This window comes from Medicago sativa, chromosome 6, assembly GCF_051527215.1.
Source record: "Medicago sativa cultivar Bolivia chromosome 6, Bolivia_mono, whole genome shotgun sequence".
Lineage (NCBI taxonomy): Eukaryota > Viridiplantae > Streptophyta > Magnoliopsida > Fabales > Fabaceae > Medicago > Medicago sativa.
The window spans coordinates 65,874,484-65,946,572 of NC_140754.1; the positions used below are offsets into that span (position 1 = coordinate 65,874,484).

Here is a 72,089-nt window from a genome sequence, read left to right on the forward strand (position 1 = left end):
CCTAAATTATTCCATTTTTCATTCATTCTTTCTCTCTCTTTTTGTGGCAAAGACTTTCTCTTCCTTTCCTCTCTTCTCCATCGATCTCCCTCCTTCTCCTCACCTCACCAAATCATCAAATCTTCTTCCCATGGATTAATAAATTGGTGATGGATTATACATCATGGTTTTCTTCTCTTCCTCTTTCAAGAACAACTAGAAACTTTGGGAGATTTCACTTCTTCTTCTCCTTTTCAACAACCTTCATGAAACTTCATGTTCTCATGGTAAGATTTCACTCTATGATCTTTTATGATCCTTTAAGCTTAAGGAAGTGTGTTATTGGTTTGATTTCTTTATTTCTCCTCTCCTCCATGAAACTAGGGTTTGATGTTGGCTTTGATAGAAGGTTGTGTTGGAAGCTTGAGTTGTACATGTCATGGTCTAGGCAAGATCAAGGAAACAACATGAACTTTGGTATGAGATGATTTTAATACTTCTTTTAAGGAAAGAATTTCATGAGTTAGGTTTTGTTTATGTTATGGTTTCATTGATTGATTCAAGTAAGGTTACTTCATGATTAGGCAAGGATCATGTTGTCTTGGATTACAAGAAAATAAGAAGAAAGCATGTGGACTAAAAGCTAGGGTTTTGAAGTATGAAGTGGAGGTGATGCTTGGAGGCTTAGGAATTTTGTACAGCTTGGTTTAGGTGAGTTCCTTAGTTAGCTTCCTACCCATTTGGGATTGTGTGATTATGCTTGCAAGGAAACATATATGTTTAGGGCTTATACATAGAAATTGTTATTCCTTTTAATGTCATGCTTTCAATACATGGAAATACTTGCTACAAGACTATTTTGCAGGTTTTGAATGATCCATAGAGTCATGATATGCCTTAGGATATTTTGATTTGAGGATTTTGGGTCAAAAACATCGTTTTTGCACTTCTGGACTGTCATAACTCGCAACGGCGAGTAATTACTCGCCATGGCAAGCAAGCAACACCGAAAGGGGTGTTTACTCGCCGCGAACTCGCAGTGGCGAGTTAGGTAACTCGCAGTGGCGAGTAGGTGAACTCGCAGTGGCGAGTAACAGGGTGGCAGCACCCTGTTCGCCCGCTACAGGCCCTTTCACCGCCGTTCGATCCAGTTTTTCTACGTGCAGTCTTTTACAGTATTAAACCCCTCAAGTCATGACCCCAAGGCATAGCTTTATACATGTTTTTATCCAATAGTAAAGCAAGTATTTATATTGTATAGAGAAGCATGACATACGAGGGAAATATTTGTTTCACGAACGGGTAGCAAGTTATATTTCAAGTACGGAAATGGGACTAGAGCCTCGACATAGTAGTCGAGAACTAGAATGATTAGGAGCGAAGTATGTTATCTTCGCACATGATTAAGATAGATATATTAATGCATAAGTCGTGGACAAGATAGTTATCTTTACACCATGATATGAATGAACAAGTATGAACACTTACCGTAAATCGGATCGATCAAGGTTCCGAGGTAAGCTTTAAGCATGATTAGGTATAACCTAAATAAATGAACTTATGCACGGCAAGACTATGACCTAATAAGTGTAGGTGACATGTCTCTTGATATCCACACCAGGGGGATACAAGGGGTTCTCATTATGAGAACGATTCAAGCCATAAGGGACCCGCATGTCACTGAGTAAGTAAGAATGTAGGTGTTCGTGTCTCTTGTAATCCATGAAGGTATGGATTCAAGGGGTTCTCATGATGGGAACGGGGAAAGCTCCGTAAGGGGATCACACGACACTGAGGGAGTCCGATGTACGTACATCGGTCATGATGGGATTGTACTCGGGGTTACTCCACCCGGGACTTTCCGTAAAATGAATCAAGATAAGAATGTTTGTTCAACGCTAACATGATGAATAATGAACTTAGATACGATTATGTATGATATGATTATGTTTACGAATGAACTCATGTATGTTATGTTAAATGCAAGTTATGACTAGGACAAGTAAATAATGTGATGCCGATGACGTACTTAGGTTTCCCTAATCGTCCGGCTTAGGATTGTGTCATGAACATGTTATATGAAGACCTCGATACGTTATCGTATCTTGGCATAGTGGTCTTAGGTTCCCTTGACCGCCATGACACATATTATGATAGTAAGCCTATATCAAGTAGGATGATTTATGACGGCTTTAGTATGCACTACCGTCTAAGCATGCAAGTCCCCACACACGTATAATCAACCGTCAGGTTGTAAAGTAGACACGTGGTGACCGTAGGTTTCCCTTGAGGTTGCCTATAGCCTAGGATTAGGTGGAACTCACTGAGACATTATGTCTCATCCCAATCCTTATTTGTTTCAGATATCAGGATGGTTTAACAAGCTAGTAGCCGGATGGATGTTTCAGCAAGTGTTCGTTCGTACCAGCTGGAGCATGGCTTGGATGTTCAAAGATGCATTTGACATATTTTAGAAAAGTTAAGTTCTATTATCATCGTACGAACGCCCTTGTTGTCTTTTATATTCATATGAAGTTTTATTGTTGTAAATAATTAATGTATCCAGTACTAAACTAATACACATGCTAGACTTTCTAGGTACGTCTAGTATGGGTGTTACATTTGGTATCAGAGCAGGTCGATTCAGACCGTGCCTTGGGTCATTAATGTTACAACTAAGGTAGTGGGACCATTGGGTTCCGGGTAAATGTTCTAGTTGTTGTTGTTAGTTGAGCCTGATCAACTCAATTTAACATTCAACGAGTAGAATGGATGCCTGAGAGCTGAATAGGACCCAGGAGGAACGAAGTATGTGATGAAGTAGTTTGATCGTGCCAAAAGGTGGCCGGTGAACTAATCAAGTAGAAGTGTGAATCCTCCGGGAATGTAAGGCATGTTAAGAAGGAACGTTCCGACAATGTCGGGTAAGATGATAGTGATACTTCATGTACCCGTAAGTGAAGAAGTTGGATATATATATATCTAAACATGACCGAAAGATTCGGTAAGAGTTGTTGTTGGAACGGGTTTATGATATTCTAGAATGTCCAAACAAGGTTACAAGGTAGTGAGAGGTCGACATATGTTGACGGAGTCAGCAGGCTCTCAGGAATAGCAAGATGTGAAGGAAATTAAAGACATGTATGCTCGGAAAGTTGCGTAAGTGGAAATGTAACGAGGTAAGTTATTCGTTGTGGATGAAGATAAGGATTCAAGATGAAGTTTTATGTTATCAGGAGTAAGGCATTGATTTTCGACGTGCCAAGAATTGTATCGAAAATGGTGGATGTTGCCATGCATATGTTATAGAATATTCTATGATGATAGGAATGAATGATGTGCATTGTATACTTGAGAATTTTATGCAATAAATGTTTTCTGAAAAGTAGAGTTGAAGAAGCTCACCGATAGCAAGCCTGGGACGAAACTTTCTGTTTTTATAAAATCTTCCCTTTCGTTCCTATGGTTTGCAATGACTATTGGGGAGATGTCTTCACCATGATCTTTTATGTGACGAAAAAAAAAATCTTTTATGATATCAAGTAACGAATGCATATCATATCCTAAGATTTCCAAGGAAAAGACATGGGAAATCATCAATGAAATCGATACGGTTTAAGGTAACTTTGGAAATTAATGTGTTAAGAGTCAAGAACGAGCCAAGATCAAGAGTATAGAAGTTCTGGTATCTAGAAGGAAGGTCACAGATGTTTATGCAAGAGGTATGAAGTAAGAAGTTAAGCGGTGCAAAGTTATGTGGAATTATGACGTAAATCTCGAACCTATGTTTTGCTTAATTGCGATGTTCATTTGCACATTCATTTGCGATGGGCATATTTGCTTGGGATTCTGCTCCTGGCAAAGCTCCTGGCAAACATCCATTTGCCAAGGTTTTTTGCATTTTGACAGGGCTTCTGCCCCTGGCAAAATGCAACATTTCTTGTAGTGCAAGCACACCTACAAAATAAAATCAAGTTTTCGCTTTTGGTACCCAAAACATTTTGGGTCCTTGAGAGTTAGCATTAGGCAAAGTGCCCTTTGGAATCCACTTCCATTTACCATTCATATCATTGTTCTTTCTTAAATTACAAATAGAGGATGTATGACCTTCTCTTCCACAATAAAAACATTTAACAAAAGGGGAACTTGATGTTTTGTTTGGGCGAAAGAATTTTCTAAAAAGTTTTTCATGATTTTTCGGATGATATCCCAAACCGGCTTTATTATAAGTTCCCTTTTGATTTCCCAAAATGATGTTCAAGTTTTCTCTTCCCATAGTGAATTTAGCAAGTGTGTTTTGCAAATCCTCAATCTTATTTTTCAAAATATTGCAATCATCACACTTCAAAATATTTTCCTTTTTATTTTCACAAGAGGTACAAGAAGATACTTCACTTACAAAAACTTGTTTCTCTTGAAGAATTACTATTTCCTTATTTAAAGTGTCAATGTTTGATTCAAGAGTGAAAATAGTTTTCTTAGAGGTAGAAACAATTTTTCTAAGCTTAGTTGACTCATCATTTAATTCTTTACAAATAGTAAATAACTCATCATAAGTTAAGTCATATTCAGATTCAATAGAGTTTACCTCATCTTCCTCATGATTTGCCATGAAACATGAATACGCTACTTCATTTTTTGATCCATTGGATGAGTTTGTATCTTTGTCATCCCAAGCGATATAAGCCTTCTTTCCTTTTGTATATCTCTTTTTACTTAAAGGACAATTGGATTTTATGGGACCCTTTTCACCACACTTGTTGCAATTTGGATTGAAGGAAGTTCTTTCATTAATTCTAGCTTTGAGAGCAAGACCTTTATTTTTCTTTTCATCTTCTTCACTATCAATGAGACGATTCAATTCAAGCTCATGTTCCTGCAATTTTCCAAACAAAGTAGCCAAAGACATAAAAGATAAATCTTTAGATTCACAAATAGCGGTCACTTTCGGTAGCCAACTTCGACTCAAGCATTTAAGAACTTTATGAATTAAATCCTCGTTATTGAAAGTTTTTCCAAGTTCTCTGAGATGATTAATTATATGGATAAATCGTTTTTGCATATCTTGGATGCTTTCTCCCGATTTCATCCTAAATAATTCAAACTCATGAGTCAATGTGTTCATTCGAGCCCTTTTGACCTCGGTAGTACCTTCATGGGTCAATTTAAGGGTGTCCCACATTTCTTTGGCGGTTGTACAATTTGATACACGATAGAATTCATCAATGCTTAATGAAGCGGTGATAATGTTCTTAGCTTTCAAATTGTATTGAACCTTTTTCTTTTCATTTTTGGTCCAAATGGATCTTGGTTTATTCACCACAACATTATTGACTAAATGAGTGGGAATAAATGGACCATTTTCAATAGCATCCCAAATATCACAATCAACTCCCTCAATGAAAATTTTCATTCTCTCTTTCCAATAACCATACCCTTCACCATTGAAAGATGGGGGACAATTTATGGAATTGTTGTTTGAAGTCATCTTGCCTCTTGAGACGATTAGTCCTTAACAAGAGTTCAAGCTCTGATGCCACTTGTTGAACAAGTGACTTCAAACACACAAGAGGGGGGTGAATTGTGTTCTTTAATAAAACGATTTAAAATAAGCACTTAAAAAATAGTTTTACCCAAATAAAATAGAGTGCTTATAAAAGGATTAAATAAATATAAAAATAGATAGGGTGAGATAAAATAAATGACAAATAAAGTAAAAGAGATAAAGGGATGAGAGAAAAGTCACAAGAAGTTTATACTAGTTCGGCCTAAAACAACAAGGCCTAGTCTAGTCCCCAAGGAAAAGCCCCTTAAGATTTTCACTGCTCAAGCTTTTAATTAGGATAAGCTGGTAACCTTTACAAATAACGAGCACTCTCCAAACAAAACAATCCTTTGTAGAAGAGTCTCTAAAACCAAGAGATATCACCTCTCTTGAAACCTTGGGATCGCACCCAATACAAATAAGAATTACAATAATTAAATAATACACCAAATGTGTAGATATAACAAATTGAAGCATAAGAACTACAAGATAAACTATGTAGTATAAAAGAGCTCTCAAGATAATAAATTAGCAAGTGTAAAAATAATGAGAGTGATGAATAATATTTTTGACAATGTTTAGTGCAAATATTAGTTGTTCTAAGAATTGTCACAAGACAGACCAATTTATAGATAAATTGGAATGAAGAAGAACACCATTTTAGCATTGTTCCAACGTTAACCAAAATCATATTTTTAATGCAAAGATACCTTGGTCAATATGCAATTAAAATTGAACTAGCCGTTTAGACACAGTAATGATATTGGCAATGTATAATCATCATACGAATGCAAAGCCAACGGTAACAAAAAGGAGATTTGATGCCAACGGTCAACTTGTATCTTTAAATGCATTAAATCCACAATCAAATATGGTTTCTTATAAAAAATTATGTTCATGCAAAAACATACTAAAAATATTTTATAATGATATGCAATTTTCCAGAATAAAATATAACTTTTCATGTAAAAATATTTTCATGCAAAATCACATTTAAATGAAAATTATCGTGAGTGTGTGATTTATTTTCATGAGAGCTTTTTCTACTACTTACATAAAAGTCCTAATACAAATAAAAATAAAATCCAAGACTTGAAAGCTTGAATCCTCTTTTCCGCTTTTTGCATAGTTGCTCTTCTAGGACTTCTTTTGTCAATCATCAAAACTTATATATTCCTGTCAAGACATATATTCACATTCTCCCCCTTTTTGATAAACATCTCTTGGAGTGATTTGCTCAATGAAAGGGTTAGTACAATAATAATCAAATAATAAAATATATGACAGAGATAAGCGCAGATTTAGCTCTCCCTCACTATATGCAAACAATTAAAATCCACTCCCCCTTAAACATGCAAATCACATAACTCTCCCCCTTTTGGAATTATCAAAAAGCGGGAAAGAAATAATCATGGCAAGGCATATATTCAAGAAAATTTAAAGCATAATCAAAAAAAGAATTAAGTGAAAAGTGTAACCCATATTTGCTTCTCTTGAATTTGCAATTTCATTTTGGAGAAGAACTTTTGATAAGCTCACCATATGATGCACAACCAATTTTGTAGTAATAATAGGAGACTTCTTTTTCTCCACCCTTTCATGTGCTTTGAATAGCCTCAATAATTGTACCAATTTTAGTTCTTGGCCTTCAAGCACACCTGCAAAATAAAATCAAGTTTTCGCTTTTGGTACCCAAAACATTTTGGGTCCTTGAGAGTTAGCATTAGGCAAAGTGCCCTTTGGAATCCACTTCCATTTACCATTCATATCATTGTTCTTTCTTAAATTACAAATAGAGGATGTATGACATTCTCTTCCACAATAAAAACATTTAACAAAAGGGGAACTTGATGTTTTGTTTGGGCGAAAGAATTTTCTAAAAAGTTTTTCATGATTTTTCGGATGATATCCCAAACCGGCTTTATTATAAGTTCCCTTTTGATTTCCCAAAATGATGTTCAAGTTTTCTCTTCCCATAGTGAATTTAGCAAGTGTGTTTTGCAAATCCTCAATCTTATTTTTCAAAATATTGCAATCATCACACTTCAAAATATTTTCCTTTTTATTTTCACAAGAGGTACAAGAAGATACTTCACTTACAAAAACTTGTTTCTCTTGAAGAATTACTATTTCCTTATTTAAAGTGTCAATGTTTGATTCAAGAGTGAAAATAGTTTTCTTAGAGGTAGAAACAATTTTTCTAAGCTTAGTTGACTCATCATTTAATTCTTTACAAATAGTAAATAACTCATCATAAGTTAAGTCATATTCAGATTCAATAGAGTTTACCTCATCTTCCTCATGATTTGCCATGAAACATGAATACGCTACTTCATTTTTTGATCCATTGGATGAGTTTGTATCTTTGTCATCCCAAGCGATATAAGCCTTCTTTCCTTTTGTATATCTCTTTTTACTTAAAGGACAATTGGATTTTATGGGACCCTTTTCACCACACTTGTTGCAATTTGGATTGAAGGAAGTTCTTTCATTAATTCTAGCTTTGAGAGCAAGACCTTTATTTTTCTTTTCATCTTCTTCACTATCAATGAGACGATTCAATTCAAGCTCATGTTCCTGCAATTTTCCAAACAAAGTAGCCAAAGACATAAAAGATAAATCTTTAGATTCACAAATAGCGGTCACTTTCGGTAGCCAACTTCGACTCAAGCATTTAAGAACTTTATGAATTAAATCCTCGTTATTGAAAGTTTTTCCAAGTTCTCTGAGATGATTAATTATATGGATAAATCGTTTTTGCATATCTTGGATGCTTTCTCCCGATTTCATCCTAAATAATTCAAACTCATGAGTCAATGTGTTCATTCGAGCCCTTTTGACCTCGGTAGTACCTTCATGGGTCAATTTAAGGGTGTCCCACATTTCTTTGGCGGTTGTACAATTTGATACACGATAGAATTCATCAATGCTTAATGAAGCGGTGATAATGTTCTTAGCTTTCAAATTGTATTGAACCTTTTTCTTTTCATTTTTGGTCCAAATGGATCTTGGTTTATTCACCACAACATTATTGACTAAATGAGTGGGAATAAATGGACCATTTTCAATAGCATCCCAAATATCACAATCAACTCCCTCAATGAAAATTTTCATTCTCTCTTTCCAATAACCATACCCTTCACCATTGAAAGATGGGGGACAATTTATGGAATTGTTGTTTGAAGTCATCTTGCCTCTTGAGACGATTAGTCCTTAACAAGAGTTCAAGCTCTGATGCCACTTGTTGAACAAGTGACTTCAAACACACAAGAGGGGGGTGAATTGTGTTCTTTAATAAAACGATTTAAAATAAGCACTTAAAAAATAGTTTTACCCAAATAAAATAGAGTGCTTATAAAAGGATTAAATAAATATAAAAATAGATAGGGTGAGATAAAATAAATGACAAATAAAGTAAAAGAGATAAAGGGATGAGAGAAAAGTCACAAGAAGTTTATACTAGTTCGGCCTAAAACAACAAGGCCTAGTCTAGTCCCCAAGGAAAAGCCCCTTAAGATTTTCACTGCTCAAGCTTTTAATTAGGATAAGCTGGTAACCTTTACAAATAACGAGCACTCTCCAAACAAAACAATCCTTTGTAGAAGAGTCTCTAAAACCAAGAGATATCACCTCTCTTGAAACCTTGGGATCGCACCCAATACAAATAAGAATTACAATAATTAAATAATACACCAAATGTGTAGATATAACAAATTGAAGCATAAGAACTACAAGATAAACTATGTAGTATAAAAGAGCTCTCAAGATAATAAATTAGCAAGTGTAAAAATAATGAGAGTGATGAATAATATTTTTGACAATGTTTAGTGCAAATATTAGTTGTTCTAAGAATTGTCACAAGACAGACCAATTTATAGATAAATTGGAATGAAGAAGAACACCATTTTAGCATTGTTCCAACGTTAACCAAAATCATATTTTTAATGCAAAGATACCTTGGTCAATATGCAATTAAAATTGAACTAGCCGTTTAGACACAGTAATGATATTGGCAATGTATAATCATCATACGAATGCAAAGCCAACGGTAACAAAAAGGAGATTTGATGCCAACGGTCAACTTGTATCTTTAAATGCATTAAATCCACAATCAAATATGGTTTCTTATAAAAAATTATGTTCATGCAAAAACATACTAAAAATATTTTATAATGATATGCAATTTTCCAGAATAAAATATAACTTTTCATGTAAAAATATTTTCATGCAAAATCACATTTAAATGAAAATTATCGTGAGTGTGTGATTTATTTTCATGAGAGCTTTTTCTACTACTTACATAAAAGTCCTAATACAAATAAAAATAAAATCCAAGACTTGAAAGCTTGAATCCTCTTTTCCGCTTTTTGCATAGTTGCTCTTCTAGGACTTCTTTTGTCAATCATCAAAACTTATATATTCCTGTCAAGACATATATTCACATTCTCCCCCTTTTTGATGATGACAAACATCTCTTGGAGTGATTTGCTCAATGAAAGGGTTAGTACAATAATAATCAAATAATAAAATATATGACAGAGATAAGCGCAGATTTAGCTCTCCCTCACTATATGCAAACAATTAAAATCCACTCCCCCTTAAACATGCAAATCACATAACTCTCCCCCTTTTGGAATTATCAAAAAGCGGGAAAGAAATAATCATGGCAAGGCATATATTCAAGAAAATTTAAAGCATAATCAAAAAAAGAATTAAGTGAAAAGTGTAACCCATATTTGCTTCTCTTGAATTTGCAATTTCATTTTGGAGAAGAACTTTTGATAAGCTCACCATATGATGCACAACCAATTTTGTAGTAATAATAGGAGACTTCTTTTTCTCCACCCTTTCATGTGCTTTGAATAGCCTCAATAATTGTACCAATTTTAGTTCTTGGCCTTCAAGCACACCTACAAAATAAAATCAAGTTTTCGCTTTTGGTACCCAAAACATTTTGGGTCCTTGAGAGTTAGCATTAGGCAAAGTGCCCTTTGGAATCCACTTCCATTTACCATTCATATCATTGTTCTTTCTTAAATTACAAATAGAGGATGTATGACCTTCTCTTCCACAATAAAAACATTTAACAAAAGGGGAACTTGATGTTTTGTTTGGGCGAAAGAATTTTCTAAAAAGTTTTTCATGATTTTTCGGATGATATCCCAAACCGGCTTTATTATAAGTTCCCTTTTGATTTCCCAAAATGATGTTCAAGTTTTCTCTTCCCATAGTGAATTTAGCAAGTGTGTTTTGCAAATCCTCAATCTTATTTTTCAAAATATTGCAATCATCACACTTCAAAATATGTTCCTTTTTATTTTCACAAGAGGTACAAGAAGATACTTCACTTACAAAAACTTGTTTCTCTTGAAGAATTACTATTTCCTTATTTAAAGTGTCAATTTTTGATTCAAGAGTGAAAATAGTTTTCTTAGAGGTAGAAACAATTTTTCTAAGCTTAGTTGACTCATCATTTAATTCTTTACAAATAGTAAATAACTCATCATAAGTTAAGTCATATTCAGATTCAATAGAGTTTACCTCATCTTCCTCATGATTTGCCATGAAACATGAATACGCTACTTCATTTTTCGATCCATTGGATGAGTTTGTATCTTTGTCATCCCAAGCGATATAAGTCTTCTTTCCTTTTGTATATCTCTTTTTACTTAAAGGACAATTGGATTTTATGGGACCCTTTTCACCACACTTGTTGCAATTTGGATTGAAGGAAGTTCTTTCATTAATTCTAGCTTTGAGAGCAAGACCTTTCTTTTTCTTTTCATCTTCTTCACTATCAATGAGACGATTCAATTCAAGCTCATGTTCCTGCAATTTTCCAAACAAAGTAGCCAAAGACATAAAAGATAAATCTTTAGATTCACAAATAGCGGTCACTTTCGGTAGCCAACTTCGACTCAAGCATTTAAGAACTTTATGAATTAAATCCTCGTTATTGAAAGTTTTTCCAAGTTCTCTGAGATGATTAATTATATGGATAAATCGTTTTTGCATATCTTGGATGCTTTCTCCCGATTTCATCCTAAATAATTCAAACTCATGAGTCAATGTGTTCATTCGAGCCCTTTTGACCTCGGTAGTACCTTCATGGGTCAATTTAAGGGTGTCCCACATTTCTTTGGCGGTTGTACAATTTGATACACGATAGAATTCATCAATGCTTAATGAAGCGGTGATAATGTTCTTAGCTTTCAAATTGTATTGAACCTTTTTCTTTTCATTTTTGGTCCAAATGGATCTTGGTTTATTCACCACAACATTATTGACTAAATGAGTGGGAATAAATGGACCATTTTCAATAGCATCCCAAATATCACAATCAACTCCCTCAATGAAAATTTTCATTCTCTCTTTCCAATAACCATACCCTTCACCATTGAAAGATGGGGGACAATTTATGGAATTGTTGTTTGAAGTCATCTTGCCTCTTGAGACGATTAGTCCTTAACAAGAGTTCAAGCTCTGATGCCACTTGTTGAACAAGTGACTTCAAACACACAAGAGGGGGGTGAATTGTGTTCTTTAATAAAACGATTTAAAATAAGCACTTAAAAAATAGTTTTACCCAAATAAAATAGAGTGCTTATAAAAGGATTAAATAAATATAAAAATAGATAGGGTGAGATAAAATAAATGACAAATAAAGTAAAAGAGATAAAGGGATGAGAGAAAAGTCACAAGAAGTTTATACTAGTTCGGCCTAAAACAACAAGGCCTAGTCTAGTCCCCAAGGAAAAGCCCCTTAAGATTTTCACTGCTCAAGCTTTTAATTAGGATAAGCTGGTAACCTTTACAAATAACGAGCACTCTCCAAACAAAACAATCCTTTGTAGAAGAGTCTCTAAAACCAAGAGATATCACCTCTCTTGAAACCTTGGGATCGCACCCAATACAAATAAGAATTACAATAATTAAATAATACACCAAATGTGTAGATATAACAAATTGAAGCATAAGAACTACAAGATAAACTATGTAGTATAAAAGAGCTCTCAAGATAATAAATTAGCAAGTGTAAAAATAATGAGAGTGATGAATAATATTTTTGACAATGTTTAGTGCAAATATTAGTTGTTCTAAGAATTGTCACAAGACAGACCAATTTATAGATAAATTGGAATGAAGAAGAACACCATTTTAGCATTGTTCCAACGTTAACCAAAATCATATTTTTAATGCAAAGATACCTTGGTCAATATGCAATTAAAATTGAACTAGCCGTTTAGACACAGTAATGATATTGGCAATGTATAATCATCATACGAATGCAAAGCCAACGGTAACAAAAAGGAGATTTGATGCCAACGGTCAACTTGTATCTTTAAATGCATTAAATCCACAATCAAATATGGTTTCTTATAAAAAATTATGTTCATGCAAAAACATACTAAAAATATTTTATAATGATATGCAATTTTCCAGAATAAAATATAACTTTTCATGTAAAAATATTTTCATGCAAAATCACATTTAAATGAAAATTATCGTGAGTGTGTGATTTATTTTCATGAGAGCTTTTTCTACTACTTACATAAAATTCCTAATACAAATAAAAATAAATCCAAGACTTGAAAGCTTGAATCCTCTTTTCCGCTTTTTGCATAGTTGCTCTTCTAGGACTTCTTTTGTCAATCATCAAAACTTATATATTCCTGTCAAGACATATATTCACATTAGATTCTTATCAATCTTCATAGCCTTCAGATCTCCTTTTTTTACTATCTGAATCAATTTAGTCTTATTGTGATTCAATTCAAGATCGTTATTTTGTGGCTAAATTTACTCCTTTCACTCGCTCCTGTATATACTCTTACATATACACTTTTCTATTCATTGAACCAATTTGCAAATAGATTCTGAAATCTCCGGACCCTTTCTCTACATCTTCTTCAGATTAAACTATTTCTCTAAGAACTTTTGTAGATTGTGAGATCTAGATTGTTAGGGTGTTATAAGACTTGTAAGATTGATTTCTCTCAATGATCTTGGTAATGGATCAAGGATCTAAAGGAAAAGAAGGCTCTTTTCACCTCCAAAGGTAATTGTGGGGGGTTGTTTCTCATCATTTCAATGTTCAAGGGGATTAAAGCGGTGGCATTGCAAAGATGAATTCTCTAAGTAGAAGTTCAAGGGATTACATGCAAGTTTGAGATTTGAAGATCTTATGGCTGTCCAAGTTTAAGAGGTCTTGAGGAATGGTTCTTGTGTGATTGCTTAGCATAAAAGATTAGGAATCGAAGGAATCTTTTGTAATCATACACTTGTAAATATTTTCACCATAGTAGAAGCTCATGATAGAGACGTTTTCTATCACGAAGACAGGACGTACCGCTAGTGAGGACGAAAAGGGGGAACCTCTATAAATCTCTATGTTCTTCTCTTCTTTATCTCTTTATATTCAACATCAATTGTGATATATGAATTTCTTTATTGAGACAATAGTAATTTGATTGTGAGTTTTGATTTCATATTAACCTAATCTCAATTTTCTAAATTGAGATCTTCAAACACTTTACTTGTTCACAATCAAACTTGGAAATTAGCTTCAACAAAATACATTCATATATCATGTGTTCAAGTTTTTAGTTTGTGTGATTTGTTATAAATTGTTTTGGTTTGAAATAATTTAGTTTTGTAATTTAGATTGTGTATTGATTGTTGAATTGTCAAATAAGAATCATTAATAAATTTCTTATTTATAGTTAAATTCTTATTTCTATACATTGTTTTAATCTTATCATCGTATTCAAGCTATAAATCCAATAGTCATCATTGCATTTTAAAGGTTTTCGAACTCACACTTTCACAAACATTTTTTATCCGAAAAAGCTATTCACATCCTCTAACTTTCTCTTGTAATCGTCGTATAGACTAACACGAGGCACATCTTATGTTTAGGAAAATGATTGGTAGACCACTCACATTTTCATACCACCCATACACCCCCACATATTTGAGAGGAGAGAGATGGGTGAAAGGGAAGAAAGACAAAGTGTTTGTGAGATCTAGGCCACATGTCACATGTTTATGTGGAGGTTTAAGTGTGTATGCCACCTATGAGTGTGCATGTATCACCACTCTTATGTTTAATGGTACTTATTGTTTTTTGAGGAATGTTAGCAATACTCTCTTTTGAACACTCTCTCTAATATTCACTCTTTTATTAGTTCAAATCATTGTGAGTCTACACTTTGGAATTAGAACCCACACAAAGTGGTGGGACATACATGTATTTCATCCAATAAAAGAGTAAGTGCTAAAGAGGGTGTTCAAAAGTGAGTGTTGCTAGCATTCCTCTTGTTTTTTTAATATATTTCTTTTGTCTTCTTCTAAAATATATTCTTCTTATAAAAGGGAGTATTATTATTATAAAAATAAAACCCGCATGACATTCTCGATTACTTTTCACTCTTCTGGTTAAAAAAGCACACACATGTGCATATTTTGAGAAGTCCCCATGCAATCCTCCTTGTGATGTGTTCGAATCGAATTTTGAGTCATTCTACTTTTGAAATTGAAAAACCTTGATGGCTTTATTCTAACAATAAAAGGCTTGTTAAATTTAAAAATATGGAAAACTGGTCAAAATAAATCAAAAACGTAAAATTAATAAACAAAATTATTGTAGTTTAAACACTTTAATTAAGCATATATGCTTTTTGCCTCTGGCTTTGCTAACATCTATCTTATTTAATAGTTCAAATTTCAGTCTTCAAGATTATATCGTTAAGAATATGAAAGCTATCTATTGAACAAAAATGTGAAAAGAGTGTTCTATTTATTTCTTATTGTTGCACCATACGATTCCATTAATATTATGAAGTTAGTACCTTAATTTTTTTTTCAAATACTTTAAAAAGAAATTGGAAATGATATTTTTATAAAAATATGAAAGAAATATTGTCGACAACTTAAAAGAAATTATTGTTTTTTCAAAAACAATCAAGAGAATCTACACTTCTCGAAAGTTTATTATATTTTTAATACATTATATATTCAAACGTTTATCTATCTATTTAATGTATTTTCCTTAAAAAAGAAATATTTAATGTATTTAGTTGGAACGAAACGACGTATTTAACAAGAAAGTGGTCAATATTCTAAACCAGGGCCGTCTTAACAAATTCATAGGCCCAATTTTAGTTTTATAAGGGATTCAAAGGAAATTAAATTATGGGCCCCCAAAAAAATTAAATAAGTCATTTTAATAAAAAAATTATTAAAAATTACACTTTAAGTCATTTTAATAAAAAAAATTTAAAAATTACACTTACATTACACTTACTTTAATGGGACTTGAACCCATCCATGATCTCTCACTCAATAAAACTATCCTATCTCTCACTCAATAAAACTATCCTAGCCACTGAAGCACGCTGAAAAGATTGAAACAATATGCTTTTAATAGATATATAACCATTATTTAGTGTCTTAAATATAAAAAAAAAAAAAAAAAATATTTTGGGCCCCAAAAAATTGGAGGCCCGGTGCCCTAGCCCAGCCTCGACGGCCTATGGGCCGGCCCTGTTCTAAACATATACTCTCTCCGTTTCAAAATGAGTGTCACTTTAGCCAATTACACACAGATTAAGGAATGGAATAAAGTAGTCAAATGTCATAGCAATTTTACCAAATTATCCTAATCAACTATTGGTTTGTTTTTCATTAAAGAAAAAATAATACTTTAGAAGTAGTGTAACATAATATTAATTGAAGGGTACAATTGAAAAGAAAAAGTTATTATTGCATTGAAAACCGAAAGTGACATTCATTTTGAAACAATTTTTTTTTGCTAAAGCGACACTCATTTTGAAACGGAGGGAGTATAGTGGACCGTATTAAAAGTTTATCTTGCTCTTGGTTTATTTTCTTAAACCGGTGGATCAATATCCACTTTCTTATAAAAATTTATATTTATTCAATATATTATTATAATAACTAATATTAATTATTTCTTTCAAAAAAACACTAATATTAATTATTAATTGTTATTGCATTTGTTTCCAATAACTAATATTTATTAATAGAAAGAATGTAATACGATTAGAAGAATATTTGTGTATTAGATATTATAGAATTTTAACATTCTTTAGAGTCTCCTTTAAAAAAAAAATTCTTTAGAATAACATAAATTAAAGGGTGGATTCTAGGGTGAGGGTTCAATCAAGTCCCTCACCGGTGGAGCATGAAAAATATACCATCAGATTTAATCAAAGGTTCATATTTGCTAAAAATAAAAAGAAGAAAATCTACACATTCCCACACACAATCCATGTATCTCCCCGTTAGTTTCCATGGATGCTCTAAAAGGATTGGAAGATGAACAAAATTGAAGTATGTTCATTTTGTTTATATTCATGAATAAATTGATAAGATCTGATGATATATTTGGATTAGAACTGCACCACATACAATTTCTCTTTTTAAAAATACCGTGATCGTCGTCAAACAAATCAAGCTTCGTTGACGATGAAAAGGAGTGTTTCATTTTTATTCCATCGTGTAAAGAGCATAATAATATTAAGGGTGCATGAATGGTGTCAGTCATGCAGCAAAATTGTTAGCTAACTTTCCCATTTGTGGGTGGGAAGAGTCAGCACTCTTTTCAGTTGTCACAATCTTTAGTCCACAATTTGTACATTGTGCACACGAAATATTTAACTTTATAATATTGTTCATTCGTGTGCATAAAGGGATGTAGATAACAATGGCAACAGTCCTTTAAAAAAAAAAAACAATGGCAACAGTAGAACCCCCTTTACCCGCTTCGTTATCCAAAACCTTCGCTCATACAAGTCTTGCTTTTCACAAATTTTAGATAAATATTTTTTTATTAAAAATAAACTATATTCATCATTCAAATTGATAACATACATCGGTACAATACAAATTCACTAAAAGCAAAAAACATGAACATGTAAACAAACTCACAAGATCAATGTTAACAACATAAATCGACATTGCTGATGCGAGGACATTTGTTAATATATTGAAAACAATTTTGTGATGTTTTTGTTTGGCATCAGGTCTTAAGGTTAATTTTGCCAAAAGTAGTATATTGGGGTGAATATTCATTCCGATTTCTTTAACCTCGTCGAGGTTTCCTCCATTGCAGGATTGGTTCCATCCCGTTCATCTATTCGGGCCATGCGGTAGGCGCCAACCCTAGGAAAGAGAGAACTTGGGAGCCGTTAATTCAACAAATTTCAAATAGGTTTGGATCTTGGCGTAATGAGTTTGTTAGTTTAGGAGGGAGAGTGGTGCTAATCGATTTGATTTTGAATTCAATTCCCATTTTCTATCTGTCCTTTATGAAGTCACCTTCAAGGGTTTGGAAGAGGGTTGTGAGGATCTAGAGGCGATTCCTTTGGGGGGTCGAGGGTGCTAAGAAAATCCCTTGGGTCTGTTGGGTAGAGGTGTGTAGGCCAAAAAAGAATGGTGGGTTAAGGATTAGGGACTTGATGTGGGTGAATAAAGCTATGCTAGGTAAGTGGCGGTAGAGGTTTCTTGTTGGAGGAGCTGGGTTGTGGAAGGATATTCTTAGTGCACGCTACGGTGCAGATTTGGTTGGGTCCACTAGGGGCAGGAGAGTGAGGGGTCTCGGGCCTGCCTCTGCCTGGTGGAAAGGTGTTTCGTTGTCTTAGCCTAAGGTGGTGCCTAAAAATGATTGGTTCTCGGATGGAATTATCTCAGTAACTAAAGATGGGGCTCAAACCGTGTTTTAGGATGATGTGTGTGTGAGGCATGTCTCACTGAGGGAGAGATTTCCTAGACTTTTTCAGATCTATACCCATCAATCTTCTTTTGTAAGGTATATGTGATCTTAGGTAGGTGATAGGGGGTGTGGGATCAGATGTGGAGGATGAGGCTTTTTTTTTTGGGAGGACAACCTTTTGGAGGAGATGCTAGGGGTGTTGTATGGGAATCCCCATTCCGAGGGTCCTAATTCTTGGTCCTGGAAGTATAGTGCTGATAGGATTTACTCGGTTAAAATTGTACATGTACATCTCTCAAATGTTAATCTAGCAGAGCATAACATAGCGGCTGGTCTATCTCATATCATGGCTTTGGCCTGGAATAGTTGGGCTCTGTGCAAAGTTCATGTCTTTTCCTGGCAACTTCTCCTTGATAGGATTGCTACTAGAATGAACATTTTGAGTCACTGTGTGTTGAGAGATCAAGACGCTTCTTTGTGTGCATTGTGGTGTGGAAGTGGAAATTGTTAGTCACCTTTTTGTTACTTGTGGGATTGCGTTAAGGGTTTGGTACAAGATTTTTAGATGGTTTTGTTGGGAGTGGGTCCTTCTTAGTGAATTGTTGGGTTTTTTTTAGAGATGTTGTGTATTTCCTAGGAGAGAGAGTATTAGGTGTGGTTTTTTGTTGTTTTGGCACTCTGTGGTATAGTCCATCTAGTCTGCTCATAATGATCTGGTGTTCTCTGGTAGGATGCTGGATGTAGAGCAATTGGTTGATAAAACCCAGTTTACCTTTTGACATTGGTTTTTTGGAAGTCACTTTCGACATCCTTGATCCCATTATGAGTGGGTGGTGGATTCATTGATCTTTTGGGCCTGATAGGTTTATGGAGATGAGTTTTGCTTGGGTACCTTTAAGCTGGGTTTCTGGTTGGGTTTGTTTTCTTTGTATCTACTATTGGGGTAGTAGGCTTGGTCCATCTCCTCGAAGGGTAGGCATGGCAATGGGGCGGGGTGGGGACGGGTTTTACATTCCCCATCCCCATACCCGATTCTCATATACTTACCCGTTACCCTACTCGTACCCAACGGGGATGAGAAATTGAACCCCATCCCTGTCCCCAACGGGTTCGGGTATCCCCGCCCCATCCCCGTCCCCGCATTGAATAATATTTTTTAATAAAAAATATAAGTTTTTTTGCAACCCCTAGTGAAATATTGTAATGCATTATCCAACAATATGTTCACTTTAACATTTTTTAGACCGATTGATTTAGTTGCTCCTTTAAATATCAATTGTAGCTTTTATAACACGGCAATTATCAAACAAAATAACATGGCATATCAACATAAAATAGTTTTCTGCATTTGGGACGGGGTTGGGTATGGGTTCGGGGTGGGTACCTATATACCCGTTACCCATCCCATACCCGTGTTTTGAAATCGGGGAAAACCCAAACCCATACCCAAACCCAGTCAAAACGGGGAAAACCCGTCACATTGGGTTTGGTTCGGGTGGGTAACCACGGGTTTGGGTTTTGTTGCCATGCCTATCGGAGGGTGGGCTTTGGTTTTGCATTGAGGGTTCCTTGCTTGCCTTTTAGCGGGGGGTGGAGTGCTTCTCCTATCACGTCTTTAGTTATTGTTGTTTTCTCTTTTCATTGATGTTGGTTGGATGTTCTCTTTTCAATTTTTGATTTCAATCTGCGATTTTTGTGCGAATCCTAATTGTGTGTATTATTGACTTGATTTAGCTTTTATAATATTCATTTTTCCATTCAAATAAATACATATATATTTCCATTTAAATAGGAAAAAAAAAAGAATAAAACAACATAATTATAAGCCTATAAATATGACTATATTCAATTATCTGGTATACCCATGTCTACGGATCTGCAACATTGACAACACCAGTCATTGATTAGATCTGCACTGGATCAAGGATGATATGACAACCTGTACCAAACTAAAACCTGAACAAGACAAGAAAGACATATAATAGTGCACGAAGACGACAAACAAAAGAATGGTGCACTACTACGACGAAATCATGAAAGAAAAAACTAAATAGATGTCTTACCGGATGTTCTGGACAACATGTTCGACAATACTCATGTTCTAGACAACAGGTACAACAATGTTGCACAATAAACGATGAACAAAAATAAAGTAAAGTGCAGTAAAGAATGACACAAAAGGTTTTCTAAGTCAGTTCGGTGCAACGTCACCTACATCTGGAGGCATCCAGACCAAGAAAGGAAATTCACTCTTAATAGTATTAGTTCATAGTCTTATTGGAACACACCTTGTTCACTGCCTTTTCACCTAATCCACTATGAACGGTACTTGCTGACTCAATATTGGGCACAATGTTTAGGACATCATATCTGGCATAAATCTATTGAGGTGATGTTCCATCATCTTCTTCAACAACATCTCTTTTTCCAACAATTGAATCATCAACAACATTTATGGATTCTATTATAACCTTGGCTCTAGAGTTTAAACCTTGTAAGCTCTGCTATTAGTGGAGTAACCAAGAAATATTCCTTCATCATTTTTGGGATCCATCTTTCTTGCATGTTCATGATCAGCCAAGATGTAGCACTTACTCCAAAAGACATGAAAATATTTTACTATTGGTTTCCTTCCTTTCCATAGCTCATAAAGTGTAGATGACGTGATAGACCTTAAGATAACCCGGTTATGGATGTAACAAGCAGTGCTCACAGCTTCAGCCCAAATAATACGGAAGATTTTTGGCATGTAACATAACCCTAGTTGACTCTTGCAAAGTCATATTCTTACATTCAACCACTCCATTTTACTGAGATGTAATAGGGGATGAGAACTCCTAACCAATTCCTTCAGAAGAGAAGAACTCAATGAACTTTACATTCTCAAATTCCTTGTCATGATCACTTCTAATTCTCACAATCACACTCTCCTTTTCTCTTAGGAGGCGTTGGCAAAACTCTTTGGGTACTTCAAATGTATCTGATTTTTCTCTAATAAAGCTTACCAATGTAAATCTTGAAAAATCAACAACGCACACAATAACATACCTTTTTCCACCTAGTCTTTCAACTTTCATAGGCCCCATGAGATCCATGTGAAGTAATTCAAGAACCATAGAGGTGGTACAATGTTGCAGCTTCTTGTGGGACATCTTAGTTTGCTTTCTAATTTGACACTCATCGCAAATTTTACCTTCCTTAATTCTTAGCTTAGGTAACCCTATGATGGCTTCTTCATACTTGATCTTCTTCATGCCCTTGAGATTTAGATGCCCAAGCTTTTGGTTCCACATCTTGACTTCATCTTCCTTGGATATTAAACAAGTGGAAGAATGAATCTTGTTATGAGGAACCCACATGTAACAATTGTCTTTGGATCCCATACCTCTCACTAGAACAACATTTTTCTCATCAGTAACCAAACATCCAGACTTAGTGAAATTGACCTTCAACCCTTGATCACAAAACTGACTGATGCTATCAAATTTACAGTCAACCCTTTCACAAGTAACACATCATCAAGCCTTAGAAGTGCATGTAAAACTAGCTTCCCTTAATGTCAACTAAGTATTTCTTGACTCATGTCATATGTTGGGAACATCCACTATCAAAATATCAATCATTTCTTGAGGGGACTCTAAGAGATGTGTGTTCTATAAGACTAGTATCAACAACCTTGGATAACATTCTTCTATAGGTTTAATCAACACATGGTTTGCCTTAGGTTGTACTTGATGTTGAGGATATCCATACAATCTATAACAATAGGGTTTTATGTGACCATATCTCCCATAGTAAGGACATTTCCAGGGTAATAATTTAGTTCTAGATTTCGGTTTCAGATGTTGGACATGATGTTGTGGAATTTGCTCCGACATGGCAAACTTAGTTTTACTTTTAGGAAGAACAAACTTAGTTATAGAGGTTCCACTTTGTTTCTTTAAGGACTGGTAGTAAAAACCCACGCCTTTCAAATTTCTAGACCTTTTCCCAACTTGAATAATCTCATCTAACATATTGGAACCATTGTTCAACATTCTAACATATTTTGTCATGTTATCAAGTTTTGAAGTTAACAAAGTTACCTCATTTTTCAGATCAAAGATAGTTTATAGGAGTTTTTATTTTTCAATCGGCAAATTAGCAATGATTTTCTTCTGCTTCACTCCTACTTGAAAAATCTCCTCACATTTAACATACAACTATTTGTATGAATCAACAAGTTCTTCATAGGATACATCTGCATCACATGATTCTTCATCAGATTCACACCTACCAGTGAAAGCCATTACAGGGTTTGCTGTTTCATCAACATACTCTCTTCTGAATCATCATCTGACCAAGAGGTTGACATTCCCTACTTTTGTTTCTTAAGGAATGTGGGACATTCAGCTTTGACATGACCAAAACCTTCACACTCGTGACGTTTTATTCCTTTTCCTTGGTTTGGCTTTCCTTCAGTTCTGCCTTTGCCTAAAAGCCACTGCTCATGTTGTTGTTGAACGACGTTCTTGACATTAGGCCATGACTTCTAGTCCATTCTATTCAAAACCTTGTTGAATTTCCTACCACGAAGCAAAATTGCATCTAAAATGCTTTCATAAGTATCCATTTCACATTGGACATCTTTCTCATTAGTGTTGAATATGAAAGTTATGCTTTTTTTTTTCCTTCTTAAATCTGTCATTGATTGCTAACTCAACAATTTGTAAATGCCCTATGAGTTCATCTTCCTTCATCACGTTGCTTATGTCTCTGGCTTCATTAATGGTTGTGACATTCATGTCATACTTCTTGGGTAAGGATCTGAGGATCTTTCTAGCCAGTTTTTCTTCTAACATCTTTTCTCCTATGCCACAGGATGTATTAGAAATATCAAGAATACTGCTGTGAAATTTATGAATGGTTTCATCATCATTCATTCTAGGTTTCTCAAACTTGGTAGTAAGAAGTTGGAGCCTTGACATACGCACTTTAGCAATGCCTTCATGATCTATTCTAAGGAATTCCCACACATCTTTTGCCACGATGCAAGTGTTTATTAATCTAAACGTATTCTTGTTAACACCATTGAATAAGACATTTAATCCTATTGAATTTCCAAGAGCTATTTGGTCCTCATCTTTGAACCATTCTTCTTCTAGCTTTAAGGTAGATGTAGTCTTTCCGTCTTTATCAATTACAAGAAGATGTTGCTAACACTTGATGATATCTTTCCATGTTTTGTTGTCCATATATTTGAGAAAATCCACCATGCGAGCCTTCCAATAGTCATAGTTGGTACCATAAAAAATTGGTGGTTTATTGATAGATTCCCTTTCCTTAGAGTTGTCCATATGACCAGAATTGTTCTAACCCTAGAGCTCACCCAAAAACAGAACAGGGTGCCTGCTGATAACCGAAAAATAAGCTGGTTATCATGTTGAACTTAGCACCCATATTGGATAAGTAATTGAGTGATTGCATTTCCTTTAACATCTAATCAGTGTCTATTTTAGGATTTTATAGTTTTAAGTGTTTTTTCGTATTTTGGAACTAGTTGAAGGGATTTTAAGAGGGTTTTTCAAAATTTTAATCCTTTTTGCGGAAGAAATCCCATTGAAACAGATCTTGATTAAATCATTAATCACAAATCAAACACATACTTAAACAATTTAAGGATTCATGTGTTTACCTCTTGAAAAGCAGAACCTTTGTAGTAGAATTGTTTCTGATCACGAGCAAAGCAAAGTAATGATGCCTCTACTTAGTCCACACGAACAGAAGTTCTCCATTGTCCGGTGCTAGCCAATTCCAACGGAGATTCAAAGAGAAGAAAGTCTAGAGAGCGGCGGCTAAGGTTTCACAACTTTTGTGAATTAGGTTAAGCCCTCACAAAAAGTTAGTAATGTTTCATGATAGAGCCAAACCGCAAGCGCACGGCCTATCGAAGTAATAGTAGTAAGTAGAGTATCGTTCCGCTAGGGAGTTGGTCAATTTAATTAACTTTCAATGAATGATTAGAGGAGAGAAAGTTGGTTAGAAAGGGTTTGATTGCTGAAGGTAAAAACAATAATAATAAAAGGGTCTTAGGATCATTGGTTCATCTTAATAACTAATCCTTCACTTGACAAAACCTAAACTTCTAATTTCATGGTTTACACACTAATTTCTAAAGACCGGTTTCCCTTAGCCCCTCACCTTTCCGATGAAAGTCCGGTGAGAGTTTACTTCTAGCAACCAAGCCTATTTCACTGACATGATTACTAGAAGATGCATAGAGGATTGAAACTACTCTTTGTCTCAATAGTTGCAAAGACTATTTCACTGTTTTGCAACTATTGTCTAGATTCACTTGTTCCAACATCAAAGCTCCGCTCTCGCTTTATGAATTGATGTTTGGGATGATGGATTAACGATTATCAAACCCTCCGCTTTCGCTTCCACAGTTTGATAATTGTTAATCCACGTTAAGACGGTGAATCTAGATTAGAAATTAGGGTTACATAGAAATTAGGGTTTAGACATGTTTTGTTTAGGATTGAGTCGTTAGACTCCCCAATAATCCTAAGACTAAGAAGTCTACTCACTCATGTTCATCGTAGACATGGAGGAAGAAGAGAGAAATACGGTAAAATAAATTGCAAAGAAAGTAAAAGGGAAAATAAAGACTTTTATTAAAATAGCAATTGAAATAAACAAAGGCAAGATGATTGTTCATGGTGGAGAGCTACTCTATTTATAGCTTTACAATCGACTTAGAAACTAAGCAACTAAAAGGGTAAAACAGTAAAGCTGCAACAGGGTAACTTGGCCTTGAAGAAAAAGCAGCAAAAGTGGCTCTGGAGGGTGGCACGGCCGTGCCACATGTTGGCACTGGCCGTGCCAAGCTTCTGACTTGGTGGGAACATATTTTTGTCCCGTATCTTCGTATTCTTGCGCTGTATTTGCTCCAGTCCTCTTTCTTTTGCTCCAAGACACCTTCCACCATATATTTATTCCTAAAATAAAATAAAACACAATTTGAAGTAAAATATTCTAAACTAAAATAAAATGCAATAAAATAAAATCAAATCTAAAATAAAACTAAACTAAATAAGGCAATAATTAATACTATCTATGACTCATCATTTCAACGCAAGGGTTCTATTTATAGAATCACTAGTGTGGTCAGCAAGACAAGCACTGAAGTACACCGTACCTTACGGTGCACCATATTTCACTTAAACACACCGTACCTTACGGTGGACCATGTTTATTTTTCGTAAATTAAATAATAATTCAGATTTAATTATTTAATTACTAACAAGTCCTACTTATTATTTTATAAATAAGTCTTACTTATTATTTCTCTCATCTATCTGTCCTTTGTGTGTGACCCTATAGGTTCCCGTAATGTTGGCAATAATATTAAATCACATATTTAATATTATAAACAGTGAGCGGTATCTAGCAACATATCACTGCTACCAAAGTGACGAGAAAATCATGTGATTTGACGAAACCTTTTCTGTGATAATGATCATGTGTATAATTACCCTTTTTCCCTCATGTCTATATTAAACACAAGGCATAGCATGTCACCCTTGTCCAGTTCAATATTGGGCCCTTAGACATTTCTCCTGTTATGTAGGAGGGGCAAATTCCATCTAGGTCACTCATCTTGTTACAGACAACGTTTGAATGGTGACAAAGCACTCGAGTCCAACATTTAGGGTACATAGTGGTTTCAGGTCAAAGGGTGGAATACACCATTATCACTATGAGAATATCTTATGACACTTTTCATAACTTTTACTATGTAGTATTCTCATGGTGGGTCAATCCAATATAAATTTTACTCCTAATATTTATATCTATGTGAAGACTTGATAACTTCTTTATCCTTGATCTGTGAGATGTGATCAGCAGTCTATCCACATAATAGTCTTTATGCTTTAATGATATCCCACTTCACAATAAAGCTTGACTACGGATATTTTAAGAATATTGTCCTTATGTTTAATGGGGTCTCACAATTAAGTTATACTTAATGTTCCATTAAACAGACTAACTATTCTAGGGACTTTATTATTTTGAAACAAAACAAAACAATAAAGAATTGTCTTATTATTATATATTCATAATATATATTTATATCAATATCATGATACAAAGCCAAACTTAATCAATATAGATTGGCTATTAGGGCTTACTCCAACACTAGTAATGCTTATTTACGATGTTTGTTGATGTAGGTTAAGAAATGACTCTGAAGATGTAGGAAGCGGCAGCCTGGATAGAAGATATATCATTGAAGATGTAGAGAGTTGTAGCATCCTGGGACTCTAGCCGGCTTGTACATAGTACGCATGCGTGGGTCCAGTCTGTCCATTGCTTAATGAGGAAGAATATGAGTTATCCTCAATGATTGGAATCCTAGAAATAATAAAAGAATATGTCATTGGGTAGATATGATTGGATAAGGATAAATGGATAAGGTTAACCCATGTAAAATAATCAATGGGTACAACTTGTAGTTGGTGGCCTTGTATTATAGAAATACACCCATGTGTTAGTACCAAAGGTCCGAAAATTCACCATAGAATTGGAGAGGCCAGGTTACGGCTAGGGTTAACAACTTAAGAGATCTCATTCCATCTTATAACGCCATATTTCTATTAAAGCGATAAAACACGCGAATATAGAAAATATTCAAGAAATAGACGCTACGTCTCATCAAAATAACAACAGTCATGCATATATATATAATATCTCATCAGTCGCAGCGGATATAATCATACATCTCTAAATCAAAACAATACATATGCCATGGCCAATCATCAACATCAACATAAAATCCTCCAAGGTCTCAACAATGAGTACATCTCAAAAATAAAATAATCCAACAACTAAGGACACCGACTCAATCTAATCAGAGCCCTAGACTACGACACCAAAATGATAGCAGAGATAGCTCCTGCTATTCAAACATCCACAAGCAACTCACCAAGCGACTACCCATCCATACAGACAGGTAGACGGTCAAAACCACTGGAGGATAGCGTTACATTAATCATAATCAATAACAACAACTAGGCATGATATATGTTTCAATTCAATTCCCATTAATTAACATAAACATGTAACCTCCACATACTCAAGCACACAACATCCTCAAATATCACATTTATAAGTATTCATCATACATTCATCACCAACATACTTCATACAATGGCAATAAACAAGATTCATGATAACATGACATGCACCTAGACTCGACACATACATGCATGTGGTACCAAACTCCTCAAAGGTCGTCACCTTATGATGCAACAACAACATCATTATCAACGGCTATAGTCAACGGCAATATGGATACAAGTATCCGATCAACGGCTATATGGATATAATATCCGACACAACATATGATGCATGAATATATGACTCAATCCACCATGCATATGTTCACAACAATACAACAGCTATATCTAACGGCTATAAACAACGGCTATAAACAACATTTAACTTTATTATAAAGTTCAACAACTCCATTCAATACAACATATGATAGCAAACATCATATTCATCACTTAGAAATCAACCATACATCTTCTTACAATCATATCCAACTATCCATAATGGATTCATAAAGCAATCGGCTCTTAAAATCATTTTCATCAAAGTTCGTCTCTAATTTTCACCATTTTAAATTAATTGAAGCTCTTGATTCAAACAAGTTCCAATGCCTCAACTAAGTATACCTCTAGGCTACATACAAGTGCAGTAGAGCATACAATTACGTTTCACCGGCTAAACATGACGAAATCATGAAAATCACCAAGTTCGTCTCACTTTATCACTTTTACAAAAGAATTCTATTTTCAAAGCAAAACAAGTTCAAACTTGATGAAACCAATCACAACCATTTTTAGAAATCTTATAAACATTATACAACATTAACCTTACTTCAATTCCCGGAGAAAAACGAGTTTCCGAAAAATCGGCGTTTTGGACCATTTTTCAAAAGTTAAGAGAATTTCACAAATCCAAGTCCAATTTGATTCAAATGAAGTTCCAGTAGGATTAATTGTATAAACAGAGGTTAAACAAGTTGAAAGAAACATTTTAGAAAGCTCGGATTGGTCCCCAAGTGCACGAAGCGAAGAAATAAAAATGGCTGAACTGGGAGCTGCACGCTTAAGCGTCCTCTGCACGCTTAAGCGTCCAACTTCCAGAAACTTCAGGAAGTTCACACTTTCTGTACGCTGTTGGCACAATGGTGAGTCGCTTAAGCGTCCTAAGCATGCTTAAGCGTCCTACACCAGAATTTCAAAACTCAGTTACGGGTTCCAACCCATTTTCACCCAAAATCCCCATTTTGATTCTCCCAAACCCCAAAACTTAATCCCAAAGATGTTTATAGGTCACATACACTTCAAAACACTTAAACATATACAAGTTTTGAGATTACATCATCAAATCATCAAAATTTACCAATTCAGCAAAACTTTCTCAACTCACAACAACAACAACAATTTCATCACCAATTCACCAAATTCATGATACCTAATGCATCAATTCAACAACAACATATCTAACAACAACAACAACAACATTTGAACATGAAATCATTCACAATTCAACAACCACAACATCATTCATCATCAATTTCACCCTAAAACCCATCATGTTCATATATACCCATTTTAACATACAATTTCAACAACAACAACACAATTATCATTCAATTCATGTACATAATTATGTCAACAACATTAAGCACAAAATTCTACAACCGAAATCAAATTAAGCACTTAACCACAATTATGTAAAGAATTAGGGTAGAAGTTAAACTAAAGGATTATGATTAAAGCCTAACCCCCTTACCTTAATTCTTCAAAATCAACTCTAATGCTTCACTTTAGCTCCCAACACTTGATCCTCTAGCCTCTTCTAGCTCCCTCTAGATCCTTCTCTTCAAACCCCTTTTCTCCTCTTGCTCTTTCTCTCTCTACCTCTTCTTTCTAATGAAAATGAAATGTTGGTAAAACCCTATTTTCTCTACCAACTAGAGTATATATAGGTTCTATCTATTGGGCTCAACTCACAACACCTTAATGAGCCTAACTCATTTCTATTCTAATCCCCAAAAATGTTACTACTCACTTAACGGTAAAATGTAATACTGACGGTCACCTACCGGTAATAAAACAATTACTACACCTCCTCTAGTAACTTAGTAAAATAACAACACTCACTAAGCACTAATATAATTCTCAGCGAAATTACAAAATTACCCCTATTCTCAAAATGACCAAAATACCCTTCTAACACCGAATTTTACAAATCCCAACCAAAAATACACACAGAGGCAAATAGTCACGTAAGAGCACATATAACACATAAATAAATAATAAAATAAATCTAGCGAAAAATTGGGTTGTTACACATCTCATCTTCTACCATAGATGAGCATGGTAGCTAGATTCTAGAGTTCTTAGAGTATATTACTTGGTGATGCATTGGCTCACCTTATTCCTTCAAGGATTGTAATCTTGTGACAACTCTATTTATTTTATTATTTTAGTTTTCTTTGTTTTCATTTATCTCCATCTTCATTTTCGTTTCCATGGTGAGGTTAATATTTATTAATTTACTTGCGATATATAAAGTTGTAGCGTCGTGCTTTACTCAAATAAATTGTTTTTAACTCAAAACCATTATAAGTAAATCCTGACAACTTTTACTTCTAATGAGATAGCTCACTTACCATGACAAAGTAAGGATTGGAAATTTTTTATTCGATATGATTTTTCCCTTGAGCACCATTGAGTGAAAATGACTAGAATACTGAAAGTAGAACTAGCGTTGTAGGAAGTTATAGCTCTACGAATCTCAATTAGCTTAAGAGGTTAATAAACTGCCATAGCGCTGAGAATCCCCAGAGCTACACTACTCTATAGATTAGTACTACGGTCATTATAGGACTCTGGTCATATGGCAAAACGACCTGATAGAGCCACATCTCTGTGTGAAATGGCAGGGTACCTGAACCAAACCAATTGCGCATTTTAAGTACCGTGACTGAGCATCGATTAGAGACAATTACTTTATCTTGTAACATAGTAAAGGGGTTATGTTCCTCCCTTAAATAAGGTGACTTCCCGTAGCTTGACACAATGGTTCCTATTAGACCATTTGGTTCTCCATAAAGGCGGTTATGAGAGATATAGCTCTATGGATCATAGAGTTGTGAGAAGCTATTAAAAAGCTGCAACCCTGTAAGACATAGTAGCTATATCAGGATATAACGTTGTGTATCAATCAGAAATACAATCAAATAAGGATAACAACTTCAATACAAAAACCAACTCTTGTAAGAGGCACTAGACTGGTATACAAATGACAATCATAAACCTCAACTAAACAAACCAGCTCTATGCATCCAGATAGTACATAGAAAGGTATACAAATAACAAATAACAAGACACTAAACCCTAAAAGACACTTCAAAATGATGGCTTCGATCATCTTCACAAGGGTTTGAGTATTCCTTATATAGCTAGAGAATGGATAGGCTTTTTCTTCAATCGGGCTAAACACACCAGCTGACCAAAACGAATATACCATCACAATCTTCTAGGAGCAAAATATATTATTTCCAAATATGTTTAGGATATTAACTTCAAAAACATGGTATGGAAGAACCGACATGAGCAAGCTTCTAGAAACACACGCCACTTGGAGCACAAGCTACATGAATCAAATCTTCAAACAAATCTTCTATAATCTCACGCGAAAATACAATCTTCCAAGAATGCAAAACGAACTACTTCACCTTAGAGAGGTGATTTGGGGTCAAAAATTTACCCAAAATCACCCTTCTTTGATGGATGAAGGAGAACAAATTAGGGATGTGGGTGACTGCTCACAGGAGAGAGGGCTAACCTTAGATAAATATTTTTTTATAAGCAAAAGTTATATGTATGGAAAATACAACGATGCTTCAGAATTATATATATATATATATATATATATATAATATTACAATAGTATTAATTAGCAAGGGTCCACCTTTCTATTTGGACCAAAGAACTATTCATCTTTACTAATAACTTTAGGGTTAGTTTGGTAACTTTCATTAAAAATATTTTCTAATTTGCACTCATTTTCTTAACTTTCGTTTAAGTATTTGTCATGTTATCTCTTCATGTTTACGCTCTTTCCTTTTTCAAGGCTCCTTCTGGAATTATTTTCTATATTGAGTCTCTTTTAATTTATTTTTTTAGGGCGGGGAGGGGGGCGAGGATCATAGGAAAGTTTCTTGGGCTGACGAGAATTCTATTTGTATGGGAAAGCAGTATGGAGGGTTGGGGTTACTCTACTGGGAAAGTGGTGTTGGAGGATGGTGGCGGATAGAGGTGGTTTGTGGTTTAAAGGTGCAGTGTAAGGGGGGCGTGTGAATGTGGGTGGTAGGAATGGGTTTGTTTGGTGGAAGGATTTATTTCACATGCTTGATGGATTCGGTTTAGAGGAGGAAGGTGGGAGGATGGTTTGAGGAGAATGTGAATAAGTGGTTGACGGTGGTTGATATGCTCTATTTGGGATGGGGTGAGGGAGGGGAGGTGTGGAAGTGGCATCGTAGGTTGTTGGCATGGGAGGATGATCTGGTAGAGAAATGTATGATTTTACTTCATATCATCTTTAAAAACGCAAGATCAAAGTTCCAAACATATAGAAAACAGGCTAAAACTATCGAAGACAAGCAGTTTAAGACCTTTGGTCATTTTTAGTTATTTTTCTTATGTATGTATACTAGTTTTTCATAGGAAAAAAGGGTCACAAATCATTTATCAAATGTTTTAAAAACTCGAAGTATCAACGTGGAGAGAAACGAGTGCATAATGTACATAACAATGATTTGCTGAACCATTTTTTCATTAATGCAATGATATTACTTTCTTTTCATTTGCACTTTTACTTCTAAAGTCTTTAACTTTAAGTTCTAAAACAAACAACTAGTTGATTTCTGTCGAAAGGGACGGTTATCTTCATGTTTCTTCATAACAAAGTTCATAAACATCATGAACATTCAAAGTTTTCTAAAAATTACTTTGCGGAACATGTCATAGGATTTTTAGTTTGATCCTGCAAGCAACCTTTTAGAACTAGCAATCTTGTTTACCAAAAACATCGATAAACAGGTGTATCGTTTCCTAACTAGCCAGGAACCTTATCATTTTACAACTCTGTCATAATTTACTTGGCATAAAGATGTTCCTGTGAAGGTATGTGTGTTTGCTTGGCGGATTTTCCAAAATACATTACCCACTAAGGATAATCTATTTAGACGTCGCAAAATTCCGTTAGATTCTCAGCTTTGTCTAAGTTGTTGTGGGAGTCTTGAATCAAAAAATCAATTTTTTTTTACTTGTAATGTTTTAAGTTATCTCTGACATCTTGTTTACAATTGGCTTGATATTTGATCAGTTAATCCTTTTGGAATTGTGGCTCATTTTGCTCAGTTTTGTAGCTTGGCAGATTTTTCAAAATTCCGACTGTCAATTATGCACTTACTTTGGTTCACTTGTGCATGGGTTATTTGGAAAGAAAGATACGACACACTTTTTAATAATAAAGAACACTCTAATTTCCACCTATTTGACAAAATTAAGATGCATTTTTTTTTATTGGGTGTTGAAGGCAAAATTTGCTCATATTACTTTTAGGGAAAATTACACTCATCTCCCTTGAGCTTTGTGAAAATAACACTAACACCCCCTCTAGTTTTTAAACTTGCACTAACCTCCCTTAAGTTTTATTTAAATATACAAACACATCCCTTATTGTTAACTCTGTTACTTTTTCTGTTATTATTTTTTCATGGATGTTTATAAACGTGTTCTACTGTTCTTGTTTGCAGGCTTTCACTGTTATGTTGTTAAATTGATTTCTAATGACATGGACAAATAAATTTTGATTTGATTAACCTAATAAAAATCAAAATGCTAATTCCAAACAACCCATTACCAAGGGTGCTGCTATTCCTCTCGTTCCCAAACCCGTCGTTGCTTGATCCCTCTCTCGCTATTTCAACTTTTGGCAGGAATCTTTGCTTGCATGGGATGTTTTTTCATGTTTTTCTATTTTTCGGATTCAAAGTTGCCTTGTAATGTTTGTCCAGAGACTTATATAATTTCAATTAAGAAAGTAAGCATCAAAGAACTGAAATTAAAAGTTTAAATTAAGGATTAGTGACAAATTAAATTGATGATTAGATCCGAGAGAGCAGAATCATATAATCACATATAATTAGATTAAGAATAAGAGCAAAAGTGAGAATGAAATGGGGTTGCCTAAAATCCGGTGTGAAATTAAAAAACCATAACCTATGGTTTCTCGAATGTTTGGAATGCCTTTTATTGAATGTTTGATCTGATACTCATTTGAATTAGAATTTGATTTCTTGAATGAATTCAAGTTCAACAATGGAGGTTTGCCCCCATTAACAGTCAATTGAATATACTACAAAAAAGTTAACGGAAAAATTAACAGTGTTAATAGCAAGGGAGGTGTTTGTCTATTTAAAGAAAACTTAAGGGAGGTTAATGTAAGTTTCAAAACTAGAGGGGGTGTTAGTGTTATTTTCATAGACCTTGAGGGAGGTGAATGTAATTTCCTCTTACTTTTAATATCATAGTTGGTGGTTTAACCATTTTGTTTGTTTCGGCATTGGTAAATTTTTGTTACCTTGCCTTGTTCAGTTTGTTGCTTTTGTAAGACTTTAGTGTTCTATTCTAGTACGCATTGTGCTAGATATAATAATATATTTCATTTTAGCTTGTTAAAAAATAAAATAAATGATAAATAAATAAATTAATTAAATTATTGACATGTCGCAACCACATCAGCGGTTTTGAACAAAAAAATATAGGCTAAAGTGCACTTTTCCCCCCTTAACTTTCAAAAACTTGCAATTTTGGCCCCCTAACTATGAAAACTACAATTTTGGCCCCCTAAGTTTTAGCCCCATTGCAAATTTGGTCCTTTTGGTCAATTTTGACCGGTCAATGCCCATGTGGCATGCCACGTGGGTAATTATTAAATTAAAAAAATAAAAAAAGCCACTTAATCATTTTTTTTATTAATTTTTCATTTTTCCAGAATTTTTTAATCTTTTTTATTTTTTTCAGAATTTTTGATTTTATTAGATTATTTTATTTTTTTAATCATTTTTTATTTTTATTAATTTTTCTTGAATTTTTAATTTTTTTCCGTATTTTTTCAGATTTTTTTATTTTTCCAGAATTTTTAATTTTTTTATTAATTTTTCATTTTTCCAGAATTTTTTAATATTTTCAGAATTTTTTCCAATTTTTTTATTAATTTTTCAATTTTCCTGATTTTTTAAATATTTTTAATTAGATTTATTATTTATTTAATTAAAAAATGATTAAGTGGCTTTTTTTATTATTTTTAATTTAATAATTACCCACGTGGCATGCCACATGTGCATTGACCGGTCAAAATTGACCAAAAGGACCAAATTTGCAATGGGGCTAAAAATTAGGGGGCCAAAATTGTAGTTTTCATAGTTAGGGCCAAAATTGCAAGTTTTTGAAAGTTAAGGGGGGAAAAGTGCACTTTAGCCAAAAATATAAAGAAAAGAGAACTTTGAGCATTTTTTAAATGATAAAGGATCTATACGAGAAAAAAATAAGATAAAGAAATTAAGTGTTACCAATCAATAAGATAAATGACTTTTGAAGTAATTTTTTTGTAATCTTATTAAGACTAGGTGGCTTCTAAGATGCAAAAAAAAAAAAAAAACATAAGTCCTTCACCGGTGTACCACTAATAAGTAATAATATATCATTTGATCAGCTAAAGGTAATGTAAAAGTTCAAATTTAATGGTAAGAAATAGTAGCACATATGTCTTCCCTCACCCAGTCCTGGTCGTTTTTTTGTTTTGTTTTTGGATAATGCTTAGGTAGAGTGCTTTAGGAACAGTTCAAACGGTTCTTAACGTTAATTTTCTGAAACGGTGCCCTTTTTTTTTTGGTAGTGGCTGGGGTTTGAACCCCGGACCTTGTATATTTTATGCATTGTCCCAATCAACTGAGCTAAGCTCACGAGGAGAAACAGTGCCCTTCTAAACTGCCTTCATTGGTTCATGGTTTTAGGCAATTTTGAATTTAATTAGTTGCTAAGGCGTGACGAAATCTTTAATTATCTTTATTAGATCCAATGATATATTATTAGCGGTCCACCAATGAAGAATTTAAGTGCTCCCTCACCTCACAAGCCACCATAATAAATAGGAAAAAGGTAAAGAAAGTAGAAAATCTTGTGACACAAAAAATTGATGCTCTCTTTTCAAAGGTGCAATGCATTGTTGGGAATTGTATATACGTAATTCATATCCATGAACTGTGTATAACACGTTTAGCATTACTTGATACATCCAATGACGATAAATTTGTCTACATAGTAGGGAGCCACTACCTATGTTGTTGCCACTAAACCCCGTAATGGGTCACTTTATTAACAGTTTAATAGTGAAATCATTACGAAATCGTTGACAATGATAGTTGATAATTTTATCCAACTTTAGTGATAACTGTGAGGACATTGGTGATACTACCTCCGTCCCGGTATAATTGACCTACTTTGGTTTTTCACACAGATTAAGAAAAGTGTATAAATAAAGGAGAAAGTGGAATATATTGTATTGGGAATGATAAAAGTAATATTATTTAGTGTTATATTGTATTGGGAATGATGAAAGTTGTATTGAAAATTGAAATGGGTCAGTTATTTTGGGACACTTTTTTTTAGAAAATTGGTCGGTTATTCCGGGACGGAGGGAGTATTATTCTTTTTGATAATTTTATACTATAATCTTTGTTTAGTTGATGAGGTACGTATAGGAATCTACTTGTAGTCTAGGAGTAACACTTCCTCTCCAACAGTTGGTCTTAGTTTTTTTTCCTTTAGATTTTGTCTTCCATTTTCTTTGTTAACAGAGTGATTTAAGATCAACTTATGATTCGAAATCACCATTTCATCTTTTTCGTTCTATTTCAATCTAAAGAAGTGATTTTCACATAGATTTGAGTTTTTTCATGGTGTTTTCAATGTCTGAGTGCAGCGTTGTATTGTTCGTCGTCTTGTGCGATGTTGTTTGATTTCCCGTCTTGGTACAATGTTCATTTGATTCTTATTGAAAAAACAATAATTCAATCAATTATTTGACGTGAATGTTGCACATCCGGAGACATTGGTATTCCGGTCAGTTTAATTTTAGGGTTAATTAAGTAAATGGTTCCTAACTCCCTATAAATATTCAGAATTTCATTTGTAGTCCCTACAAAATAAAATCGCACTTTTTAGTCCTTGTAAAAGTTTCCATCAACAATTTTAGTCCCTGTAAAAAATTTCATCAGCATTTTTAGTCCCTGTAAAAAATTTACGTCAACCTTATTGGTCCCTAAAATGCTAAAGAAAAATCTCACATGAACTAAAAAGTGTGGTTTTATTTTGTAGGGACTAAAAACAAAATTCTGAATATTTATAGGCACCATTTTCTTAATTAAAACATTATTTTTATCATATTATGTGTAGACATTTTGTCATTGTATGCTATTAAATTGGATGTTGTTAGTTTGTTCGTAGATTTATCTTTTATGTTTTTAGTGATGTTGAATGATGTATTCTATCAATTTGAATGAATGAATATTGTTTTGTTTTTGTAAACATAAAGATGTAATCTACGAGTAATTTTTTTTAGGTTCAAATAGTCAAATGACTATAAATTCACCATTAAGGTGAATAAGTGGCAAGTCCGGAGTTCGAACTCGACCTCTATGATGTTTCTACCAATTGAGTTATGCTCACAAGGACATGTAGAAGTACTCTATATAAAAGAATTAATGTAGAATGATGTGTACAAAATTAATTAACTTTTATATTATCATACTTAGTTTAGCTGTTTTAAGTTAAATGATTAGAAGTCGGAGGTTTGAGTTTAAATCCAAACAGAAGCGAAAATTAAGTGGATCATGCAAACATATTGCATATGTTAAGAATTCCACAAATATTAAGTATTTATTGAGAAAAGTTAATCTTTTAAATTTTAAAATATAAATTGACACAATTTCTAATAGATAATTTTTATCTTTTGTATTCTAATACACCATAAAGGCATATGTTATTATTTCCCAGAGTAAAAGGAGTGAGGTTCGAACCCCGAACACCCCACTTATTCACCTTGAAAAAGATAAATTCTAGTCATAGGCTACTTGACAAAAAAAGAGTATTCTATACAAGGCAAAAATAAAGTATTTCTCCCTCCGTCCTTTATGGCACAATAATTTTACTAATTTGTCTTCTAACCCATGAATATGATTTTCATAATTTAGAGTAAAATTACACTTTGGTCCCTCAATTTTAAAAACAAACTTTTGGTCCAATAATTTTACTTTTTTTCTTCCAAAACTTGGTCTCTCATCTCATTTTTAGTCATTATTGGATGACATGACTTATTCATTTATGATGTAGAAGTGTTTATTAGACATATTGTTGCTGACATGGGTATTCAGTGTGTCCTGATAAACGTTGCCACCTCATAGATGAATATACCACATCATAAAAATTGACACAAAAATGAGATGAAGGAACAAAATTCAAAAGAAAAAAAAAGTTAAATTGGGGACCAAAATACTATTAAAATGAGGAACCAAAACTTCATATATTTTATTAAAATAAGGGAATCAAAAATACATTTAGCGAAAAGAAATTATAATAAAAAGATGGGGTATGTCACTTGTGAACTTAGATTCATCTCACCACCCAACATTCCTCTAGAGGCAATTGCTCTTTCTACTTTTGAAATTGCTCTTTTCATCTACTTGTGTTGGCCTAGTGACAGCTAACTGCTGCCATACACTTTTTAAATCGGTTTCACCGGTAGTAGGGAAAAAGAACAATTTCAAAAGTGAAAAAAGAAATTTTCTTCCCAAGATGTATATTGAAATGAAATGGGCAAGATCTATACGACCACCTTCACTTTCCAAAAGGTTGCCGAGGTTGCGCTACGACACAAGGCCTAATTCAAACATTTCATATCTTTTCATTTACAAAATTTAAATTGTTTTGGTCTCAAAAAGTTTTTCTTACCACCAAGGTAAATGGCTATCTCTATTTCAAAGTTCAATAGCATTATGATTTAGGGGAATGTTGTGCAAGAGACATTCATCATGACCACCTTCTCTTTTCTCTATAACATAACCATTGAAATTTTGAGCCAAATATTTTCCACTTTATACTATATTTCTTTCAAATTTGAGCGTCCATGTTTGAATATTATTTTTCTCGAGATTGCATTGCTTCTATACAAACTATTAGTTGTATTTTTATACACATGAGCCACATTGTTTTGTACTTTTAACCTTTTTAAGCTACGCTTATTATATTTTATCCTATTCATGAGTCATTAATTAGTGTCTTTAATAGGTTATTTGAGTTTATTTTATTTAGATTTTATGTGTTTTTATTTCCTTTCTAGAACTATTTTACTTCAATTGCAAGTTATTTAATTTCAGGAACAAATATTTTAAAGACTGAGTCTTGGAGCAAAAGAAAGGAGATTTGGAGCTAATTCGGGCCAAAAATATGAAGATTTTGTGCAAAAATATTAGGCATGGCCGCGCCGGACAACTGCGTGGCCACACCATCAAAGTTTGAAGCTCATTGGCCAAGTCAGAGAGTTGGCACGGCCCGTGCCTCCAGCCACACGGTTGTGCCACCACCACAACATCCCCTTTTGCTGCTTGTGCTTCTCGGACAAGCTGCCTATTTAATTTATTTCTGACCTAAATCCCATAGTTTCTTGTGGAACATTCTATTGATGTATTTCTTGGGGCTTAAGTAGTTGTAGACTATAAATAGAGTAGCTTGCAAACATATTGAATCATCTTTTGTTCTTGGAAATTAATAAGTGACAATTGTTTGTTTGAATAAAAGTTCTCTTGTTTATTTTATTTGTTTTCTTTCATGTTCTTTTTCTTTTTCTCTTCTATGTCTACAATGAACATGAGTGAGTAGACTCTTCTTGTCTTGGGATTGTTGGATGAGTCTAATGACCTAATCCCTATCAAACCAAGCCTCGAACCCTAATTTTATGTAAATCTATTTTCTAATCTAATTCACCGTTTTTATAATAAATAACAAGTATTAATCAAAGGATTGAAAGATGAAGTTTAATAGTTGTTATTGATTAATCACAAATATTAATCGAAGGATCGAAAGATGAAGTTTTGATATTGGAACAAGTGAAATTAGACAAGGATTGTGAAACATGAGAATAGTCTAGCAAACCTTGAGACAATAAAGTTTCGTGCTTCAAGGAATTCAATAGCAATCAACCATGAGAATAGGTGTGGTTGCTAAAGAAACACACTCACTGAGACCGAAAGGAGATGTGATAGGCTAAAGACAAACTTGTCTTTAGAAAATAGGTCCAACGTAAGATTCTAGGTTTAGGGTTTGGTTTGTGAAGGATTTGTCACCAAGATGAACCAATAATCCCAAGGCGCTTTTTATTATTATTATTTTCAACCGTTAAAAATCCCAACTTTTCAACTTGAACTCTCTTCTAATCATTGTTAAAAGTAAATTGAAACGATACTCTTTTATTACTACTTCGGTAAATCATGCACTTGCGGATTTACCCCATCACCTATGTTAATCCACTTTGAGCCTCCATGCAATATTTTTTTTTTTTGGTTACGAACCATGTCACATGTTTTGAACCTAAAATGTTATATTTGATTAATTTCTTTGGAGTTAGATTGAATCATAAGTTTATTTGGTATTGAGTTGATACTAAGTTTAGGGTTGCTAACGAGAAATTTACACTTTAATCCACAAACCTAACTTTTTCTTAACAATCAATTGACAATACACAACATAATCCACAAAACCAATAACTATTTCATACCAAACCTAACCTTAAACAAGAAATCACTAACACAAGAAACCACACAACTTTGATATGTGATGAACCAATCAACAAGTTAATCTCTATTTATCGAGTCTTCATAATATGTTCCATGTGTCTCAGTTGAGGAAGTATGTGTATGATGTGTATCTCGTAATTGAAATGGATGATTTGGAAGTAAGGGATAATTTGACCATTGAGACTTGGCCAGTTAGGATTGAGGATCGAGAGGTGAAGCGTTTACAAGGCAAAGAGATTTGGGTTGGACCAACTGGTGAGTGTGCTACCTGGGAATCGGAGAGTAGGATGAAGGTTTCGTATCCGGAGTTGTTTCCTTCAGGTAATTTTCGAGGGCAAAAATTCTTTTAGGGGGAGAGTTGTAATAGCCCGATTTTCGCTAAATTTATTTTATTTGTTTATTATGTGTGTTTATATGTGCTTGTATGTGATTAATTGTCTCTGTGTGTATTTTGTTCGGGATTAGTAGAGTTTGGCTTAAGAAAGGTATTTTAGTCATTTCAGACTCAAGGGTAATTTAGTCATTTGGTGAGCAAGGGTAAAATAGTATTTTGGTTACTAGAGTTATTTTTAGTAGTTTGAGTGGCAATAAATAGTTTTACTAAGTTACTAGTCAGTTGGGGTAATTAATTAAGAACCGGTAACTATTCGTTACTTTTTTAATCTGTTAAGTGAGTAGAAACTTTGTGAATTAGTTAGTGAGAACTTTAAACTCATTAAGACAATTGAAGGTTGAGCCCATTTATGTAGAGCCTATATAAACTCCAGTCTTAAGAGAAATTAGGTCTACACACTCATTTCACAAACATTGAGAGAGGTAGAGAGAGAAAGAGCTAGAGGAAGGAGAAAAGTGTTTGGAGAGAAGAAGAGCTTGGAGAGAAAGAATAGGGGTCGAGATTGGAGGAGAAAAGGTGAAGCTAATGCTAGAATTGTGCTTAGTTGAGGTAAGGGGGATGGTACTCACTCATAATTTAAGTAATAATCACTTTTTCTACTTGTGAATTTAAGTTCTTTTAATATAATTGTGACTTTTTGTGGTTTTGAATGATAAAATGCGTGCTTCTTTTTCATGTAGAATTATGGGTATAATAAACTTCATGAATTTGTTGTGATAATATCTTAAACTTCATGGTTGTTGTTGTTGAGTTGTTTTCATGATTTTTGACTATTTGAGTGAAATTCATGAATTGGTGTATGATTGTTGTTGAAATATGTTTGAATACACTTCATTAATGTTTATTTATGTTTATGTGTTGATGGGTTTTGAATTGGTGTGGTTGTTTTGAAGTTTGAATGAGAAATGAGAAAAATGGTGGTTTTTGGTGAAAATGAACTAGATGATGATTTTGAGATGAATTGGTGTTTTAATCCGATGTTTGTTGTGGTTTTGAATGTCTTTTTATGTTTGTAATCAAGTGTATAAGTGTTGGGGCCGAATTTGGGGTTAAGGGGATCAAAATTGGGGTTTTGGGGTTGAAAATTGGAAGTTCCTGAGAGGGAACAACCAAAACAGGGCAACCTGCTCTGGTGCAACTCGCTAGGCGAGCTGGAGCTCGCTAGGGCAAGTTTCTCAGTGCAAACGATTTGAGTGGTTCCAAACTGATTCTTATGATGTAATTAAATGTATTTGAACTTTTTAAACCTTTGGAAACAGCAATTGAATTAGATTGGACTTGGATTTGTGAATCGTATCATAACTTTTGAAAATGGTTCAAGAACATAAAAATTTCCGAAAACTCGATTTCTCAACGAAAAAGTGTAGGACTAGGGTTGTCTAGTATTGTTATTATTTGTAAAAATGTTTTGGATGGGATTCATGGACTTTAACTTGGTTTTGCCTTGAAAATATTAAATCTTTGAAAATCGGTAAAATGATACGAACTTTGCAAAACTTTGGGATTTAAGTGAATTTGCCTATGAGACATTGATGTATACACTACTGCACTCATATGTGATTTGTGTATATACTTAGTTGATGCATTCGAGTTTGTTTGATTTGGTTTGTTGCTTAACTTCGAAAATGAAGGAAACGATACGAACTTGGGGATTTTGAGCAATTGTTGGCTTTCGCCTATGAAATGTATGTGTACACACTACTGCACTTATATGTGGTTTGTGTGTATACTCGGTTAAGGCATTTAAATGTATTTACTTTAGTTTTGTAGAATTTGTCGGAATGTTCTAGTTTTCATAACTTAGCCGTATGGTCGGATAACTCTTAGGATACTTTGGATTCAAGTTAGTATGATATCATGTGAATGAAGTGTTAAAGATTGGGTGTTTAAATTGATGAATGTCGAAACGTGACTAAATGTTCGTCTTTATGTGACGTGTGAATTTGAAACTTTATCGTTTCTTGAGGTGTTAAATGTTGTTGATGATTATGATGTTGATTCTTTTGGTGGTGATTATTTGATGAATGTTTGATGATGAACATGATGTTGTTTTGGAGTTGATGACTTGTTGATTGTATGGATGTAAGTATTTGATAATGCAATTGTTGGTGAATAACATAAATATGCGGGTTGAAATGCGGTTTGAACATTATGTTATTGTATGTGAAGTTGAGTCGTGCATTGTCAAGTCCTTACTTGAAGTTCATGCATTCATAGTCATGCGAGCCGATTTGAAGTATGTAAAATGTGGGTTGATACATAGCTTCTGCAGGACATGAATATGCAGGTTGATTACGTCGGTGGATTCATTAACGGTAAAATTATCTCCGGAATCCAATGGTACCACATGCATCTAGATGAGTCTAGAACATACATGCATTGTTGATGTTGATGAGTCGAGTCTTATATGATTATGTGAATCAGTGTATATGTGCTTTGTGAATATCTGCATGGTTGGTTTTGTGAACTTGTTGAATTGTGTACTTGGTGAAATTTGGTGAATGTGGTGATTATGTGAATTGGTGTACACGTGCATTGGTGGATTTTGTTGAAGGTTGTGAATAATTGAATTAGGCTCTAATTGTATGTCTTACTTGCTTGTGCGTATACACTTGGCGAGTCTATTTGATGATAATTATTTTGGTAATAGTAATGAGGTGAGAATTGTATATATATATATATATATATATATATATATATGACTTGGTGATTCCTTGATAATGATGATTCCTTCGCCTATGCTTGAAATGATGAATTGTATTTGTTGAGTTGATTAGGCAAGAGTTTATGCGATTTATGATTGATGTTGTTAAGTGATGAGCTTATGTTGATGAGTTGATTAGAGATTGAATATGCTTGCTATGCTAAGATCGAATTGTGATAGCATGATGTGTATGAAATGGGGGATAATATTCATGTGATGTTAATATTCTAGGAGGGATGGGTATGTATATGTGTTATGCATGAAATCCTTGAATGCTTATGTTTGATTATGCTTATTATGAATTGTGGACTAACCCCCAGTGGTCATTTGGTTGACCGCCTCACTATATTTAAATATGGTGTAGACGGCGTGCAGGATTAGCTTATCTTTGCTTGGTGAGTTACTGGAGGCTAGCTTTGGAGCTACCTTGTCTACTGCTTTTGGGGTCTTAGCATAGGGCTCTGATTTAAGATGTTGGTTTTTCTTTTATTTTGGTGTTGACAATGTTGTTGAAATTTTTACTCATATGTTGAGATTGAAGATTTATTTGACGATGTATTTTAGATGCTTATGACATGGCTATTCAGAGATGTATGCTAATTATCCGCTGCGACGTTTTTGAGAAAAAAATTTAGTATTCATGTTTTTGAGAACTATTGAAGACATGACGTCTATTTCTTGAATATTTATATTATTCGCGTGTTTTATCGTTTTAACAGAAGTAGGGCGTTACACCCCGACCATTTGAGGATTGACACCCTAGGAAGCTAAAAGGAAATAGCAACCTTCAAACTTTGAGAATAAGGGATTAAAGGATGGAGATGATCATCATTCCAACAAAAGACAAGTTTATTACCCTTCAAGGTGTTCTTTTTAATCTTCTTCTCCATAGTATCACCTTCATAAAGGTGTTCTGTGTCCTTCTTCTTTCCAGAAGCATCATCCACAGACTCTTTCTGAGCACTTTTAGCACGTGGTATCCGAACCACTTCAAAAGGAAGCAAAGAAGCATCGTCTACCACTGTCATTACAACAACCCCTGTCGTAGGGACCTATGAGATAACCCTTTGACTTGAAGATTCTCTAGAGACGAAAACAGTCAAGGAGGGCGACATCTTCGACAATGTCGTCTTCGTGTACACTAAATTGTCAAGAAAAATCATGTTGTCTACAAAAAGAAAACAAGGGTAAGGAATTTAACTTTTTTCTAGTTAAAGCAATAAAACACCCAATGATAAAAAAAATAGGGAAAAACACTTATCACCAAAGATAGCCTTCCTTTCCTCCTAGGTTGATGAAAGTAGCTTAGTGTCAACAAACCATGCCTTATCAACCATTACTGTCGATTACTTGGGGTGAGGTACTTTCTCTAGCCGGAAACCCTTCACAAACTCGAGGAGACGATCCACAACCTTACAATTTTATGGATTGAGGCTGGTATCCTTGAAAGACACTACTCTAAATAAGAGTCGTCCCCAACCACTGCTCTCACCCTCCAAGACGGCGTCAAAACTTTTGGCCTCCCCATGAGGACTTTTAGGGAGGATACATATGGCCTTATGGGCTGCCCAGCTCACAGGCGTGACCCAGAAATTCAAGTCCTTAAAGTTCCTAAAGAGTCTGTTGGAACAAAATGTGTTTAACATTACGACATTAATTTTTGATGATAACAAAAGTATTAAAATGTCAATTGGATATGCTAATATTTGTTCAAGTGTGCCGGACCATAGACAAAAATTTATAAGTCCTAAAGTCAAGCATTGGTTCTGAAAGAACAAATGAGAACAATTGAATTTACAAAAGGAAACTTATGTTGCAAGACAGAGTCTGAAGACCAACAACATCTGAAGACCATCAGAAGCTGACTTCCAGAAGCTGACGTCATCAAAGAGTCTGAAGATCATCAGAGTCTGAAGACTGAAAGCTGGAGTTAGATAAAAGTTGTTATTTTGAATTCACATCATTGCAAAAGGAATAGAAGCCTGAAGCGGCTATTTCAGAGGAATTAGTAGGCATTGGATGCTTATCCACTGAAGAGTACAGGAAAAGGACAATAGTACAATTGTACAACCAATATTCCACTACTACACTCTTCATGTCTGCAATAGTACAAGATAACAACTACGTCTACGTTGGATATTCTCTATTCAAGGAATGAATTTGAAATAGTTCCCTCATAGGACAATAACCAAATGAAACAATAGATCATTGGTGATTATCAAGCTTCAACAACGACTCTTGATGTGCTGGCAATCAACAACGTCTCTTTAACACCTCTATATAAAAGAGTGAAGACTTGAAGATTGTAAGAGACTCACAAAAATTTTACAAGTGCCAAAACTCTGCTGAAATTGTTCCACATCAAAGTTCACTTAGAATTTCTTATTAACTTTCATATCTTAGAAATTCTAGAGTCTTAAGATTCTTATCTGATTTGTATTGTCAACACCATTGATAGTATATCAAGTGTTCAACCATAAACATTTTTCTGTGTAATTGTCTTTGTCTAGGAGTATCTTGCTTTTGTGCTTGAGCATAGGAAGTCTCTTGTGTGTGTGCTTGAGCATAGGAAACCTCTTGCTTTTGTGCTTGAGTAGTTTGAAGTCTCTTGTTTTGTGCCTGAGTATTTGTAATCAGATATTGATTTTAGTAACTCTCCTTGGAAGTGCAAGGGGGACATGATTACTTTCGGATTGTGGAAGGAACATGTATAATTGCTTTGTGTCTTTCTCTTCTCTCTCTCCTTTTACATTATCCGCTGCATAAGACTCTGAACCTTGTTCCAAACTCTGAACTCTACCAGACTCTGAACATTGGATTTAGTTTTAAATAGAAGAAAAAGCTAACACAATTCACCCCCTCTTCTTGCGTTTTTCTCACCTTCAGAGTCCAAATAGACTTGATAGCGATTTTCGCAAGTGTACGAAATCGTGCAAGTAGTAAAGTAAAACGGTAAGACCGAGTGTCGAACTCGAGGATCGCGTTATACTATTGAATCGTATTTGAGACTTAATTGAACAAAAAGTTACGAGGTTTGTTTTATGCAATAATGAAAATTAAACAAAGTAAATATGATTCAAACTTTATAAAGAGAAAAGTGTTGGGGATTTGTTTTACTGGATGACTATTTCATGTTAACAACCTAATTATCGCTATTGAATCGACTCATCTAGTTGCTACCGAATCCTCTATAAAATTCGTGCCCTAATTGCTTAGTGACAGAAACGTTAATTCTAAAATAAACACCTAATTCCTTAGTGAATTTTAAGATTAGAATTAAGCATGAACGAACAAGGATTCTCAAATGGTTCCAAGGGTTGCAGCTATTCCTAGATTACAAAGGCAAGGATTTCTTATCTCAAGCGTTTATAAATTCCACTTCCGTATCACAATATAAACCGTAAATCAATTTAAAGGCGGCCAAGCAATAAAAGCATTAAGAACAGAGATAAGAAAAGCAATTCAATGAATTTCATCAATAATTAAAATTAGGTCATATGACAATCATGTTCATCTAGGGTTACTCATCCCCAACAATGGAGGATTTAGTTACACATAGCAATTAAAGAAGAGAAAGGGATAAAAGAAAGATTACAAGAACAATTCATGAATGATTCTTGCTCAAAATCTCCTCCAATGTTGCTCTAGATCTCTCCTTATGTGTTTCTATGCCTTTTGATCTCCAAAAACGTGAACACCTTAATTCTGAAACGCACTTTTCTATATATAGACTGCCCAAAATCGGCCCCCGAGTCCAAAAATCGGCCCCCGAAGGCAGAAAAATCGCACCCTGGAACAGCAAAATCGGCGCCCGAACCAGGAAGGTCGGGGCCCGATTTTTCTAGTACTCAAACTCCCAATTTTGTGCTGTAAAATCGGCGCCCGATGGTAAGCAATCGGTGCCCAATTTTGACTCGTGCTGGCATCTGAAATCTTCATTTTTGAGTGCTTTTAGCTTCATAATCTTGATGAATTACCCTAAAAATTACATGGAAAGTGTCTACAAACATAGTAATGACAGAGAGTCATCACAACCCCAAACTTGCATCGTTACTTGTCCTCTAGGAACCAACTTAAAATGAAAAATAACATTAAAGTAACACTTACTCCACCAATGATCATGTCAAAAGTTCATCACCCTTGTTAGCAATATGATGAGCTAACTTGCTTGGTGACACATCCATTCCACAACTTCTCGCAACAATATTGAATATAACAGGGTTCACTCAGTCGACATGTAGAACTACTATATTACCAAAACTTGAAAAATTTCTAAGCATCAATCAAAGTCAATATTCTGTACACACTTTTAAGGACTTTTCAGGTTATAACGGGGCTTAGGTTAGGGGTGGGATAATTTGGAAAATAGGTTTAAGAAAAACACGGAGTTAGACATCACCCTACAGATCTAAATCATACCACGCACCAAAACATTAAATCACAATTAAATCCGGGGACTAGAGAGAATTATTAATAACTTGCACAACTGGTCACTTATCTTGAAGCATTCTTTTTTTTTTCCTTTGAGCTGCAAATTTGACAATTCAGCTTATTTTTATCATGCTTATATTCTTTTTAGCACAAAGTGATCTCTTTTTTTTTATTTTTTATTTCTCTAGTGCCCCTACCCCAAACTTAGAATGTTGCTAGTTCCAAAAGCAACCCCAAACTTAAACTTTTCAAAAATAACACACATAAACATGCCTAACTCCAACAAAATTTTGGGTGCATTCCTAAGGTCTCTAGACTTGTAATGTGGTTAGTCACCGAAACAAGGGGTCTAAATCCTAGTGGCTCAACTTGGTTTAAACAAAGGATAATTCAATATAAACAAAGGTGGGCTACAAAGGCTCAAGGTACAAGCAATTTGCCTTAGTGTGTACAATATATGACCAATCAATTACAAAGAAACATCGCAAATCTCAGAAATAGCACCTACATGGAAACACTCATATTTGTAAAAATTGAAAAATAAATTTAGGCTATAACCTTACAAGCTGAGGTTTCTGGAAGTTGTGGCTACCTAAGCATCTTTCCTGCCGTACACTTCCCATATAGAATCTTGCAAGCACTACCTCCTTTTGAACTTTTGACAGACTGTTGATGATGTCTTTGGTACTGAACTAGTAAATTTCAAGAAAAGCAAGTTCGTTAATAATAAACAAGTTCAGATGCATTACAAAATAGGGGACTAAACCATAAGTACCAAGACACTACTCAAGTTCGACTTCATACGACAGTTCATACTAATGAAAATAACAAAACAAATAACAGAATCAAATACTGAAAGCGATAAAAATAGTAAATGTTCGGGCTAGACAAGGTGCCCAAATCATTGTTGTGCTCCTGACGACCCTCCTGGTCCTGAAGGTGGAAACGGATAGTACATAGGATGTGTGTTTGCATCAGGATGCCTCTCAGCTTGAACCCTAAAGTACTCCACCCTAATGCGCTCCTCTGCTCTAGCTCCCCTCTGCCTCTCCTCTGCAAAATAGTTCTCCATCTCAAGTGGGCTAGCAAACCTGTCATAAGCATTAGTCCTTGCAACAGAACTTTGACGGTAAAGCTCAGCTGCCTCACAGAAAGGCTGAGGGAATGCTGGTGGCGGCATCCTATCTCTGGAAGAAATGTCTTGGGCCCAGTTTGCCATGGCATAGGTGTACTCCGTGAAATAAGGTGGAAGACCCTGCTGCTGCACCTGTGGTGGAGGATCTTGCTCCATCGCCTGATGTTCTTCTGCTTCCTTAAGCTTCCGATCATAATTTTCTTGTTCTCTCTCAAAGCCTTCTAGCACAGAGTCTGATATAAACCTCAAAGACTTCACATATACATCAGTGGGTTCAACCGGAACCTGAGCTTCCTGACACAATCTGTTAATCAAACAACAATGTCCCAAAGTATTCTTATCAATACCAATCAGATTCCACAAACTATCAGTTATCAATTGAGCAATATCTATATCTTCATCAGCTATCATCGCTAGCAAAATAATCACCCGGTCTCTTAACATCTCAGCTGTCGACGAAGTTTGCTCAATGACAGTCAAAATAAATGAAGCTCATGCCTTGTACTCTGGCAGCAAATCGACAGTGTTAATCCTCTGAGGTCTTTCCAAAGTTCCTATCCACCCCTTTCCATCTCTCATAAGCCCCTCAAGCAAACTATCCCATGCACTTCGACTTCGAAAAGAATCATATACCTGCTTCCGATACACAACATCACACTTCTCCACGTCCCTCAACCTAAGCACTCGCTTAATATCCTTCTTCTGATAACCAACCCTCTTCCCTCGCACATAAGTGTAACCATTTTTCTCAACAAATGCATTTGCTAAGAACTCTAATGCAATTCTCGAATTACTCTCCTCGGTCACCATGTTCACAATTTCTTCCCACTTTCTTGCTTCAATTTGCCACACAAAAACAGGGTGCTTTTCCAAGTTGTCCATAGCAATACCCCTTTCTTTGTTGAAACCCCTCTTCTTAATCAAATTATACCTTTCCTCCGCAATCTCCGAAGCAAACCTTTGGTATGGTGGTTGGATGGGTGGTTGAGGTTGTGGTGGGCTAGGTGGTTGTTGAGAAGAGGTTCCGGTAGATCTTTTCCCTCTACTTCTCTTTATGGTGGGTTCTTGAGTTTGGTTCTTATTTTTGGCCATGGTTGTTATCAAATTTGTGAATGGGTATGTGAATTTGGGGGTAGAGTTAGGGTTTGGTGAAAGTGATGAATTTGGTTAAATTTGGGTTAAATTTGTGGGTTAAAGGTTATGTGGGTTGAATGTTGATGATGATTTGTGATGAATTTGTGGTGTTGTGGATGATTATTGAAGTTTAAGAGTAATGGGTAGTGGTGTTCTTGATGAATGTTTATGAGTTGGTGAGGTTAGAGATGAAGATGTGTGGGTTAGTGGTGTTAGAGAGAGATTGAAAATGAAGATTTGTGGTGTGGGTTGGTTTGAATGATGAAGATGTAGAGATTGATTTTTGGTTCCTAAGGAAAGTTGGGCAGCATAACACTAAGTTTGGAATTTGGGAATGAAAGAAAGAAGGAAGGCTGGCATGCTTAAAGAAGGCCGAAATCGGCCATTGAGCTAGAGGTATCGGGCGCCGATTTGGATAAGAAAAAGCAAGGATCGGGCGCCGATAATTCCAGTGAGCCAAGCTCACATTCTCGCAGCTAATCGGGCGCCGACATGTGTGGGTCGGGCGCCGATTTTTACAGAAACTTTTTTTTTTGACAGAAATGTAAAAATTATACCTATTCGAATCCAGTGGGTTGCCTCCCACTCAGCGCTGGTTTAACGTCCTAAGCTTGACGGTCCACTTTTCTTCTTTCAAGTTGGACGCTCTGACTCTCCCCCATAGTATGGTTTGAGTCTCTGCCCATTCACCTTGAAAGTTCTGTCAGAGTCTGGATCCTTCACCTCAATAGCACCGTAGGGGTAAACTTTCACAACTTCAAATGGACCGGACCACCTTGATTTCAGCTTCCCAGGGAACAACCTCAACCTGGAACTAAAAAATAAAACTAATTGCCCTTCCCGAAATTCCCTATTTTGAATCTTTTTATCATGCCATTTCTTTGTTTTTTCTTTAAAAATTTTGGCATTTTCATAGGCGAAATTCCGGAATTCATCCACCTCATGGAGTTGAAGAATTCTGGATTCACCTGCTTTAGTAAGATCAAAATTCAGGAATTTGGTGACCCACAATGCTTTGTGCTCAAGTTCTAAAGGTAAGTGACATGATTTTCCATAAACAATTTGAAAAGGGGACATACCTATAGGAGTTTTGAACGCCGTTCTGTATGCCCATAAGGCATCATCAAGCTTAAGTGACCAATCCTTTCGGGATGAGTTCACTGTTTTTTCAAGGATTTGCTTGATTTGCCTATTAGACACTTCTACTTGGCCACTTGTTTGAGGGTGGTAAGGTGTGGCAATCCTATGATGCACATTGTACTTTTTCAACAATGCCTCCATCTTTCGATTGAGGAAGTGAGTGCCTTCATCACTAATTAATGCTCTAGGTACCCCAAAGCGTGAAAAAATATTTTTCTTAAGAAAGGCAACCACTACTTGAGCATCATTGGTTTGCGTGGCAATTGCTTCTACCCATTTAGAAACGTAGTCCACTGCCACCAAAATGTACATCTTTGAGCATGAGGATGGGAATGGTCCCATGAAATCAATTCCCCATACATCAAAGATTTCCACTTCTAACATAGGATTTTGTGGCATCTCGTTTCTTTTTGAAATATTTCCTGTGCTTTGCCAGCGGTCACATTTCTTAACATAGGTGAAGGCATCTTTAAAAAGAGTAGGCCAAAACAGGCCTGATTGAAGGACCTTTGCAGCAGTCCTATCCCCACTAAAATGTCCCCCATAGCTGGAGTCATGGCAGTGCCACATCACCTTTTCCTGTTCATCTTCGGGGACACACCTTCTTAACAACCCATCAACCCCCCTTTTGTATAAAAATGGTTCATCCCACACATATGACTTGCAGTCATGTAGGAATTTCTTACGTTGTTGGGAGTTAAAGTCAAGAGGAATAATCTTACCCACGATGTAGTTCGCAAAGTCCGCGAACCACGACACCATCGTAACACCCAAGATGTGCTCATCAGCAAAGAGGTCCTTGATAGGCCTCTTCTCCTCAGTTTCATCCACCTTCTCCAGCCGAGAAAGGTGATCAGCCACAGTGTTCTCCGATCCTTTCTTGTCACGAATCTCTAAATCAAATTCCTGTAACAAAAGTATCCACCTAAGTAGCCTCGGCTTAGATTCCTGCTTAGAAAACAAATACCTTATTGCAGCATGGTCAGTGTAAACAATAACTTTAGACCCTAACAAGTAAGATCTAAATTTATCAAAAGCATAAACAACAGCCAGGAGTTCCTTTTCAGTGGTGGCATAATTAAGTTGTGCCGGGTTCAAGACATGACTGGCATAATAAATAACATGCAACAACTTATCTTTTCTTTGCCCAAGTACTGCCCCAATAGCTATGTCACTTGCGTCACAAATAATTTCAAAAGGTAGTGACCAATCAGGAGCGGTGACAATAGGGGCAGTGATCAATTTTTTCTTTAAAGTGTTAAAGGCATTTAAACACTCATCATTAAATTGGAAAGGAATGTCTTTAACAAGCAGGTTAGTGAGGGGTTTTGCTATTTTTGAAAAATCTTGAATGAACCTCCTATAAAAACCTGCATGGTCTAAAAAGCTTCTAATGCCTTTCTCATTAGTGGGAGGGGGAAGTTTTTCTATTACTTCAATTTTTGCTTGGTCAACTTTTATCCCTTTGTGGGAGATACGGTGACCCAAAACAATTCCCTCTCTCACCATGAAATGGCATTTTTCCCAGTTTAGGACTAAATTAGTTTGTTGACACCTTTCCAATACAAGAGATAAATTTTATAAACAATTATCAAAAGAAGAGCCAAAGACAGAGAAGTCGTCCATAAACACTTCGATATGTTTTTCAAGCATATCGGAGAATATGGACATCACACACCTTTGAAATGTGGCGGGGGCATTGCACAGCCCGAATGGCATCCTACGGTAAGCAAATATCCCATAAGGACACGTGAAAGCAGTTTTCTCCTGGTCTTCTAGTGCTACAGTAATCTGGTTATACCCGGAGTAACCGTCCAAGAAACAGTAGTACTCATGATCCGCTAACCTCTCAAGCATCTGATCAATAAATGGTAGTGGGAAGTGATCCTTCCTTGTTGCAGTGTTCAGCCTTCTGTAGTCTATACAAACTCTCCACCTAGTGACTGTACGAGTCGGGATCAACTCATTCTTCTCATTCATCACCACGGTCGTCCCGCCCTTTTTAGGAACAACTTGGACAGGACTAACCCACGAACTGTCTGAAATGGGATAAATGATACCAGCTTCAAGTAGCTTGACAACCTCCTTTCTGATTACCTCCTTCATGGCTGGATTGAGTCTTCGTTGTAGCTGCACGACCGGCTTGTAATTATCCTCCATCAAGATCTTATGCATGCAGAACGTAGGACTTATGCCTTACAAATCATCAATAGACCAGCCCAGAGTTCCCTTGTACATTCTAAGCACCCTCAATAGCTTCTCCTCCTCCAGTTTGCTCAAACTAGCACTTATGATGGCTGGGTACTTCTCTTTCTCACCAAGGAACACATACTTCAAGTGAGGAGGTAATTGTTTGAGTTCAACTACCGGTTCTTTCTTTGATTATTCCACAACTTCTTCTTGAGGATGTAACTCCTCCCACCTAGTAGGGGTGCGACGGTTGTGGGATGGGCAAGCCTCCAACATAGCTAGAACCTCACATTCATGGGGGTCTTCACTTTCTTCAGCATCTTCTGGTGGTAAGCTCAAAACTCTTTCAAGCGGTAAAGCTGACACTTCTTTTTGTAATTTTTCTTTCACAAAGGATTTGATCATATCTACTCTATAGCACTTCTCCTTTTCTTCCGGGTGTTTCATAGCTTTGAGAACATTTAGCTTGACCACCTCATCAAAGAATTTCAACGTCAAAGTACCATTTTCCATATCAATCAAGCACCTTCCAGTTTGCATGAATGGACGCCCTAGTATCAATGGGATGTCATCATCTTCTTCCATCTCAAGAACAACAAAATATACCGGGAAGATGAATTTATCAACCTTCACAAGAACATCTTCAACTATGCCATAGGGAAACTTGTAGGACTTATCTGCAAACTGCAATGTCATCCTAGTATCTCTTACTCTTCCGATGCCAAGTTTCTTGTAGATGGACAACGGCATCAGGCTCACACTAGCTCCAAGATCAATCAAAGCTTTCTTGAAAGTTCTATCCCCAATAGTACAAGGAATAGTGACACTCCCGGGGTCTTTTAGTTTCCTTGGAATTTTTCTTTGTAAGACCGCACTACACTGCTTGATGAGCATCACATCTTCATCATTAATTGTTCTCTTCCTTGAAAGGATGTTGATGTCACCTTGTCATTACGTAATTTTAGATGTATTTTAGCACAAAAATGGAGTAAAAAGGAGACTTATGCAGCAAAAGAGCAGAAAAACTGAAGAAAAAGCGAAGAATGAAAACGTGTCACGATCTGGATAAAACGTGACACGATTTGAGAAGCTTCAGAATGGTTGATTCGACATTTGAAAACGTGGCACGATTGGTAAAACGTGCCACGATTTGGAGAAACCCTAATTTATTTTCTTGCTCTACAAGGTGAAAACGTGTCACAATTTACTTAAAACGTGACACGATTTGGGCGATTTTCTGTGCCTATTTATGCTGAAGTCTATTCCAAAAAAGAGGGTGACGAATCCTAGAGAGCAAAGTGCGATTTTGCAACTGCAAGGAAGACCAGGATGACGATTTCTTCATCTTCCAACCACTTTGTGTATGTTTTATTACCTCTAATGATTATGTTATTTGTAGACACTGTTATGAGTAGCTAAATTCATTAGAGGTTAGGTCTGAGATGATTCGTTGTAACCCTAATTGAGATATTATGTTGTGAAACTCTATTTATTGTGAATGATATTCTAGTCTTTATTCAATTCAATTGTTCTTAATGCTTTTTATATCCTGATCAAATATAAATATGATTTAGTGAGAATGAATGACTACTGACCATAGCTTTCTACTTAGACCTATTGAATTGTTCTAATAAACATGGTTAGTCTAGGAATGGATAATCGTTTATTAGTGATATTAGGTTAACGTGCTTTAAACCTTCAAAGATTATTAGACCACCTAAGGGATTAGGGGCTATAGTTTAAGAAGAGGGTCCTAACTCAAGGGATTGATTAGGACTATTTTGTTAACTATCGTGGGATTAGAAGATCATTCATACGAATAGGTGCAACATAACGATTAGGGGAACATCGATGATTCGAAAGACCTAAACTCATCTCTCTCTTATTCTTGAAAACCGATTTATTTTCAGCAATTACTTTTATGCAATCAAACCAATCTACTGCCTAGTGGCAAACTAAAGCAACTTTTATACATCCTAAAATACAACGTAGTTGAATTATTGAGATTAAAAACAGTCCTCGTGGGATCGATATTTTTACTACTTCGATAGTATTTGGTGCACTTGCCAAACATCTATCAAGTTTTTGGCGCCGTTGCCGGGGACTGTTGATTTATTTCAACAAGGCAATTACGTTATAATTTAGGATTTCTGCAATTTAATTTTCCGTTTTTAATTTTTATTTTTCTGTTTCAGTATTCATTTGATTACTCTTTATCGTGCAGTGCTACTAAGGTATTTTGCTGTTTATGCGAGGTAAACAGAGCTCTGACGACTTAGAGTACGATCCGGAAATTTAAAGAACTGCTAGAGCACTTCGGAAAGCTGTCCGGTCGCAAAGGTTAGCTCAGTCCGTTCCACCGGGTGTTCGAGAACAAATACCGGAGCCACTCTCAACTGAATCTGAAACATCTGCTTCTCCTAAATCTGCTATCATGGGAGAACCTGTACCACCAAGACCTAAGCTAGGAGACTACAGATTAGCAACCCATCGCGGTCAACTGACCCATACTTTTCAACCAGCTAATCTCGTTGCTTTCGACATCAAGACAACTGTCCTCAACGGTTTGAGGGACAAGCAATTCGATGGCACCGAAGCCATGAGCCCACATGAACACTTAAGCCGCTTTGCTGAAACATGTGAGTTTTGTGTACAACCAGCCACTGTGACCGATGCACAGAAGAAACTAAGGCTGTTTCCTTTCACCTTGACGGGAAGAGCGAAGGATTGGTTGTTAACAATACCCAATGAGACTGTTCAAACTTGGGAGGAGCTAGAGCTTAAGTTCCTCGAGAAATATTTCCCTATGTCTAAGTATTGGGAAAATAAGATGGAGATCTCTAACTTCAAGCAAGGGGAGAATGAGTCGCTATATGATGCTTGGGAGCGATTCAATTTGCTTCTTAAAAGATGTCCAAACCACGAGTTCACCGAGAAACAATACCTCCAAATCTTCACTGAGGGGGTCACACCAAACACGAGAATGTTCTTAGATGCTTCCGCGGGAGGTAGTCTCAAAAGCAAAACTGATCATGAAGTCCAAGCTCTAATTGAAAACATGGCTGGCAATGAGTATCGGGACCAAGCGAAGAAGAAAGAAAGAGGAGTGTTTGGGGTGAGTGAACAACAGCAATTCTAGCTAACCAAGCAGCCATGAACAAGCAAATAGAGGCTCTAACTAAGGAGTTTCAAGGGTTCACTTTGGCTCATAAGCAACAACAAGTGGCTGCAGTCAAGTGTGACTTATGTGGTGAAGAACATCCAAATGGTGAATGTGTTCCCGAAGGATCTAGTGAGGAAGCAAACTACATGGGGGGCTACCAAAGACAAAATCAGTACTATAATTCAGGTATCAACAAGCATCCCAACTTGAGCTACTCAAATAACAATGCTTTGAACTCTCAATTGCTTGCTCCTCCACAACAACAAAGAAAGCCTTCAGCTTTTGAGGAAACTATGATGAACTTTATGAAGATGACTCAAGGCAACTTTGAGGAGATGAAGAAGAGTCAAGAGGCTGAAAGAAAGAACAACGAAGCCTCCAGGAAGATGCTTGAAACTCAACTTGGGCAATTAGCTAAGCAATTGGCTGAACAGAACAAAGGCGGATTCTCAGGTAATACTAAAGAAAATCCTAAGAACGAGTCTTGTAATGCTGTAGAATTGAGGAGCAAAAAGGTTTTAACACCTTTAGTTCCAAAAGCTCCAAAGAAAGTTGATGAAGTAGTAGTAGAGGTGGAAGAAGATGGCGAAGTTGAAAAAGAAATTGAAATTGGCATAGTTGAAAAGGAGAATGATCAAGGAGTAGTTGAAAATGAAAAGAAGAAAAAAATAGAGGGAGAAAAGAGTGAGAAATTGATAGATGAAGACTCAATCTTGAGGAAGTCAAAGAGTCAAATCTTGAAAGATGGAGACAAGCCACAAATTATTCCATCATATGTGAAGCTTCCCTACCCTCATCTAGAGAAGAAGAAAAAGAAGGAGGAAGGACAATTCAAGAAGTTCATGCAACTTATCTCACAACTTCAGGTGAATATTCCTTTCAGTGAAGCTCTTGATCAAATGCCTTTGTATGCCAAATTCATGAAAGATTTGCTAACGGGAAGAAGAAAGCCTAAAGATGATGAAAACATTTCTCTTTCCGAGAATTGTAGCGCCATTCTTCAAAAGAAGTTACCACCTAAGCTGAAGGATCCTGGTGCCTTTACCATCCCTTGTTCTATTGGATCGGTAAACGTTGGAAGAGCTCTATGTGATTTAGGGGCAAGTATCAACTTGATGCCCCTTTCAATGATGAAGAAGCTTGGATGTGGTGAGCCAAAACCAACACGAATGACCATTACTTTAGCTGATCGGTCAATCTCTTATCCTTTTGGTGTGATTGAAGATGTGTTAGTGAAGGTGAATGATCTTGTATTTCCAGCAGACTTTGTGATCTTAGACATGGCTGAAGATGAAGATATGCCACTAATCTTAGGAAGACCTTTCCTTGCAACTGGTCGTGCTTTGATTGATGTTGAGATGGGAGAGCTAATGCTGAGGTTCCATAATGAGCAAGTGGTGTTCAATATCTTTGAAGCAATGAAACACCGAGAGGAAAACCCCAAGTGTTACCGAGTTGATGTTGTTGAAGAAATAGTAGAAGACAACTCTCGTGAACCTCAACCACCACAACCTTTTGAAAGAGCAATTGTAAATTCTATAGAGAGTTGTGAGCCTTATGAAGATCTTGAGGTGAATGATGGTGTCAAGCCACTTGAAGCAAGTAGAGAACAGGTGCAACCGCCACCACCTGAAGACATCTTGGATGACAAGTATGGGGGATCGGGAACTTTGAATAAAGGTAAAGAAAAGTCTACTTCCAATGGTCAATTTGGTATATATGCTTACAGAAAAATGCCCTTTGGAATGCGTAATGGGCCTGCGACCTATCAATGGTGTATGCTTTCCATCTTCTCGGACACAATAGGGAGGGTTAGGAATTATTGTGACAAGAGATTGGTAAGGAACACTTCTACTGATAACGCAATGGAGCGGAGGAAGCCTGGTAAACAACAAGGGCGACCTACCGAAAACAAGGGTAGGACTTATTTTGAATGATCCTTAGGGGTCATCAGAAGTCAAGCTAGTGACGGTAAAGAAGCACTTGGTGGGAGGCAACTGTAACAGCAGAGCCATGGTCAGTCTTGTCCGGACTAGTATCCGTTGAATTTTCCTGTTAGTATATGAATGGTAATGAGTTACCTTCGGTACTTGTTTGTTCTGCTGTTGTTCTTATCTGTTGGTTGGTTTTGTGTAGAAGTGAGATGGCTGGTGGTAGAGATGATGGAGCGATTGCAGAGGCTTTGACTGCAATGGCACAGGTGTTGGCTCAGGTTAATGAGCAGGCGGCAGTAGGTTATCGTGATCCTGGAGAAGCCGAGGAGCGGAGGCTTGATCGTTTCTTGCGAAACAGTCCGCCGACGTTCAAGGGTAGGTATGATCCGGATGGAGCTCAGACATGGGTGCAAGCCATGGAGAGGATCTTTCGTGCTATGGTGACTAGTGAGGATCAGAAGGTTCGATTGGCTACTCATATGCTTGCTGAGGAGGCTGAGTATTGGTGGACCAATGCTAAGGGAAGGCTTGAGGCTGGTGGAGCTGTGACTTGGGCTAGGTTCAAGACTGAGTTTTTGAGGAAGTACTTTCCTGAGGATTTGAGGACTAAGAAGGAAGTGGAATTCTTGAACTTGAAGCAAGAGAACCGTTCAGTGGCTGAGTATGCAGCAAAGTTTGAGGAGCTTTCGAGGTTTTGTCCGTACATCAATGCGGAGGATGCTATGGTCTCTAAGTGTGTGAAGTTCGAGAGCGGTTTGAGGCCCGATATCTATCAGTACATGTGTATTCAGGAGATCCGAGACTTTGATACTTTGGTGCATAAGTGTCGCATGTTTGATGAAGCCGGAAAGGTCAAGGTGAATCATTATAAGGCAATGAATGAGAAGAAAGGAAAGAGTCATGGATTTGGGAAGCCGTACAACAAGGACAAAGGAAAGAAGAGGGAATCTGGTGGAGGCTCTAAGCCGAATGTTGCTGATGTGAGATGCTACAAGTGTGGAATCTTAGGTCATTACTCTAGTGATTGTCGCAAGGGTGATAGTTGCTACAGGTGTGGACAGAAGGGTCACAAGGCATTTGAGTGCAAGAAGGATATTACTTGTTTCAACTGTGGTGAAGAGGGTCATCTTAGTACTAAGTGTACCAAGCCGAAGAAGGCGGCGGGGAAGGTGTTTGCATTAAATGCGGAAGAGGTGGAGCATCCGGATAATCTCATCCGAGGTATGTGTTTTATCAATAGTACTCCTTTGATTGCAATTATTGATACTGGTGCTACTCATTCTTTTATTGCGGCTAGTTGTGTTGAGCGTTTGGGTTTGGTTGTGACTCCGTTGTCGCGAGGGATGGTTATCGATACCCCGGCTAGTGGTTCGGTGACTACTTCCTTAGTATGTGCTAAGTGTCCTGTTAGTTTTGGTAACGTGGATTTTGAGTTGGATCTTGTGTGTCTTCCATTGAAGCATATGGACGTAATTTTCGGTATGGATTGGATGTTGACTTTTGGTGTTAACATTAATTGTTTGACCAAGAGTGTAACGTTTTCTAAGCCGGTGGCTGAGGAAGGTGGGAAGTTCTTGACCGCGGAGCAAGTGAAGAAGTCCTTGGATGGTGAAGCTAGTGTGTTCATGATGTTTGCTTCCTTGAAGGAGAGTAGTGATAAAGGAGTTGGTGATTTGCCTGTAGTCCAAGAGTTTCCAGAAGTTTTTCCGGACGACATTACCGAATTACCTCCGGAGAGGGAAGTTGAGTTTGCAATTGATTTGGTTCCGGGAACGAGTCCTATCTCGATTGCGCCTTATCGAATGTCTGCATCAGAGTTGGGTGAATTGAAGAAGCAATTGGAAGAGTTGCTTGAGAAACAGTTTATCAGACCGAGTGTTTCTCCGTGGGGTGCTCCTGTATTGTTGGTTAAGAAGAAAGATGGAAGCATGAGGTTGTGTGTGGATTATCGGCAGTTGAATAAAGTGACGATTAAGAATCGGTATCCACTTCCGAGGATCGATGATTTGATGGATCAGTTGGTTGGCGCAGAGGTGTTCAGCAAGATTGACTTGAGATCAGGATATCATCAGATTAGAGTAAAGGCGGAAGATATATCCAAAACTGCGTTCAGAACGAGGTACGGACACTATGAGTATTCCGTGATGCCATTTGGAGTATCTAATGCGCCAGGTGTCTTCATGGAGTACATGAATAGAATATTTCATCCTTTTCTGGATCGTTTTGTGGTGGTGTTTATAGATGATATTTTGGTGTATTCGAAGTCTGAAGAAGAGCATGCCGAGCATTTGAGGATTGTGTTGGGAGTTTTGAAGGAGAAGAAGTTGTTTGCTAAGTTGTCCAAGTGTGAGTTTTGGTTGCGGGAAGTGAGTTTCCTTGGTCATGTGATTTCTAAAGGTGGCATTGCGGTGGATCCGTCGAAGGTTGATGCAGTGTTGCAATGGGAATCACCTAAGTCTGTTTTTGAAGTTAGAAGCTTCCTTGGATTGGCAGGTTATTATCGGAGGTTCATTGAAGGATTCTCTAAGTTGGCGTTGCCATTGACGCAGTTGACTCGGAAAGGACAAGCTTATGTTTGGGATGCTAAGTGTGAGAAGAGTTTCCAAGAGTTGAAGAAGAGGTTGACGTCAGCCCCAGTGTTGATTTTGCCGAATCCGAAGGAATCGTTTGTGGTGTATTGTGATGCTTCTAAGATGGGTCTTGGTGGTGTGCTTATGCAGAATCGTCAGGTTGTGGCTTATGCTTCGAGGCAGTTGAAAGTGCATGAGAAGAATTATCCGACTCATGATTTGCAATTGGCGGCAGTTGTGTTTGTGTTGAAGATTTGGAGGCACTATTTGTATGGTTCTAAGTTTGAAGTGTTCAGTGACCACAAGAGTTTGAAATACTTGTTTGATCAGAAAGAGTTGAATATGAGGCAGAGAAGATGGTTGGAATATCTTAAGGATTTTGATTTTCAGTTGAGCTATCATCCTGGAAAAGCCAATGTTGTTGCTGATGCTTTGAGTAGGAAGTCGTTGCATATGTCTGCTTTGATGGTGAAAGAGTTAGAGTTGATTGAGCAGTTTCGAGATTTGAGTTTGGTTAGTGAATTGACACCGAATGGTGTGAGGTTGGGAATGTTGAAGTTAACAAGTAATATTCTAGAGGAGATCAAGAATGGTCAGAAGGAAGATTTGGAACTTGTTGATCGCGTGGTGTTGGTTAACCAAGGTAAAGGTGGGGATTTCAGGTTGGACGAGAACGGTGTTTTGATGTTCCGTGATCGTGTTTGTGTGCCAAGTGTTCTTGAGCTTAAGAGGCAGATTTTGGAAGAAGGTCACAGAAGTAGTTTGAGTATTCATCCCGGAGCGACTAAGATGTATCAAGATTTGAAGAGGTTGTTTTGGTGGCCTGGAATGAAGAAGGATGTTGCAGAGTTTGTGTATGCTTGTTTGGTTTGTCAGAAGTCTAAGATTGAACATCAGAAGCCGTCAGGTTTGATGCAACCGTTGTTTGTGCCAGAGTGGAAGTGGGATAGTATTTCTATGGACTTTGTTGGAGCGTTGCCGAAGACTGTTAAGGGTTTTGATTCTATTTGGGTGATTGTTGACCGGTTGACGAAGTCGGCACATTTTGTTCCTATTAAGACTGGTATATCTGTGGCGAAGTTGGCTGAGATCTACATTGAGCAGATTGTTAGATTGCATGGTGTTCCTTCTAGTATTGTGTCGGATCGGGATCCGAGGTTTACTTCTAAGTTTTGGGAGAGTTTGCAAGATGCTTTGGGAACTAAGTTGAGGTTGAGTTCTGCGTATCATCCCCAGACTGATGGTCAGTCGGAGAGGACTATTCAGAGTTTGGAAGATTTGTTGAGAGCTTGTGTGTTGGAGCAAGGTGTCAGTTGGATTGAATGTTTACCGTTGATTGAGTTTACTTACAACAACAGTTTTCATTCTAGTATCGGGATGGCACCGTTTGAGGCTTTGTATGGTCGGAGGTGTAGAACTCCTTTGTGTTGGTATGAGTCAGGAGAGAGTGCTTTGTTAGGACCGGAAGTTGTGCAAGAGACGACCGAGAAAGTTAAGATGATTCAAGAGAAGATGAGAGCGTCTCAGAGTAGGCAGAAGAGTTATCATGATAAGAGGAGGAAAGACCTTGAGTTTCAGGTTGGTGATCATGTGTTCTTGAGAGTGAATCCTGTAACCGGTGTTGGTCGTGCTTTGAAGTGTCGGAAGTTGACTCCTCGTTTTGTTGGACCGTTTGAGATTATTGAGAAGGTTGGGGTTGTAGCGTATCGGATTGCGTTACCACCATCCTTGTCGAATCTTCATGATGTGTTTCATGTGTCTCAGTTGCGGAAGTATGTGTATGACGCGTCTCATGTGATTCAAGTGGATGATTTGAAAGTAAAAGATAATTTGACTGTCGAGACTTGGCCAGTTAGGATTGATGATCGTGAAGTGAAGCGTTTGCGTGGCAAGGAGATCGTTTTGGTTAAAGTGATTTGGGTTGGACCAACTGGTGAGAGTGCCACTTGGGAATCAGAGAGTAGGATGAGGGTTTCGTACCCAGAGTTGTTTCCTTCAGGTAATTTTCGAGGGCGAAAATTCTTTTTAGTGGGAGAGAGTTGTAACAGCCCGATTTTTTTGATAGATTTATTTTATTATTTATTTATGTGTTATATGTGCTCATATGCGATTATTTGCCTCTGTGTGTATTTTTGATTGGGAATCGTAGAATTCGGTGTTAAAAGGGTATTTTAGTCATTTGGACTTAGGGGTATTTTGGTCATTTTGTGAGCAAGAGTAATTTGTAATTTGATGAGGATTATTTTTAGTGCTTAGTGAGAGTTGTTATTTTTACTAAGTTACTAGAGAGATTCTAGTAATTATTTATTTACCGGTAAGTGACCGTTAGTATTACATTTTTACCGTTAAGTGAGTAGTAACATTTTAGTTAGAATAGAAATGGGTTAGGCCCATTAAGGTGTTGTGAAGTTAAGCCCAAATAGGTGAACCTATATAAACTCTAGTTGGTTGAGAAATAGGGTTTACCAATATTTCATTTTCATTAGAAAGAAGAGATAGAGAGAGAATAAGGGTTTAGAGAGAAGAATCTAGAGAAAGCTAGAGGGAGGTCAAGCTTCAAGGATTGAAGCTAGAATTGGAGCTAAAGTGAAGCCCTAGTGTTGATTTTGAAGAATTGAGGTAAGGGGGTTAGTCTTTAATCATAATTAATAGTTGTAGATTCTACCCTAATTCCTTAATTAAGTGGTTAATTTGATTTTAGATGTAGAAATTCGTGCTTAATTTTGATGACATGATTATGTACATGAATTGAATGATAATTGTGTGGTTGTTGATGAATTGATGTATTGGGTATCATGAAAGTTAGAACTTTGATGCAACCATGAAATCAGTTTTGGCATAATAAATGAATTCGACATAACCCTGTTATTTTCTTTTGTTTCTGTGATACGATTTGGTTATACATTTGCACAGTAGCTTCTGGTTTGACAGGAATATATGAATTTGATTTTACTAGTTGTCTTACTATAGCTACTGAGATCCAGATTGTTATCTCTCGTGTGGGTACTGTGCGTGCCTTTACAAAATATTGGTTTTGTACCTTATTTCAGTTTAGAGCCATCAGCTTAAAATATCATTTGTTTCACAATTTTATGATATGGTTCTTCATGAATATAAGCAACAAGGTCATGTTTTTCTTTGTTTTAAAAATGGATATTGGTTGTTGACCGAAAAGCATATGTTGACTAATTGCATGTCCCTTGACTAACTATTGGCCGAACATTAATATCTATTTCTTTTTCTTCATCAAATTGGTAGTGAAGAAGTACACTTCATTAATAAAATTAATATACTATAATTCATGAAGATATGATAGTTTAGGATTGATTTGAAGATTTACACGCTTGAGATACGATGAATTGTATGAAATGTCTAAATCGGTGTTTTGTGATAAAGTGAGACGAACTTTGTGATTCTCATGATTTCGTCATGTTTAGCCGGTGAAACGCCAAGGTATACTCTACTGCACTTATATGTAGCCTAGAGGTATACTTAGTCGAGTCATTGGGACTTGTTTGCTTGGTTTTGAATCAAAAACTTCATTTATTTTAAAATGGTGAAATTAGAGATGAACTTTGATGAAAATGGTTTTATGAGCCGTATGATTTATGAATCCTCTATGGATAGTTTGATATGATTGTAAGAAGATGTTTGAATGACTGCTAAGTGATGAATATGATGTTTGTTATCATATGTTGTATTGAATGAAGTTGTTGAACTCTATGATAAAGCTAAATGTTGATATTGCCGTTGATTATTGCCGTTGTTTATAGCCGTTGAATATAGTCGTTGATTTGTGGTGAACATATGCATAGTGGATTGAGTCATATGTTCATGCATCATATGTCGTGTCGGATGTTATATCCATATTGCCGTTGACTATAGCCGTTGATAATGATGTTTTTGTTGCATCTTGGGTGACGACCTTGAGAAGATATGGTACCACATGCATGTATGTGTCGAGTCTAGGCATATCACATTGCATGAGTCTTGATTGTTGTATTGAATGATGATGATGAGTGTACTAAATGATTATACACTTGCAATGGTTGAAGTTGTTATATGAATGTGGATGTGGAGGTTAAATGTTCATGATGAATAATTGAGAATTGAACTATTTATTTATGTCAAGTTAATTATATTGATTATGATTAATGTAATGCTAACCTCCAGTGGTTTTGACCGCCTACCTGTCTGTATGGATGGGTAGACGCTGTGCAGGAGTAGTCCGCTTGCGGTGAGTGCTTGGATAGCTGGAGTTAGCCTCCGCTATCATTTTGGAGTTATAGTTTAGGGCTCTGATTAGGTCGAGTCAGTGTCTTTTAGTTGTGTTGGACTTATTTTATTTATTTGAGATGTACTGATAGTCGGACTTGGAGGATTTGTTTGATGATGTATTGTTGACCATGGCATATTTTGTCAGAGATTTTGTATATGAATTTTATCCGCTGTGACTGTTGAGATACTTTATCTAGATATGCATGTTGAGTTTTGGATAATGTGAGACGTAGCGTCTAATTCTTGAATATCTGCTATATTCGCATGTTTTATTGCTTTAATAGAATTAGGTCGTTACAGCAACCCACATTTAGATTTCAGGTAGTATTTCTTATTTCTTTTTTTATTGCTTTCAAATATTCAAAAATACAAAAAGATTTTTGCTGAAATGAACAGAGGAAGAAATTTTTTGTTTTCCAATACTGTGAAAATCGTGACACGTTTTGGACAAAACGTGACACGATTTTCCTCCCTCTAAAGCTCCTCTCAGAATTTTTTCTAAGATTAAAATTGGGTGTCATTTGACATTGCTAAAAACGTGTCACGATACTGAAATCGTGACACGATTTTACCACCCAAAAATTTTCCTAAGTCTGAGAAGTGGTGCATTTCGACATTGAGAAATCGTGACACGTTGGCCAAAACGTGACACGATTTCTGGGCAAGAAATTTTCAAATTGAGCAATCGTGACACATTTTGCCCAAACGTGACACGATTTTGGTGGTTTTTCAAATTCTGACCGTTACAAAACCCAATCGTGACACGTTTTTGGCCAATCGTGACACGATTTTCCCAGCCTATAAATATACCCAACACGATTTTCATTCCATTCACTTCCAAAAGTAGCCAAACTCTGCCAAAATTTTCCCAGAACTCCAACCTACGAATTTCTAACTTTTCTCTACCAATATTCTTCATCTTTTCATCTTCCAATCACCAAACCATCACCATAAACCTTCATCATCACCAACAAACACCCAAATCCATTATCTCCATCTTAACCCTAACCCTAATATTCACTTTTCCACAAAACCTAACCTTCAATCCAAACCCTAGCCATATCCATGGTTGAGACACGTAACAAGGGCCAGACATCCACCCAAAAAGCCACCAAGAAATCCAAAACTGATAACCCTAGAAAGAAACCAGTCAAACCTAAGTCTACCAATGAACCACCACCACCATCTGTGAACCACCGCTTTTTAAACTCACAAGCCCGTGACCGCTTCAAAGACATCAAGCATTACAGAGTGATTCCGGAGAGGGCCTTCTTGCTCCCAAAATTGTTAAAGAATCCTGAGTTTGAGCAAGCCCTAACTGCTCGGGATTGGCATGGTTTAAATGGGATGATTTTCGAGCAAGCTAACAAGACATTGGCCCTCGAGTTTTATGCTAATGCCCGGTTCTCCAGGAGAAGATATGGGTCTTATGTACGTGGGAAAGACATTGACTTCTCACCTGAGGCAATCAATAACTTGCTGAAGATTGTTCCACCGGAGCAATGTGATGTGAAGAGGAGAAGGGAAACTTGTGGTGATTGGAATGATGAAGCTTGGGAAGAATTGCTATTCCAGATTTGTGTAGAGGGGGCTACTTGGAAAGGAGGGAAGCGGATGCTGTTGAAGTCTGACTTCAAGCCGGTCTCTAAATTTGTGGTGCAAACACTGGAGGGTACCTCATGTTCTTCTGAAATTCCATTGGTGCGAGTCCACACAATCGCGGCTATTATGGATGGTGCTCCAATTAATGTTGGTGAGTTGATCGCCAATAATATTGCTGATTTTGCTACAGGTAACAAGAAGGTTTTGCCTCATCTAAGCCTTATTTGCTGGCTTTGTGAGGAAGCCGACTGTGATCTTTTTGCCAATGATTTGGATGCCCCAATGATGAAGCCTATTACCGACACATACATGGAGGGGTTTATGAAGGACTACCAGGAGCGCATGCAGGATCTTATGGTAGCAGAATGGCAACCACAGCCACAGCCCCAGGCACAGCCACCTCCACCTCAGTTTGTTCATGGAGAAGGGAGCAGTCAGCAGGGTACCTATGCACCCATTCATCCTATGATGCTGGACTATATGTTCGGCCATGCCAACTGGATGAATGAGGTGTCAGATCAGGAGTACTGGAACCGTCCGAGGTTTGGTCCGGAGTTCACTGAGGCGGTCTGCCTCAACAGGAGGAAGATGACTGGGTCGTTCGAGCGCTTTGATGGGTCCGAGGAGGCTATGGACCACTATTTTGATGTCACCAGAGGTCGAGCTCAGGATAGGGAGCAGGAGATTAGAGCTGACTTTGCTGTTGGTGGCGCTCAGTCTAGATATCACTTTGGGGAGGACACCTATGCAGAGGAGAACCCCAGCACATGGATTCCGGAGGACCAGATGCAGGATTGAGTGGGCTACTGATGGCCCACCTATTATTATTTTTCTGTTTTTGTTTCAGCACCTTTGGTTTTGTAACTTTAACTATTATGTTCGAACAATTTTATTTGCTTTCATTTAAGTTAAACTCGGTTTTACCCCCCGTTTATGTAATTATTCCTGCACTTGTTTATTATTGATGAATTTGTTTGTTTAGTTGATTTTTTACAGTTTAGTAACAAATGTTTGTTCAAGCGGTATTCCAAAAGTTCAAAAGGATGAGTGACTTGGTTTTCAAAGGCGAAGTGTACGGCACTAAAGATAGGTAGTCACAACTCCCAGAAATCTCAGCCATAAGGTTCATTGCCAAATTTTGTTTTTCAATTTACTTATATTTAGATTAGTTTTCCATGCAACTACATTTCTAGAACTTGCATTGTTTCTCTATTATTGATTGGTCTTTGTTAATTACACACTGAGGCAAAAGTGCTTGGTCCTGTGAGCCTTTTTGAAGCCTACCCTGATTTTAATTGTTATATTTTATCCTTTTCTTAGCCAAATTGAGCCGGTAGGTTTAGAACTTTTTGTTCGGTGACAAACTACATTACAAGCTTAGAGACTTTTAGGACTTGTCCCATATTGTTTTTTCTGAGTTAGGCATTGTAGAATGTTGCTAAATAATACGTTTGGGGTTGCTATTGGAATTTGCAACCAATTAAGTTTGGGGTGGGGGTACTAGAGAACAAAGAAAGAACATTATCATGAAAAATACACACAAAAATGGTGTTTAAAAAAAAAAAGAGAAAATAGAATGAAAAAGGGACAAAACATTGAAAATCCGAGTAACTTTAAACTCAATTGTCCCAATAGTTACAATTATTCTCTAGTACCTTTACAAGAATTGTTGTTCCAAAAGGTGAATGAATGATGAATTGAATTTTGTGCTTAACTTCCGTAGGAATGCCTAACTCAAAATTTTGTGTAGCCTACTTATCCAAATATTATCCCACCTTCACCTAAGCCCCGTTATAACCCTTAAAGACCTCAAAAGTGTGTAATGATATTGACTTTGATTGATGTTTAGAAACTTTTCAAGCGTATGGTAATATGTAGACCTGCATGTCGACTGATAGAACCCTATTTCAATTATTTGCGTGGAGTTGTGAATTGGTGGATGCGTACAAGTCACACTAGCTCATCTTTAGCTAGTAAGGTGTTGAACTTTTGGGTACTACTGCTTGAATAGGTAATTGTTATTTTACTGTCGATTGTCAGCTTTGCAAGTAAATTCCTTGAGGACAAGGAATGGTTTAAGTTTGGGGTTGTGATGACACCTTGTCATTACGTAATTTTAGATGTATTTTAGCACAAAAATGGAGTTCACAAGGAGACTTATGCAGCAAAAGAGCAGAAAAACTGAAGAAAAAGCGAAGAATGAAAACGTGTCACGATCTGGATAAAACGTGACACGATTTAAGAAGCTTCAGAATGGTTGATTCGACATTTGAAAACGTGGCACGATTTGGAGAAACCCTAATTTGTTTTCTTGCTCTACAAGGTGAAAACGTGTAACGATTTACTTAAAATGTGACACGATTTAGGCGATTTTTTGTGCCTATTTATGCTGAAGTCTATTCCAAAAAAGAGGGTGACGAATCCTAGAGAGCAAAGTGCGATTTTGCAACTGCAAGGAAGACCAGGAGGACGATTTCTTCATCTTCCAACAACTTTGTGTATGTTTTATTACCTCTAATGATTATGTTATTTGTAAACACTATTATGAGTAGCTAAATTCATTAGAGGTTAGGTCTGAGATGATTCGTTGTAACCCTAATTGAGATATTATGTTGTGAAACTCTATTTATTGTGAATGATATTCTAGTCTTTATTCAATTCAATTGTTCTTAATGCTTTTTATATCCTGATCAAATATAAATATGATTTAGTGAGAATGAATGACTACTGACCATAGCTTTCTACTTAGACCTATTGAATTGTTCTAATAAACATGGTTAGCCTAGGAATGGATAATCGTTTATTAGTTATATTAGGTTAACGTGCTTTAAACCTTCAAAGATTATTAGACCACCTAAGGGATTAGGGGCTGTAGTTTAAGAAGAGGGTCCTAACTCAAGGGATTGATTAGGACTATTTTGTTAACTATCGTGGGATTAGAAGATCATTCATACGAATAGGTGCAACATAACAATTAGGGGAACATCGATGATTCGAAAGACCTAAACTCATCTCTCTTATTCTTGAAAACCGATTTATTTTCAGCAATTACTTTTATGCAATCAAACCAATCTACTGCCTAGTGGCAAACTAAAGCAAGTTTTATACATCCTAAAATACAACGTAGTTGAATTATTGAGATTAAAAACGGTCCTCGTGGGATCGATATTTTTACTACTTCGATAGTATTTGGTGCACTTGCCAAACATCTATCAGATGTCCTTCATGAATTTTGCATATGAAGGCATTTGTTGGAGAGCTTCAGCAAATGGAATGTTGATTTGTAACTTCTTGAACATCTCAATGAATTTTGCAAAGCACTTCTCATCTTTTTCTCTCTTCAACCTTTGAGGGAAAGGCAGCTTGATTTGTGGCTTTGGAAGCTCATCTTTCTTCTTCTTTTCTGGCTCTTCGACAACATGAGTATCAACGGCATCACGCACTTCAACCTCCACTTCAATTAGTTCAGGAGATGAGTCACCTTCATCATGTTTAGCTTGAGATGATAGCGATTCTTCCCTCTTTCTGCTTCTTGTAGTAACCATGTTCACATTTTCATGATCCCTTGGATTAATAACAGTGTTGCTTGGAAGGGTTCCTAGAGCCCGTTGTGTGAGTTGTTGAGCAATTTGCCCAACTTGAGTTTCAAGATTTTTGATTGAAGCCCTTGTATTCTTTTGAGCCTCTCTGGTTTCTTGAGCTAAGGAATTCATGTTGGTAGCCATTGCTTCAATTGCTAACTCCCAATCCGCCTTCTTTGGTGCTTGGTTTGATGGACCTCCTTGATAACCCCCTTGTTGTTGGTTTTGAGAGCCACCTTGTTGATTCCTCCATGAAAAGTTTGGATGATTTCTCCAGCCTGGATTATAAGTATTTGAGAAAGGATTGTTCTTCGGTTGGTTCCCTTGACTGCTGAGATAATTTACCATCTCCACTTGGGTCGCATCCATGGGCACATCACAATGCATAGTAAAAAGAGGGCCGGTGCACCAATCACATTTGACAGTGTTCATTTGATTAACCGGAGCAACTTGTGGTTGGGTTAAGTTAAGGGCTGCCATTCTCTTTGTCACTTCAGCAGATACTGCATCTTGAATCTGCTTACCAGTGAGTATGTTTTGAGCATTTTTGAGCTCAAGTTGATTCAGATCTATGAGTCCTCCCCTTGTACCACCAGTTCTATCATATAGCTCCATTTGTTCATTAAGTTCAACAGCTTCAATGACCTTGATTATTTGAGAGGCGGTTTTGAAATTTATGGAACCACCAGAAGCTGTGTCGAGAACTTGTCTAGTAGCTAAACGCAGACCATTACAGAAAATCTGCATTTGAACAGTAGTATCAAAGTTGTGCTCGGGACATGCTGATAGTAACTTCTTGTACCTTTTATAAGCTTCTCCCAAGGACTCTCCCTCTCTCTGCTGGAAACTAGAAATGTCTTGTCGCCTTCTCACAAACAAAGTTGTAGGAAAGAACTGCTCCAAGAACTTGTCTTCCATTTCATTCCACGTTGTTATACTACCAGCCGGTAAAGAGTCAAACCAATCATAAGCGTCATCAGTCAAAGTAAACGGAAACAGTCTCAACCGCTTGGCTTCTTCAGAGTGCCCTTGCACTTTTGCTGTCTCACAAAGTATCAAGAAACTCTTCAAGTGCTTGTTAGCATCTTCATTGTACTTTCCCGCATACTGATTCTCCTTAAGCTCCCTCAACAACCCAGGATTGATCTCAAACTTGTCCACCGTCACAGGCTGATTAGTAATGGTCAGCCTGTTTCGGTTTCTGTCACGGGCCCCATAGTCTCCAAGAAGTCTTTCTTCAGGCTGTACCGGTGGTGGTTGTTGTCCCTCCATCTCTTTGCCTACTTCGAATACCTCTTCGTCCGTGTCAGTCTCCACTTTACTCGCCTCTTCCTTTTCTCTAAGTTTTCTGAGTTTTGTTTCCTTTCGGATTGCTCGACAAAATTTTTCAACCTCTGGAACAAAGATAAGTTCAGCTGAGGCCTGGCCTCGCATACAAGATTAGACAAATAGTGAGTAATAGAAGATTGAGTAATAACTAAAATAAAACGAAAGTAAAAATTTTGTTGTAGAGCAAAAAATTTCAATTAAGAAAATAAAATTCAACAGTGATTTGGCAATCCCCGGCAACGGCGCCAAAAACTTGATAGCG

The 72,089-nt window shown here is 36.3% G+C and overlaps 5 protein-coding genes and 1 pseudogene across 6 annotated transcripts; 1 reads left to right on the top strand and 5 right to left on the bottom strand.

Moving 5' to 3' along the window:
* Nucleotides 1–3,949: 3,949 nt before the first annotated feature.
* On the bottom strand, nucleotides 3,950–5,467 carry LOC146916409 (uncharacterized). Its single transcript, XM_085721623.1, has one exon. The coding sequence runs from the start codon at nucleotides 5,465–5,467 to the stop codon at nucleotides 3,950–3,952; it is 1,518 nt and encodes a 505-aa protein (XP_085577749.1).
* Nucleotides 5,468–7,195: 1,728 nt separating this feature from the next.
* On the bottom strand, nucleotides 7,196–8,713 carry LOC146916410 (uncharacterized). Its single transcript, XM_085721624.1, has one exon. The coding sequence runs from the start codon at nucleotides 8,711–8,713 to the stop codon at nucleotides 7,196–7,198; it is 1,518 nt and encodes a 505-aa protein (XP_085577750.1).
* Nucleotides 8,714–10,447: 1,734 nt separating this feature from the next.
* LOC146916411 (uncharacterized) lies at nucleotides 10,448–11,965 on the bottom strand. The gene has a single exon (XM_085721625.1). It carries the CDS (start codon nucleotides 11,963–11,965, stop codon nucleotides 10,448–10,450), a length of 1,518 nt encoding a protein of 505 aa, XP_085577751.1.
* Nucleotides 11,966–21,097: 9,132 nt separating this feature from the next.
* LOC146916412 (uncharacterized) lies at nucleotides 21,098–44,368 on the bottom strand (annotated as a pseudogene).
* A 14,345-nt stretch (nucleotides 44,369–58,713) lies between these two features.
* On the top strand, nucleotides 58,714–65,534 carry LOC146916413 (uncharacterized). Of its 2 annotated transcripts, none has more exons than XM_085718535.1 (2): nucleotides 58,714–59,688; nucleotides 65,248–65,534. In XM_085718535.1, exons 1-2 carry the CDS (start codon nucleotides 58,725–58,727, stop codon nucleotides 65,262–65,264), a joined length of 981 nt encoding a protein of 326 aa, XP_085574661.1. In that variant the 5' UTR covers nucleotides 58,714–58,724; the 3' UTR covers nucleotides 65,265–65,534. The 2 variants fall into 2 exon arrangements, 1 of the variants encoding a protein (XP_085574661.1); XR_015015027.1 differs by lacking the exon at nucleotides 58,714–59,688 and adding an exon at nucleotides 63,529–63,656.
* A 4,595-nt stretch (nucleotides 65,535–70,129) lies between these two features.
* On the bottom strand, nucleotides 70,130–71,932 carry LOC146916414 (uncharacterized). The gene has a single exon (XM_085721627.1). The coding sequence runs from the start codon at nucleotides 71,930–71,932 to the stop codon at nucleotides 70,130–70,132; it is 1,803 nt and encodes a 600-aa protein (XP_085577753.1).
* Between the last annotated feature and the right edge of the window lie 157 nt (nucleotides 71,933–72,089).

Bases quoted from the DNA above. Each gene is read 5' to 3' on its own strand.
- LOC146916409 (XM_085721623.1), bottom strand. From the start codon at position 5,467: ATGACTTCAAACAACAATTCCATAAATTGTCCCCCATCTTTCAATGGT.
- LOC146916411 (XM_085721625.1), bottom strand. From the start codon at position 11,965: ATGACTTCAAACAACAATTCCATAAATTGTCCCCCATCTTTCAATGGT.
- LOC146916413 (XM_085718535.1), top strand. From the start codon at position 58,725: ATGGCACAGGTGTTGGCTCAGGTTAATGAGCAGGCGGCAGTAGGTTAT.
- LOC146916410 (XM_085721624.1), bottom strand. From the start codon at position 8,713: ATGACTTCAAACAACAATTCCATAAATTGTCCCCCATCTTTCAATGGT.
- LOC146916414 (XM_085721627.1), bottom strand. From the start codon at position 71,932: ATGCGAGGCCAGGCCTCAGCTGAACTTATCTTTGTTCCAGAGGTTGAA.